The 72,089-nt window shown below is 38.5% G+C and overlaps 1 protein-coding gene across 1 annotated transcript; it reads right to left on the reverse strand.

Annotated features, from left to right (window-relative positions):
* Positions 1 to 10,881: 10,881 nt before the first annotated feature.
* Positions 10,882 to 55,639, reverse strand: LOC135230424 (uncharacterized). The gene is given in 8 exon segments (XM_064279690.1): positions 10,882 to 12,467; positions 12,470 to 13,459; positions 13,462 to 14,164; positions 14,166 to 14,388; positions 27,160 to 27,220; positions 30,796 to 30,934; positions 54,902 to 54,969; positions 55,435 to 55,639. Coding segments are annotated over 8 exon segments (3,975 nt in total).
* Positions 55,640 to 72,089: the final 16,450 nt, after the last annotated feature.

The raw sequence follows: 72,089 nt of genomic DNA on the forward strand, positions 1-72,089 counted from the left end.
GTTTTCCTGGGATTTGTACTGAGCTGATTGTGGAATTTCTTTTCTTAATGTGGGGATCACTAGTCAGATTTTCCATACCACTATTTTCTCCACAATTTAGAAAAGACAATTTAATTAATTTTTATTTCTCATATGTATTTATGAGCTTTTTTTTCCCATTAGCAAAATTAAAACATGTTCAGGATAGAAAATCTGGAAAAAACAAAAGCTGCCAAAGATTAAAAAAAAAAAAAAAGTACTATGTACCACCACTCAGATTTAATGACTATTAACATTTGACAATAAGTTTTTTGTTTTGTTTAATGAATAGAATTCAATGAACACACTTGCTTTATTCACATAATACATTGGAAGCATTTGTATATGGCATTAAATATCTTTGGTATCCCCCATGCATCTGTCAGTTTGTCATACTCTGGGGGCTTGCCTGTTGCTGTGATGCTGAAAGTTATGCCACCAGTATTCAAATACCAGCAGGGTCACCCATGGTGGACAGATTTCAGCTGAGCTTCCAGAATAAGACAGACTATGAAGAAGGACCCAGCGGACTAGTTCTGAAAAGAATTAGCCAGTGTAAACCTTATGAATAGCAGCAGAACATTGTCTGATATAATGACGGAAGATGAGCCCCTTAGGTTAGAAGGCATTCAAAATAGTACTGGGGAATAGCTGCCTCCTCAGAGTAGAAAGCCAAAAAAACCAAACTTGTTGCTGTTGAGTTGATTCTCACTCATAGCGACCCTATAGGACAGATTTGAACTGCCCCATACAGTTTGCAAGGAGCACCTGGTGGATTCAAACTGCCAGCCTTTTGGTTCGCAGCCATAGCTCTTACCACTACATCACCAGGATTTCCTCAGAGTACGAGTGACCTTAATGACATGAATGGAGTCAAGCTTTTGGGACCTTCATTTGCTGATGTGGCATGACTCAAAATGAGAAGATATACCTGCAAACATCCGTTAATATTCAGGACATGGAATGTACGAAGTATGAATCTAGGAAAATTGGGAATCATCAAAAATGAAATGGAACACAAAAACATTGATATCCTAGGAATTAGTGAACTGAAGTGTACTGGTATTGGCCATTTTGAATTGGACAATCATATGGTCCACTATGCCAGGAATGACAAATTGAAGAGGAATGGTATTGCATTCATCCTCGAAAGAACATTTCAAGATCTATCTTGAAGTACAAAAATGTCAGTGATAGGATACACCTACAAAGAAGATCTGTTAATATATTATTCAAATTTATGCACCAACCACTAAGGCCAAAGATGAAGAAACGGAATATTTTTACCAACTTCTGCAGTCTGAAATTGATCTAATATGCAATCAGGATGCACTGATAGTTACTGGTGATTGGAACGGGAAAGTTGGAAAGAAAGAAGAAGGACCAGCAGTTGAAAAACATGACTTTGGTGATAGAAATGATGCTGAAGATCAAATGACAGAATTTTGCAAGACCAACGAATTCTTCATTGCAAATACCTTTTTTCACCAATGTAAATGATGGCTGTACACGTGGACCTCACCAGACGGAATGCAAAGGAATCAAATTGACTACATCTGTGGAAAGAGATGGTGGGAAAGCTCAATATCATCAGTCAGAACAAGGCCAGTGGCCAACTGCAGAACAGACCATCAATTGCTCATATACAAGTTCAAACTGAAACTGAAGAAAACTAGAACAAGTTCATGAGAGCTAAGGTACGACCTTGATTATATCCCACATGAATTTAGAGACCATCTCAAAAACAGATTTGACATGTTGAACACTAATGACCAAAGACCAGATGAATTGTGCAAGGACATCATGCATGAAGAAAGCAAGAGGTCATTAAAAAGACAGGAAAGAAAGAAAAGACCAAAATGGATGTCAGAAAAGACTCTGAAACTTGCTCTTGAATATAGAGTAGCTAAAAGCAAAAGGAAGAGTTGATGAAGTAAAAGAGCTGAACAGAAGATTCCAAAGGGCAACTTGAGAAGACAAAGTAAATTATTATAATGACATGTGCAAAGACCTGTAGTTAGAAAACCAAAAAGGAAGAACATGATTGGGATTTCTCAAGCTGAAAGAACTGAAGAAAACATTCAAGCCTCGAGTTGTAATACTGAAGGATCCTATAGGGAAAATATTAAACAACACAGGACGTATCAAAAGAAGATGAAAGGAATACACAAAGCCATTACACCAAAAAGAATTAGTCAATGTTAAACTATTTCAAGAGGTAGCATATGAGCAAGAAGCAATGGTACTGAAGGAAGAAGTCCAAGCTGCACTGAAGGCATTAGCAAAAAAAAAAAAACAAGGCTCCAGGAATTGACGGAATACCAATTGCAATGTTTCAGCAAAGGGATGCAGCCCTGGAAGTGTTCACTTGTCTATACCAAGAAATTTGGAAGACAGCTACCTGGCCAACTGACTGGAAGAGATCCATATTTATGCCTATTCCCAACAAAGGTGATCCAACCAAATGCAGAAATTAGTAAACAATATCAATAATGTCACATGTAAGTAAAATTTTGCTGAAGATCATTCAAAAGCAGCTGCAGCAGTATATCAACAGGAAACTGCCAGAAATTCAAGCTGGACTAAGAAGAGGATGCAGAACCAGAGTTATCATTGCTGATGTCAAATGGATCCTGACTGAGAGCAGAGAATACCAGAAAAATGATTACTGTGTTTTATTGACTATGCAAAGGCATTCGACTGTGTGGATCATAACAAATTATGGATAACATTGGGAAAAATGGGAATTCCAGAACACTTAACTGTGCTCATGAGGAAACTTTACATAGATCAAGAGGCAGTTGTTCAGACATAACAAGGTGATACTGATGGGTTTAAACTTAGGAAAGATGTGTGTCAAGGTTGTATCCTTCCACCATACTTATTCAATCTGCATATTGAGCAAATTATCCAAGAAACTGGACTATATGAAGAAGAATGCAGCATCAGACTTGGAGGAAAACTCATTAACAACCTGTGATATGCAGATGACACAACCTTGCTTGCTGAAAGTGAAGAGGACTTGAAGCACTTACTGATGAAGATCAAAGACCACAGCTTTCAATATGGATTATACCTCAACATAAAGAAAACAAAAGTCCTCACAACTGGGCCAATAAACAACATCATGATAAACAGAACAGAGATTGGAGTTGCGAAGGATTTCATTTTACTTGGATCCACAATTAACACCCATGGAACCAGCAGTCAAGAAATGAAAAGACACAATGCACTGGAAAAATCTGCTGCAAAAGACCTCTTTAAAATGTTAAAAAGCAAAGATGTCACCATGAAAACTAAGGTGGGCCTGACTCAAGCCATGGGGTTTTCAGTTGCCTCATATGCAGGCGAAAGCTGGGCAATGAATAAAGGAAGAACGAAGAATTGATGCCTTTGAATTGTGGTGTAGGTGAAGGGTATTGAATATACCATGGACTGCCAGAATGACCAAATTTGTCTTGTAAGAAGTACAAGCAGAATGCTCCTTAGAAGTAAGGACGGCAAGATTGTCTTACACACTCCGAAGGGTTCAGTCCCTGGAGAAGGACATCATGCTTGGTAAAGTGGAGGGTCACCGAAAAAGAGGAAGGCTCTCAACAAGATGGATTGACACAGTGGCTGCAACAATGTGCTCAAGCATAACGACAATTGTGAGGATGGGGCAGGACTGGGCAGTGTTTTGTTCAGTTGTACGTAGGGTCCCTATGAGTCGGAACTGACTCTACAGCACCTAACAACATTTTTGGTATGATATTGATATCACCATATAGTTTTTTCAAGAAGTGAGTGTTCTTCAAACTCTGGCTTGTAATTCATTACATTACTAAAAAATCAGTAGAGTAGTTGCAGCTAGCATCTAGAACTTCTATGTTAGCCACTAGCCATGTGATTATTTAAAAACAAAAAAATTAAATTTAAGTAAAGTAAAAAATTTAGTTTCTCAGTTTCAAGTGATCAATAGCTGTGTGGTTAGGGGCTATAATACTTGAAAGCCATCTAACCATTTCTTTCGCTGCAGAAAATTCTGTTGGATAACACCAATCTGGAAAAACAAAATTGAATACATTCAGTGGAAAATATCAGAATTATTGTACATCATAACTGTAAGTTAAACTTTTGGTTCAGTTGTGTGTGTGTGTTTATGTGTGTATATATGTGTGTTTATGTGTGTATATATGTGTGTTTATGTGTGTATATATGTGTGTGTATGTGTTCAGGGTTATAGTGTAAAATACTTTTCTTACTGTGTGTCAAGACCGTCTTAAGAGTACTGATGTAGATGAGTAGCCAAATCTCAGTATCATTGAATCTTTAGTTTGATCCTGTTATCAACAGAGCTGATACTCAGTAGTCTATCACTGATGTGAGTGTATCGTTTGTTGATGGTGTCTGTTCTAATTGCTTAATGTAAATGCCATCAGTTCTTAAATATTTTAATATCATCCCAAAATTATTAACTCTACAATAGCAACTTTAGCCCATAAATCTCCATGCATGTCTTTGATGGTAGGACTAGAGTCTTAAAGTTGAAATTTCTGGGTCACAGCCTCCGGGCCTTCTTTAAGTGCATGTGTAAGTTGTTATGCTTTGAAAAATGGAAGCAAAATTGTGATTTGATGGGGGTGGTGAGGAGGAGGGATTTTATGGCTTGATTTTTATAGATTTTGCCCAAAGACTCTTTATCTTACATCTTTGAGGCTAGTCTCCTAATTTCATAGTTTTTCCTTTATCATCCCCCATAAAAGTAAAAGTAGGCAAGTGTGGGATCCATTAACAGCCTTGTCAAGACACCATTTTGTATGAGATGCTGCTTAACTCATCTGACCACTCTGGGCAATATTCAGGTCACTTCTACCCTAACCTTTCTAACATTTTTTGGAACACAGATGTAGGATTAGTTGATGATGACTAAACCCACGATCTAATAAGAACTCTCAACCTTACTGTTAATTTAAGCATAGCTCTATGGAGTAATTCACAATTAATATATATGCAGCAGGAACTGTTATTATTTTATATTTCCCCCTCACTGAAGAATTGCTGAAAAACTCAGCTGGGTACGCCTTAAAAACAAGTCTCTGTTGTAGTCCAGGTGAGGGTACCTCCTAATTTGCATCATCCAAGATCTGCTGATTGTCCTATATGAACCTAACCTGGTTTTCTCCCTTGTGCTTAAGTTATGGAAAATCTAGCTCTACCTATACACTTGCTCTGAGTTTATTTTCAGCAAGTTTAGGCATCATTGATTACATTGCTATAGAGATGTTGCTACTTTCAGTGAACTCTGCAAAACGCCTGTCTCTAATTACTAGTGAAGAATGACTCTTGCTCTTTGCTGTGGTACCCTGCAGTTTTCTGGTTCTTTAACCTGAGCACCCTGTGTTCCCTGGCTGGTATCCTCTGTGTTCTGCCCGTTGGCATTCTGGGTATGCTGTGCAGAAGAGAGGAGTTAAATTTTGCTCTGGTTAAACAAGAGAATAACTTCCTGATGGGGGTGTGAGCTGAGAATGGGTTTTCACCCTTACGTATAAACTTGGATACCATGACATTCATCCTACCTCTGTGTCACCACAGCACCCTGGGCATGCCTGTACTGTCATAATCTCTGAAATATCTGCCTCATCCACAGACTAGAGTGCAAACGTCTGTGTTTTCTTCACTTTATACGTTCAGCACCTGGTTAGTGGGTACACAATTTCATTAAATTAAACTGCTGTCAAACAGCTGAAGAATCTACTTAGTTATTTGTGCTCTGCATTTTGCTATTTAATCACTTCACCCCTCTCTTAGGCATCACTGTTATTCAAACAATATTAGGTACTGATTCACTCCCAGAAATGAATTTTGGTGTCCTTGTATCCTACTCCATGGAATATTGTCACTGATTCACATATAGAAACTCTGTTTTCAAAACCCTAATTCAGGAACATGGTCTGACCACAAACTTTTTTTCAAATAGTAAACTTATTTCTATAAATAGATTAAAAAAAAATAAAGATCAGTTGAAACTTAGTAAATTTATTTCTATAAATAGACTTACAAAAATGTAAAGATCAGTTCAAGTTTGAATTTCTGGTTGATGATTATCATCATTAAATAAATACGTGTAATGTCATTGGGATTATATTAGTAAGGATAAACCCAATTATGCTGGCAAACAACAAACAAACGAATCTTAGTGGTTTAAAACAATAGGGGTTTATTTCTCACTCGGGCTACATGTGCCTCTTGACTTGCTGGAGGATCTGTTTCATACCATCTTCATTTAGGTGTGTAGGCTGTTGAAGCCTCCACCATCTGAAGAATTGCTGATCCCTGAAATGCTGAAGAGACAATGGTGAATCACATGAACTCTTAAAGACCTTTACCAGAAAATGGCATACATCATTTCAGCTTATATTTTCTCAGTCAAAGCAAGTCATGTGACCATTCAAACTTCAAAGGGATAAAAACGCAATCTTACCCTGTGGCCAGAAAGAGGAAAATAAAAAATAAGTGGTATACAGAATTAATGGCTATCACAGTCTGTATTCTATGATCAAATATTTAGCTCACTCTCTTTTTCTCTGCTGGTCGACCTAATGGCACCCATTCTAGGAAAAAGAGGACCAGGCATGGAAAAACCCAGACTTTAACAAAAGTAAAAGTGGATGAACCAAAGGCAGGAGTGTCCAAGAGAGAATGGGAACCCACTCTGGGATAGTCTGTCTGTCCAGCAGACAAGAGACTGAATTGCAAAGAGGCAGCTTGGTCTTAAATCATCGGGCTGGCCACTTGGGTTCAGATAGGCCAGAGGTTTACCTGGGAATTCAGATAAGTCAAACAGGCATAGAACACTTACAAATGTAATTGTACATCAGAACAGAATAGGAGTGCCACTAACCTATAGGCATCATCAAAGAAATTTTTTTATCTTAGAACAGACTCGTCTGCTTTCTTTTATATCCTCATCTAAGGAGGATAGAACAAGGCTCATATACATTGTTTGAAGGCAGAACATGAAACGAAAATCCATAGTGCACTTACTTCACCTTAATGAAGCCCAGGAAGCTTCACAGAAGCTCTTTTACTTGAAGCAATTATTCTTAACCTTTTTGAGCCATGCATCTCATTAAGATTGTGATGAAGCAATTCAATGAAAGGATCGACTCTTTAACAAATGAATCTTCCTTTAAACTTCACACTTTATTTAAAAAAAAAACAAACTAAAAATGGATCTTGTAATTAAAAGTGTAAAACTACAAAACTTTCAGAAAAACCATAGGAGAATATCTTCAGGATCTAAGGCTAGGCAAAGAAAAAAAAATTAAACTTGACACAAAAATATGATTTATAAAAGGAAAAATTGATAAAATGAAGCTCATCAAAATGATTTTTTTTCCCTCTGAGAAAGATCCTTTTAAGAGAATGAAAAGACAAGCTACAGACTAAGAGAAAGTATTTGCAAACCACATATCTGACAAAGAACTAGTATCTAGTCTATAGAAAAAATTCAAAAGTAAAGCAAACAAACAGTCCAAAGGTAAAATGGGCAAAACAGTTGAAGAGACATTTTATCCAAGAGAATACAGACGTGGCAAATAAGCAGACAAGGAAATGATCAATATTATTATCCATTAGGGAAATTCAAATGAAAACCACAATGAGATGTCACTACACACTTATCAGAATGGCAAAAAAAAAAAGATAGTGACAATACCAAATGCTGGAAAGGATGCAAAGAAACTGGATCACTTTGTAATGCTGATGGGGAGGTTAAATGGTAAAGCCACTCTTGAAACACATTTTGCCAGTTTCTTTTAAAATTAACCATGCAACTAACATATTATCTAATAATTACACTCTTGGGCATTTACCCTAGAAAAATAAAAACTTGTGTTCACACGAAAACCTGTACATAGATGGCCATAGCAGTTGTATTTATAATAGCCAAAAGGAAAAAACCCAGACATCTTTCAAAGAATGAATTTTTAAACAAACTGGTACACCCATAAGATGGAATACTAGCCAGAAATAAAAAGCAATGAACTACCGATACACACAAAAAATGTGGGTGAATATATAAGAAATTATGTTGAGTGAAAAAAAGCCAATCACAAAAGATTACATACTATATAAATACATTCATACAACATTCTTAAAAAGACAAAATTATTCAATGTAGAAGAGATTAGTAGTTGCCAGGGATTAGGTGTCAGGAAGAAGGTGGTTATGGATATAAATGGGCAATGTGAGGGATCTTCAGGGTAATTAAAGTGTACGGCACTGGGGTTATATATTGCCTCCACCACTTGTGTGTCGGGTTGTCACGCTGTTGTGGCTTGCATGTTGTTGCAATGCTAGAAGCTATACCACTGGTATTTCAATACCACCGGGGTCACCCATGATGGACAGGTCTCGCCTGAGCTTCCAGACAAAGACAGACTGGGAAGTAGGACATGGCAATCTAATTAAAAAAAAAAAAAAAAAGCCAGTGAAAACTTTGTGCATAGCAGCGTAACATTGTCTGATATAGTGCCAAAGATGAGCCTCTGAGATTGGAAGACAAGGACTAGGGAAGAGGTGCCTCCTCAAAGTAGAATCGACCTTACTGATGTGGATGGAGTCAAGCCTTCAGGACCTTCACTTGCTAATGTGTCATGATACAAAAAGAAACACCTGCAAACATCCATTAATAATAATAGGAACATGGAATGTATAAAGTATGAATCTAGGAAAATTAGAAGTCATCAAAAATGAAATGCATAAATATCAATATCTTAGGTTTTAGAGAGCTGAAATGGACTAGTATTGGCTATTTTTAATCAGACAATCATATGGTCTACAATACCAGGAATAACAAATTGAGGAGGGATGGCATCACATTCACTATCAAAAAGAACATTTCAAGATCTATCCTCAGGTACCACACTGTCAGCGATAGGATAATATCCATATGCCTACAAGGAAGACCAATTAATACGACTATCATTCAACTTATGTACCAACCACTAATGCTAAAGATGAAGAAATGGAAGAATTTTATCAACTTCTGCAGTCTGAAATTGATCAAATATGCAGTCAGGTTGTATTGATAATTACTGGAATGTGAAAGCTGGAAACAAAGAAGAAGGATTCTTACTTGGAAAATACAGCCTTGATGAAAGAAACAATACCAGAGATCCCATGATAGAGTTTTGCAAGACCAACAATTTATTCATTGCAAATACCATTTTTCACAACATAAACAGTGACTATACACATGGACTTCTCTGGATGGAATACACAGGAATCAAACTGACTGCATCTGTGAAAAGATATGATGGAGAACACAATATCATCAATCAGAACAAGGCCAGAGGCTGACTTCATAACAGACCATCAGTTGCTCCTATGCAATTTCAAGTTGAAGCTGAAGAAAACTAAAACAAGTCCACGAGAGCCAAAGTATATCCCACCTGAATTTAGAGACCATCTCAAGTATAGATTTGATGCATTGAACATTAATTAGTGAAGACCACATGAGTTGTGGGATGACATCAAGAACATCATGTATGAACAAAACAAAAGATCATTAAAACTACAAGAAAGAAAGAAAGGACCAAAATGTATGTCAGAAGATACTCTGAAATGTAGAGTAGCTAAAGGGAATGGAAGGAATGATAAGATAAAAAAACTCAAGAGAAAATTTCAAGGGTGGCTTGAGAAGACAAAGTGAAGTATTATAATGACATGTGCAAAAACCTGGAGATAGAAAACCAAAAGGGAAGACCATGGGCAGCATTTCTCAAGCTGAAAAAAAGATGAAGAACAAAGTTAAGTCTCGAATTTCAATGTTGAAAGATTCTATGGACAAAATATTGAACTACTCAGGAAGCATTAAAAGAAGATGGAAGAAATACACAGAGTCACTGTACCAAAAAGATTTGATCAACGTTCAACCATTTCAGGAGGTAGCATATACTCAAGAACTGATGGTATTGAAGGCAGAAGTCCAAGCTGCACTGAAGGCATTGGCCAAAAATGAGGCTTCAGGAACTGACAGAATATCAATTGAGATGTTTCAAAAATGGGTGCAACACTGGAGGTGCTCACTCATCTATGCCAAGAAATTTATAAGTGAGCTACCTGGCCAACCAATTGGAAGAAATTCATATTTATGCCTATTCCAAAGAAAGGTGTCTTAGGCTATGTTCTCTGGAGATCCAAAACCAGTAAAGAGTATAAATAAATATATAAGGAGAGAGATTTATATCAAGGAAATGGCTTATGTGATTGTAGGGGCTGGAATGTCCCAAGTCCATGGAGCAGGATAGAGGCTTCTCTTTATTCCTGTGGCCACATGCAGCTGGTGAACCCAAGATCAGCAGGTCAGGGAGCAGGGCTCCCCCTCTCAGGCTGTGAAGATCAACAAATCCCAAGATCTGCAGATAAGCTGATAGCTCAAGTCCCAAGAGCTGGAGGTCAGATGAAGAGGAGGCAGCTGCAGAATCCAGAATAAGCAAAAAAGCCAGAACGTCTGCTTATATTCAGATGCAGGCCACGCCCACAAGGAAACTCCGTTTCAACTGATTGGCTACTCACAGCAGATTCAGTCATGGGAATGATCACATATAAACACTGAGAATCATGGCCCAGCCTAGTTGACACACAATCTTAACCATCACAGTCCACCGTTTGTCAACTTGGCAGATATACGCATCTCCTTAAACCATACAGAATCTCTGAATAAAGACAATTATAAAGTCATACTTGTGCCTAACACGATACAACTAACATGGGTACAACCGAAAATGCACTAGCCCCATTTACATCTTATATTTTATAAGTGAAGAAAACAAAAATATTTGATGCAAGCGTACAAAGCAGAAATACTCATAACAATTACAGTACTCGTTTCTGCAACTGGTCACATGGCCATAATTGGTATTTGGAAATGCCTTCTTCCACTACCCATTATGTATTCCCTTTGCCCTCAGCAAGCACCTCAGCTGGTCATGGTTCTTTGCCTAATGGGGTGACCCAAACCTTCTTTCCTGAAAGGTCTGGATCATTAGTTGTGTCAGAACTGAGTTGCTGTAGTTTTACATTGACTTTAATCACAGGGCATGGTAGTACTAAGAGATGCCCTAAGGGGCCACCTGCATTCCAGGTGTACTACTTCCATTATGTAATATCAATTTGGTAACCAGGATCAATCACTTCGGCCAGTATGGTAACTCCCTTCTTTACCTGTTGATCCAGAGGCATAAGGAGCCCAGAGAGGCCAGTTGGCATTCTTAGCTTCCAGTTCAATGGAATCAGGGATGTATCTCCAGGTGGAAGCTTTCCTCCCTTTGAAACTAAGACCTCTAGACCTGTAGAGCATAAGGTTGTAGGGACAGGAAGCAAAAATCTTGCAAGCGGGTCACTAGGAGTAATAGTGAGTGGTGTCACTCTCATTTCCATTCTTTGATTCCTGGACCCATGAATCCTGACTATGGGAGAAACAGAAACATATATTGGACCCTGGTTTAGAGCATATACAGCCTCCTGGAGAACATTGCCCCAGCCCTGAAAGGTATTGCCACCTAGCTGGCACCATAATTGTGTCTTTAGAAGGCCATTCCATCATTCTAGCAAGCCAGCTGCTTCAGGATGGTGGGAAACATGGTAACATCAATGAATTCCATGAGCGTGGGCACACTGCCACAGTTCATTTGCTGTGAAATGAGTTCCTTCATCTGAGGCAATGCTATGTGGGATACCATGATGGTAGATAAGGCATACTGTAAGTCCACAGATGATAGTTTTGACAGAACCATTGCATGCAGGGAAGGCAAATCCATATCCACACTAAGTGTCTATTCCAGTAAGAACAAAATGCTGTGCTTTCTGTGATGGAAGTGGTTCATTGTAATCAAATTGCCACCAAATTGCTGGCTGAACCCCTTGCGGGATGGTGTCATGTTGGAGATTCAGTGTTGATCTCTGCTGCTGGCGGATCGGGCACTCAGTAGTGGCTGTAGTCAGCCTTGGTGAGTGGAAGTCACCTCCATCCCTGTTACTGTGGCCACTTTGTTCATGAGCCCATTGCTCAACGATGGGAGTAGCTAGGGAAAAAGGATGACTGGTTTCCACAGAACGCACCATCCTATCCACTTGATTTTTAAAATCAACCTCTGCTGATGTCACCCTTTGGCAAACATTCACATGAGACACAAATATCTTCACTTCTTTGGTCCATTCAGAGAAGTCTTTCCACATACCTCTTTCCCATAAGTTCTTGTCTCCAATTTTCCAATCGTGTTCCTTCCATATCCCTGACCATCCAGCCAAACCATCAGCCATAGCCCATGAATCAGTATACAGTCTCACATCAGGCCATTTCTCCTTCCAAGCAAAGTGAACTACCAGGTGCATTGCTTGAAGTTCTGCCTACTGAGAGGATTTCCCTTCACCACTGTCCTTCAGAGAGGTCCCAGAAAGGACTGTAGTGCTGCCTCTGTCCACTTGCGAGTGGTGCCTGGATATCATGCAGAACCATCTGTAAACCAGGCATGAGTTTTCTCTTCTTCAGTCAACTGATCATGAGGAACTCCCCATGAGGTCTTAGGTGCAGACTGGGAGATGGAAGGCAATGTGACAGGAATGGAGACCATGGGCATATAAGCCACTTCCTCATGCAGCTTACTTGTGCCTTCAGGTCCTGCTCGGGCCTGATCTTGTATATACCACTTCCATTTAAAGATGAAGCACTGCTGTGGACATCCAACTTTATGAATCTGTGGGTCAGACAACACCTAGTTCCTGATGGGCAGTTCAGGCTGCATGGTGGCATTGTGTCCCATGGTTAAGCATTCAGTCTCTAATAAGGCCCAGTAACAAGCCCACAGCTGTTTCTCAAAAGGAGAGTAATTATCTGCAGAGGATAGCAGGGCTTTGCTCCAAAATCCTAAGGGTCTGCACTGTGATTCACAAGCAGGGGCCTGCCAAAGACTCCAAGCAGCATCTCTAACTGCCACTGACACTTCAAGCACCATTTGATCAGGTGGATCTTATGGCCCAAGTGGTACAGTGGCTTGGATAGCAGCCTAAACCTGTTGCAGAGCCTTCTCTTGTCCTAGGCCCCACTCAAAACTAGCAGCTTTTCGAGTCACTTGATAAATAGGCTGGGGTAGCACACCCAAATGAGGAATGTGTTGTCTCTGAAATCCAAAGAGGCCCACAAGACATTGTGCCTCCTTTTTAGTTGTGGGAGCAGCCAGTTGCAATAACTTGTCCTTCACTTTAGAAGGAATATCTCAACATGCCCCACACCACTGGACCCCTAGAAATTTCACTGAGGTAGAAGGCATCTGAATTTTTGTGGGATTAATTTCCCACCCTCTAGCATGCAAATGTTTTACCAAAATAAGTCCAGAGCCATTTGACACTTCTTCCTTACTAGGTCCAATCATCATAATGTCATCAAAGTAATGGGCAGTGTGACGTCTAGTGGAAGAGAAAAGTGATCAAGGTCCCTTTGGACTAAATTATGACACAGAGCTGGAGTGTCAATGTAGTGTTGAGGTAGGCAAGTGATGGTGTATTGCTGGCCTTGCCAGCTGAAGGCAAACTGCTTCTGATGGTCCTTCAAAACAGATATGGAGAAAAAGGCATTGGACAGATCAATAGCTGCATACCAGGTACCAGGAGAACTATTAACTTGCTCAAGCAATGAAACTACATCTGGAACAACAGCTGCAATTGGAGTCACCACCTGGTTAAGCTTTTGATAACCTACTGTCATTCTCCAAGATCCATCTGTCTTTAGCACAGGCCAAATAAGCGAATTGAATGGGGAAGTGGTGGGAACCACCACCCCTGCATCCTTCAAGTCCTTTATGGTGGCAGTAATCTCTGAAATCCCTCCAGAAACGTGGTATTGCTTTTTGTTTACTATTTCCCTAGGTAGGGGCAGTTCTAATGGCTTCCACTTGGCTTTTCCTACGATAGTAGCCCTTAGTCCGTTTGTCAGGGATCCAAAGTGGGTGTTCTGACAGTTGCTGAGTGTATCTATTCCAATTATGCATTCTGGAACTGGGGAAATCACTACAGGATGGGTTCAGGGACCCACTGGACCTACTGTGAGATGGGCATAAGCCAAGACTCCATTAATAACTTGACCTCTATACGCCCCTACTTCGGGCCATAGTGGGCCCAAAATGATGTTTTGGGCCTCCTGGAATTAGAGTCATTTCAGAGCCAGTATCCAGTAATCCCTGAGAGCCTTGATTATTTCCTTTTCCCCAATGAATAGTCACTCTTGTAAAAGGCTGTAGATCTCTTTGGGGAAGGCTGGGAGAAAGATTAACAGTAAAAATTTTTGTCAGTGTATTGGGGTCCTTCCTCAAGGGGTCACAGCCTCCCCTTCATTCAAGGAGTTGTGGGTCTTTAAACTCACTCAAATCTGGGAATTGATTGAGGGAATGTGACTGTCTATTCTGGCAATTCAAGTTAGATTGCTGTTTACCTGACCTAGAATTCATCTGCTTGTACAAATCAAGTAAGTATTTAGTAGATTTCCTATGTATTTCACTCCAAGGAACACCATGACTATGTAGCCGACACCATAAGTCCATACAAGTCAGACTATTCTGATTACTGCTTTGACTCCACTGTCCATTACTGTAACCACGCCCACCTTGTCTTTGTCGATTGAGTGCAGCCGTTTGGCCCCTACTACCAAGGGATCCAATCAACCCCATTGCAGTTAGGTGTCTTAATTCAGTTAAGGGTGTTCCCACTGTCAAATCTGAGTTACATAGAATAGCAGTTACAGCAGTCTTTAAGGATGCTGGAGCTCCCATTACAAATTTGTTCCTCACAGTTGTGGTAAAAGGCGTGTCCTCTGGGCACTCCAGGTGTGGGTCTGTGGGTCTAACCTGATAAATCTACTCTAGCATGCCAATTTCCCTAAGCCTTTGTATACCTTCTTCAACTTGATTTAGTGTACACTACCTCATAATCCATGCTTCAGCAACCAAGCCAAATAAACTATTAGATTCTTTCCTAATTTCTCAAGCTGAAACACTGAATGAAGAATCTGTGCTTAGTGGGCCCATATTAATAAACTCAGACTGATCCGTCTTTATGCTCCTTGCACCATTATCCCACACACTTAATAGACATTCCCACACATATTCCCCAGTTTCTTGAAGCAGTTATTTTGGAATATAGTGTACCTTCTCCTGGGTCACACCTGGTGCTTCACCTTTTGGGGCTCACTGGGACTTATGTCTAGTTATAGGTCTAGAAGCCAAAATCAGTAGCGTGGAATTATTTTGAGAACATTCAGCATTGTTTTGTAAAGCATCTGCCTCAGGCAATGACTCAGGCAAGGGTTCTTTAGAGGCAGCTAGGCTAGGGCTAATCTCATTTGATGGGAGTGGAGATGCTAATGATTTTTTGGGCAGGGTGGTTTAGCAGACAAACATGAAGTAATCTCTTCAGATGGGAGTGGTTCTGCTGGCAGGAGTGATTCAATGGAATTAAGGGGCTCAATGTCTCCAGTTTCCTGGTTATATGCCTATATGTCCCCATCCCAAGTTTCAGGATCCCATTTCTTCCCAATCAATGCCCTTACTTTAACTTCAGACACCTGTCGAGGTTGGCAATTGAGTTGGTATTGTAATTCAGCCACTCTTACAACAAGGCTCTAGTTTTGGTTTTTGGCAATTTCAGCTCTGTTACTACAAGAAATAAGGCTTTCTTTCAAAGCACAAATGGAAGCCTTAAGGCCATTTATGTGGCACTTGAGCTTTGACTCTGAAGCCCTGAGTGCATCTCTTATTTTTACCAGTTTGTCTAGCAAAAGTAAGACCAACCAACTAGCCTCCTTATATTTCTCATTTTGACAGAACTATAGAAATATGTCACACTTGTGTTCACCTGGAGCCTTGCCTGTCACCAATACCTGATCTACTGGTGGTGATATTTTGTGCAATTGTATTGACTCCTCATGCCATGGATTAGCAGCGCCCTCTTTACTGCTAGAAGCAGAGTCATTAACATCTTTAAGACTAGCCAGACTTGAAAACCAATTTAGAAAACTCATCCTTACAGTTTTGTTTCTCTAGAACCACTCTTGGTACTAAATGTTCTTACATTGGGTTCTCTAGAGAAGCAAAACCAGTAAAGTGTAAAAATATGTACAGAGAAATATTTACGCCAAGGAAATGGCTCATGAGATTGTAGAGGTTGGAACATCCCAAGTCCACGGATTGGGATAGAGGCTTCTCTTTATTCACGTAGCCACAGGGGCTGGCAAACCCAAGATTGGCAGGGCGGAGACCAGGGCTCCCACTCTCAGGCTGTGAAGATAGATGAATCCAAGATCTGCAGATAAACTGACAGCTCAAGTCCCAAAAGCCAGAGATCAGATGAACAGGAGGTAGCCGCAGGATCCAGAATGAGCAAAAAAGCCAGAACATCTGCTTATATTCAGATGCAGGCCATGCCCCCAAGGAAACTCCCTTTCAACTGATTGGCTATTCACAGTAGATTCAATCATGGGAGTGATCACATATAAACACTGCGAATCATGGCCCAGTCAAGCTGACACACAATCTTAGCCATCACAAAGGGTGAGCCAACTGAATGTGGAAATTATCAAACAATATCATTAATATCGTGCTCAAGTAAAGATTTGCTGAAGATCATTCAAAAACAGTTACAGCAGTACATCAACAAGGAACTGCCAGAAATTCAAGCCAGATTCAGAAGAGAACGTGAACAAGGGCTATCATTGCTGATGGCAGATAGATCTTGGCTGAAAGCAGAGAAAACCAGAAAGATGCTTACCTGTGTTTTATTGACTATGCAAAGGCATTGGACTGTGTGGATCATAACAAATTTTGGATAATATTGTGAGGAATGGGAATTACAGAACACTTAATTGTGCTCATGGGGAACCTGTACATAGACAAAGAGGCAGTTGTTTGAACAGAACAAGGGGATACTGTGTGGTTTTAAGTCAGGAAGGGTGTGCCTCAGGGTTGTATCCTTTCACTGTACTTATCCAGTCTGTATGCTGAGCAAATAATCTGTGTAGCTGGACTACATGAAGAAGAATGGGGCATTAGGATTGGAGGAAGAGTCATTAATGACCTGCATTATGCAGAGATACAACCTTGCTTGCTGAAAGTGAAGAGGATATGAAGCACTTACTGATGAAGATCAAAGACCACATCCTTCAGTATGGATTATATCTCAACATAAAGAAAACAAAAATTCTCACAACTGGACCAATAAGAAGCATCATGATAAACAGAGAAAGTAATGAAATTGTCAAGGATTTCATTTTCCTTGGATCCATAATCAATACCCATGAAAGCAAAAGTCAAGAAATCAAACTATGCATTGAATTAAGCAAATCTGGAGCAAAAGACCTCTTTAATGTTAAAAAGCCATGGTGTTTTTAATTGCCTCATATAAATGTGAAAGCTCAACAATGAGTAAGGAAGACCAAAGAAGAATCGATGCCTTTGAATGATGATGTTGGAGATGAACGTTGAATACACTATTGACTGCCAGAAGAACAAAAACAAAAAATGTGTCTTGGAAGAAGTACAGTTCCAATGCTCCTTAGAAGCAAGGATGGTGAGACTTCGATTCATGTCCTTTGGACATGCTATCAAGAGGGACCAGTCCCTGGAGAAGGACATCATGTTTAGTAAAGCAGAGGGTCAGTGAAAAAAAGAGAAAGACCCTCAAGGAGATAGATCACCACTGTGGATGCAACAATGGGCTCAAACATAGCAACGATTGTGAGGGTGGCAATGGACCAGGCCACCGTCGTACAAAGGGTCACTTTGAGTCAGAACTGTCTCAGCGGCACACCTAACACCAACCGCAACATATGTTGACTGTATCAATGTCAATATTCTGGTTGTGATATAGTAATATAGTTTTGCAATACTTTTGGGAGAAACTGGGTAAAGGGTATGCAGGATCTTTCTGCATTATTTCTTACAAATACATTTGTGGTTCAACGATTACCTCAAAGTAAAAATATTAACAACCTATACTTCAAATTTTTCTATTTCTGTCTCTTTTTTGGTAAATAGTGATTTTCACAGAATTTTTCCATTTCTATGTTATCAAATTTATTGACTAAGTTGTTTGTAATATTGTCTAATTATCCTTTTAATATCTGTTGTGTCTGCAGTGATGACTTCTTTTAGTGATACAGTAATTTCTGAGGGTATTTTCCCCTCTTTTTTTTTTTTATTTTTGCTGAGTCTTGCAAAGTGTTTACTAATGCTTTTGATCTTTCAAAGAAACAACTTTTAGTTTTGTTGGTTTTCTATTTTCTTTTTTATTGATTTGCTATTATTTTTATTCTTCTGTCAAAAGTCTGTCTCTGAGAACAGACCCTGTAATGGAGCTTGGCTTGCAGGGTATTTAATAGTGATTGTCACCTGTGGAAAAGAGGAGGCTAAAACCCCACTGGTCCAACTGTGATTGAGGCCTGACAATGCTCCGACAATCCTCTAGGTGTATATACACAGTGTCAAAGAGAAAAATTAAGATACCTTACTTCGACTTTAAGAATCAAATACCATAAAGAGCCTGACCCAAACTGCAAAAGCATTGACTTTTTTTTCTTTCTCCAGAAGTTGTTCGGTAGCTATATAAATTTGTCTTTTCCTGCTAGAAAAAGAAAACCAAACCAAACCCATTGTTGTCAATTGAATTCCAACTGATAGTGACCCTATAAGAGTAGGTATGACCTATAAGGCTTTCAAGGTTATAATCTTTATGGACACAGATTGCCACATCTCTCTCCTTGTGGAGTATCCGGTGGGTTGAACCGCTACCACTTCACAACCAGGGAAAAAGATAGTCAACAGCAAAACCATTACTTGGTGATTTAATGAAAAAGACTCTAGGCTTACTTAATTTAAATTTCAAAAGGTCTCTTGAAGCAAGTAGATAAAAAAAAAAAAACCTATTGCATAGAGTTGAGTCTGACTCATAGCGACCATCTATAGGACAGAGTAGACCTTTCCCATAGAGTTTCCAAGGCTATAAATCTTTAGAGAAGCAAACTGCCACATCTTTCTCCCACAGAGCAGCTGGTGGATTCAAATCGCTGACTTTTCAGCTAGCAGCCGAACACTTAACTTCTGTGCCAATAGGGCCAAATTTTAGCAGCCAGGCTAGAGACCACTTTGTGACCAGATGTCAGCTGATCCCAGTAAAATGGGAAGGACAAGATTCCATCAATCATGTTAACATTAGCCAATGGTTGCTCTTGTATTCTTCTCCCTCTTTGTAAACTTTATTGTAACTAGCCTACTTTGAGCCATTTGCTTTTTTTTATAGAATAAGAATGGTCTCCCTGCATGTAGAATAACTGCTCAGAATAAACCTTATGTTTTAGTTTCTTTGAGTTTTGATTATTTTTACAGCTGTCTATATAGGCTGTCAGTGTATAGGTTGTTAGGAGCACCCTGCATTGGTCTGAAACGACTGAACCTTTATACTTCTACCTCAATCAGTCACTGGATGGGGACCTTCAAAGAAAGGTGTACCCTTTGGCAAAGAGGGTGCCAACAATTGAGGCAAACTTTGAAGGAACTGGTCAGACAGGGACTATCTGCTGACAACTTGAACACACAATCTTCATTGACATTGACAGGGGATCTGGGCATATCTCTGTGTCTATAATTTTCTTCTTTCTTTGAGAATACTTTTCTTCTTTTACTAGCTATTTTAGATGGTCACTTAGATCGTTGTTTTTAAGCCTTTTTTTTTTTCTAATATAACCATTTAAAGTCAGTATATTTCCCTCTAAACACAGCTTTAGCATTGTCTCACCGATTTTGATCCATTGTTTTTGCATTATTTTTTTACTTCAGAATATTTTCTAATGTCCAGTTTAGCTCAATATCAACAGTCAGAACAAGGCCAGGGGCCAACTGTAGAACAGACTGTCAATCACTCACGTGCAAGTTCAAGTTGAAGCTGAAGAAAATTAGAACAAGTCCACAAGAGCCATAGTATAACCTTTAGTATATCCCCCCTGAATTTAGAGACCATCTTAAGAGTAGATTTGAGGCTTTGGACACTAATAATTGAAGACCAGATGAGCTGTGGGATGACATCAAGAACATCCTACATGAAGAAAACAACAGGTCATTAAAAAGACAGAAAAGAAATAAAAGACGAAAATGGATGTCAGAAAAGACTCTGAAACTTGCTCTTGAACATTGAGTACAAAAAAAAAAAAAAAACTAAACCCAGTGCCATTAGTCGATTCCGACTCATAGTGACCCTATAGGACAGAGTAGAACTGCCCCATAGAGTTTCCAAGGAGCACCTGGTGGATTCAAACTGCTGGCCCTTTGGTTAGCAGCTGTAGCACTTAACCACTACGCCACCAGGGTTTCCTGAACATTGAGTAGCTAAGGAAAACAGAAGAAATGATAAACTAAAAGAGCTAAACAGAAGATTTCAAAGGGCAGCTCAAGAAGACAAAGTATTATAATGACATGTGCAAAGACCAGGAGTTTAAAAAAACCAAAAGGAAAGAACACACTTGGCATTTCTCAAGCTGAAATAAGAGAAGAAAATATTCAAGCCTCAAGTTGCAATACTGAAGGATTCTATAGAGACAATATTAAATGACACAGGAAGCATCAAAAGAAGATGGAAGGAATACAGAGACTCACTTTACCAAAAAGAATTGGTCTATGTTCAACCACTTCAGGAGGTAGTGTATGATCAGGAATCAAGGGTACTGAAGGAAGAAGCCCAAGTTGCACTGAAAGCATTGGTGAAAAACAAGGCTCCAGGAATTGATGGAATATCAATTGAGATGTTTCAACAAACAGATGCAGTGCTGGGTGTACTCACTCGTCTATGCCAAGAAATTTGGAAGACAGCTACCTGGCCACCTGACTGGACGAGATCCCTATTTAGGCCTATTCCAAAGAAAGGTAATCCAGCTGAATTTGGAAATTATCAAACAATATCATTAATATCACACTCAAGTAAAATTTTGCTGAAGATCATTCAAAAGGAGCCGCAACAATGCATCAAGAGGGAACCGCAAGGAATTCAAGCCGTATTCAGAAGAGGATGTGGAACCAGGGCTATCATTGCTGATGCCAGATGAATCTTGGCTGAAAGCAGAGAATACCAGAAATATGTTTACCTATGTTTTATTGACTGTGCAAAGAAATTTGACCATAGATCATAACAAATTACAGACAACATTGTGAAGAATGGGAATTCCAGAATACTTAATTGTACTCATGAGGAACCTGTACATAGATCTAGAGGCAGTCATTCGAACAGAACAAGGGATACTCTGTGGTTTTGTCAGGAAAGGTGTGCATCAGCGTCGTATATTTTCAACATACTTATTCAATCTGTATGCTGAGCAAATAATGGGAAAATCTGAACTATATGAAGAATGGGGCATCTGGATTGGAACAAGACTCATTAACAACCTGTGTTATGCAGATGACACAACCTTGCTTGCTGAAAGTGAAGAGGACTTGAAGCACTTACTGATGAAGATGACCACAGCCTTCAGTGTGCATTACACCTCAACATAAAGAAAACAAAAATCCTCACAACTGGACTGGTAAGCAACATCAGGATAAACAGAGAAAAGACTGAATTTGTCAAGGATTTCATTTTACTTGGATCCACAATAAACACCTGTGGATGCAGCAGTCAAGAAATCAAAAGACGCATTGAACTGAGTAAAATCTGCTACAAAAGACCTCTTTAAAGTGCTAAAAAGCAAAGATGACACCTTGAAGATTGAAGCGCCTGACCCAAGCCACGGTATTTTCGGTTGCCTCATGTGCATGTGAAAGCTAGACAGTGAATAAGGAAGACCAAAGAATAATTGATACCTCTGAATTATGGTGCTGGGGAAGAATATTGAATATACCATGGACTGGCAAAAGAAAGAATAAATCTGTTTTGAAAGAAATACAGTCAGAGTGCTCCTTAAAAGCAAGGATAGCAAGAATAAAACATGTCACATATTTTGGACTTGTTATCAGGAGAGTTCAGTCCCTGGAGAAGGACATCATGCTTGGTAGATAGCAAAAAAGAGGAAAACCGTCAATAAGATGGATTTACACTGTGGCTGCAACGATGGGCTCAAGCGTAACAAGGATTGTAGGGCTTGTGCAGGACTGGGCAGTGTTTCATTCTGTTGTACATAGGGTCACTATGAGTCAGTACTGACCCGAGGGCACCTAACAACAATATTCACTTTGACTTCTTCTTGACCCATGTATTATTTAGAATTATGTTATTAATCTCCAAATGTCTGGGATTTTTTAGCTATCTTTTTGTTACTGATTTCTAGTTAATTGCATATGTGGTCAGAGAACATACTGTGGATAAGTCAACACTTAGGCATTTACTAGGAATTATTTTAAGGGACCAGTATATGGTTATGTTGTTTATTGTTTCATAATAAACTTATTGTGCATTTGAAAAAGTATATATAGTCTCCATTTGTCAGTTGAAGTGTTATATTAATCAGGTTAAATTCGTTAATAGAGTTTTTCAAATCTTCTATATATTGCTCTTTTTAAAATATGCTTATTTCATCTTTGACTGAGAGAAAAATCTCTGATTGTAATGGTGGATTAGTATATTTCTCCTTTAAATTCTGTCAGTTTTGCATCTTATATTTAAACTATGGTATTAGATGTATATATATTTAGCCTTTTCATGTCTGTTGGATAAATTTATCATTATATAATATCCCTTTTCAGTGCTAATATATTTTTTCCACCTTTTTACTTTTCTGTAATTTGTATTTTCATATTGAAAGTGTGTCTTTTGCAGATAGTATATGCTGAACCGGAAACCCTGGTCATGTAGTGGTTAAGCGCTACGGCTGCTAACCAAGAGTTCAGCAGTTCAAATCCACCAGGCACTCCTTGGAAACTCTATGGGGCAGTTCTGCTCTGTTCTATAGGGTCGCTGTGAGTCGGAATTGACTCGACGGCAATGGATTTCGGTTTATATACTGAATCATTAAAAAAAAAATCCATCTTTGTAACCTACATCTTTTAATTATTTAGGGTTTTTTTTTTGTTTTGTTTTTAACATTTAAGATAATTGCTGAGCTGGTTGGATTTTAGTCTCCATTTTGGTTTCTATTTTTCTCATCGTACTTGGCTATTTCTTTCATGCCTTCTTTTGGATTAATCAAGTATGTTTGGTATTCTATTTTACATATCTTGTTGATTTTTTATTAACATTTTTCTATTTCCATTTAACATTTATACTATATATTAAAATATGCATTCTTAACACAAACTACCTTGAATTAAAATTTTATCTTTTCACAAATAATGTAAGAACCTTTCAGCTCCCACCCTTTTTGTTATTATCATCATGTAGTTTACTTTTACATTTGATGTAAACCCCACAGAACATTTTAATATTTTTGCTTTAAAAGGTCTTTTCTAAAAAGCAAAATTTTTCTTTTGTATTTACCTACACTTTTACTCTGTTCAGTTCTGTTTGTTTCTTTGTGCAATTCCATTCTTCTATCTGGTATCATTTTCCTTCAGTCTGAAGAAATTCATTTAGTATTTTTTGTAGTATGGTTAGGATGACAGTTAATATTCTCAACTCATCCCTTTTCTCTAAAAATGCCTTTATATAGGCTGCATTTTTGAAGAATATTTTTTCATTTTACTTGGATCCACAGTCATCACCCATGGAAGCAGCAGTCAAGAAATCAAAAGATGCGTTGCATTGGGCAAAGGACCTCTTTGAAGTGTTGAAAAGCAAAGATGCCAACTTGAAGACTAAGGTGTGCCTGACCCAAGCCATGGTGTTTTCAATCGTATCATATGCGTGTGAAAGCCGGATAATGAATAAGGAAGACCAAAGCAGAATTGATGCCTTTGAATTGTGGTGTTGGCAAGAATATTGAATATACCATGGACTGCCAAAAGAACAAACAAATCTGTCTTGGAAGAAGTACAACCAGAATGCTCCTTAGAAGCAAGTATGGTGAGACTGGTCTTACATACTTTAGACATGTTGTCAGGAGGGATCAGTCCTTTGAGAAGGACATCATCTTGGTAAAGTACAGGGTCTGCAGAAAAGAGGAAGACCCTCAATGAGACGGATTGACACAGTGGCTGCAACAATGGGCTCACACATAACAACGACTGTAGGATGGCGCAGGACCAGGCAGTGTTTCATTCTGTGGTACATAGGGTCGCTCTGAGTCGGAACCAACTTGACGGTACCTAACAACGACAACATTTTTTTCTGGGTATAAAATACCCGCCTAGCAGTTTTATCATCTGGTATCACCTTAAAACTGTTATTTAATTGCTTTTCGTCTTCCACTGTTTATGTTACAGCATCAGCCTAACAATAAGCTTTATTGTTGTGCCCTTAAAAATAACACTTATTTTTCTCAAGCTTTTGGGGTGGGGGAGGTGATGATGTATTTAAAGAAGAAGTATTTATTCATAAACTCCTGCTTCCTCTAGGTAAAAAAAAAGAAAGAAAGAAAATCACTTCACAGGGCACTGAATAAGTTCAACAGCATCTATATAAGCGGCAGTAGGGAAGCCCTTCAGTCTCGGTAACGTTAGGGAATCTCTTGGAAAGGAAATTAAGAGGCATAGGCTATAGGCATGAGGTGCGGTTGTACTGAAAAATGCCCATGAATAACAAGAGAAACCCCAAACAGTTGCTGCCTTGAGTCCGTTGGTCTGCAGCGGAGCAAACGCAGTAACGATCTGCCTACATGACCTTGGAAATAATACAAGCTATTTCTAGGGCTGTTGCAGGAAGAAAGCAAAGTAATTATAGGGATCTGAGGTAGCACATAAGTTTTATTTGAAACTATACATAGAGAGAATTCCCCTTTGCCTGTGATATGAGTTGCAAATGTATTTCAACTCCCCTCTGTTTTTCCTTTGTCATTTGATTATATTCTCAGCATGAAGACGTAACTGATATTTCTGAAGTCAAATTTATTAATATTTCATTTTTTACTTCATATGTTGTTAGAAATACTTTCCCCATTTCAAGGTTATAAAAGGAATCTCTGATGTTTTATTTCTTTTTTTTTAATTTCTATTTTTTGATCCATTCTGGATGAATTCTAGTATAAGGTGTATAAGACAGATTCAATTTATTTTTCCCCCAAATTTATTTGCCTCCATACTATTGTTTGAATAACGCATTTTTCCATCAGTGATTTGTAACCACTTCTATCATTTACAAAATTCCTATATATTTTTTATTTATTTATGGACTTTCTATTATATTGTGTCATCCTGTCAGTCTATTCAAATACTCACAACTTCTACCTAATTTTGCTATTATTAGTAGCTGTGCTACTAATTTTCATGAGCATATTGGCAACATCAAAGCAATAGATAACACTGGTATGATTAGCGGCCTGTGCTACTAATTTTCATGGACATAATAGGCATATCATATTAAATAGATAATATAAAAGTTGTCTATGAAGATAGGCTGAAGGAAAAATTTCAGTTCAAGAACAGGTTGGAAATTATTTCTTTCAAAAAGATTTAGATCATATTGTCATATTCCTCATTGAGAAAAGGGCAGACCTTTGCTATCATCGCAGGTTACTGGGTTCAATCCCCTTGCACTAGTGGATTGTGTATCCTCAGTTGTGAGTTCAATTGAATAAGACTGATAATAGTCAATAAAATTTCTTGCAGGTACCCTAGACTGGTTGAGTTCTGAGTAGCTTAAACTACAGTTAATTGGTGTTTTGGTTCAATGCCCTGAGGAACCAATGCCTATCTTAGATCATACACTGAAAAAGCAATATCTGATAAAAGCTACCCTGAAGGGAGTTATTTAAAGGTGCATTGAAGATTTTTCTTCTTGGTCTTGTCTATTCTTAAAAGTTGACGGCGATTGAAGTAAAAAACATGCACACCAAATCTACAAACATCACAAAGCTGAAAGAGGTAACTAAGGCATTGTATGTCAAAAAAATACGAGTGCAACAGGCTATCACTAAAAAAAGGGTGAAATCAAATAGAGACGCATGTAAGTTCCTGAATTTAGGGTACAAAAGGGAGCAGCTGTATGATTATGGGTTTAGAGTTGTGGATTGTGGAGAACTTGCATAAATGACTTTCACTGAGAAAGCCCTCAGGATTTGGGTGGACTACCAGCTTAGAATGAGCCAGCAATGTGATTGGCTGACACAAAATACAAATGGCATCTTAGGTGGTGTCTGTTGTTGTTATTATTAGGTGCTGTCGAGTCAGTTTCAACTCATGGTGATCCTATGTACATACAACAGAACGAAACACTGCCTGGGCATGCACCATCCTCACGATCATCGTTATGCCTGAGCCCCTTATTGCAGCCACTGTGTCAATCCATCACATTGAGGGTCTTCCTCTTTTTTGCTGACCCTCTGCTTTACCAAGCATGATGGCATTAAAAGATATTTAGTTTCCAGAAGATAATGGTCCTGTGGTAAATGACATTGCCCAGACCACAGCTGAGGACACATTTTAGGAGAGATCCATCGGAGAGCAATTAGACATAAAAAAAAAAAAAAGACATAAGCAGTGTGTTAAAAGAAACTGAAACTGAGTGTGAAATGAAGACTTCATCCAAACTGTGGTCACATGGAGAAGAAATTATACTTATTCTATATAGAATCATAGCTCAGAACCAGGACACATGGGTTATACCTCCAAGAGAAAGATTTTTAATTTAAGAAAAGGAAGACATTTCCTTATTTCAAAGTAGTAAGTTCCCAGTGATGGAAGTGAACAAGCACAGGCTGGATGACCATCTACTGGGGGTGTTATTGGGGAATGGTAGCCTTTCTGCATTGAGTGGGGGATTGCACTAGATGGTCTCTAGTGCCTCTTCCTATTCCAAAACTCTGTGATGGGCAGCTGACGGGTTAAGTAGAAAATATTTATTTAAACCGTACACTTAAGAAGAGAGGCTTAGTCACTTGAGTGCCACACATGTTGAATTGATCAGAGCTTTATTCCCAGAAATAGAGAACAATTCAATTGATTCATGAAAGTTAAGGACTGACAATAGCCCTAAACTTCACCTAATCCAGCCCCCTCATTTTATGCATGTAGAATTTGAAGCCCAGAAGAGCCGACTTGCCTAAGGCAGTGATTCTCAAGGAATACTTGTCTCAGAATACCTGTGGGAATTTTTCCATAACCTGCATTTTAACAAATATCACAAGTGATTCTGTCCACATTAAAAAATCATGGGCCTAGCATCACAATGTTGATTACTTAGAGTCTTGGGGAAGACTCAGGGCTCTAAACTCCCAGTTAATTATACTTTTGTATTATTTTAAATAGCCTGTCTTTGAAATAAAATCTGTTACCTATTAAATTCCAGAGAATGGAATGTGGCATCCTATGTGAAGCCTTAAAAAAGATTATAGAATCTGGTCTTCCAGTAGTAAAAACGAAGCAACATAGTCATCTCATCTCTTTGTCTTACACTCACGATCTTTAACTAAGGCAGCCAAATAATTTGTCCTCCAAACTTGAACGATTTTTAAGACTGAAAGAGCTGCTATTAATAAATATGCCTGGACAATAGGTGTCAAATAGAACTGTCCAGGCAACACAGGATGTATTATCACCCTATCTTTAACTGTCTGGGCCCACCATTATCTTTTCATATATAGAGGAAGACAATCTTCACTGTCACAATAAGGCAATTTCTGAAAGACCAGCTTGGAAAGATTTGCACAAACAGGTGTCCAATAAATATTTGACTGAGCAAACTGATTGATTTAGGGAGGTACAGAGCCAAGTTTCATGCAAACCATCCTCTACAAACTAATTTCCTTAGAAACTCAGCCTTAAAAATGGAATTGTGTTATTAATTATAATGTGTATAAAAATGGTTTGGAAAATGTAAACAAAGCCAGTCAAATCAGGGTAAACCCCAAGGACAGAGGTGGTGAACATTTCCTTGATTATAAATATAGAAAACGTTGGAGCAAGCCTCCTTATCCTTGACAATGGAACACAGTTAGCTTGTCTCTTTGATTTGAACTGGTCAGAGGTTGGGCGCTGTGTTCAAAGTCAAAAAACAAAACAATACCTGTTTTACAGATATTTGCATGTTAGATACATTAACATATTTCACAGCATTTTAGAGTGAGACTGACATAATTGAACTAAAGTGATTCAGCTGTTATTTTTCTAATTAAGTCAGATTTTTTTTTTTTATATGCACAATTAGAAATAGTCTTTACAAATTTTAACAGCTCCTCTGGTCTATGGAGATCATATCATGGCAACTGAAGACAAAAAGGAGAATCAGATTTCATACATATTACATTAGGAAGAAATAGAGAATCAAAACACAGAACCAAGAAGGGTGAAAGATGGTCTGTTGATAACATACTTGTCAGCAATAGAGAAGCCCTGTTTCTTGCCTAACTACAGAGTTGATAAAATCATGTTCCACCTGTCCAATCTAACCTGTAATTAATTGCAGGTGTCTATTGGAATTTTTTTTTTTATTGGATGCCTGCAGGCATAGTATACAAAATATTAACCTTAGGCCTTCACTAAGCATAGTGAGTCCTAGAGACTTCCTGCTGTGTGGAGTTTTTAAATATTTTATTATGGTAAAATATTACATTCACAACGTTGTGGAGCTACCACCACCATCCACTTCCAAAACCTTTTTGTCACCACAAACAAAAAATCAGTATCCATTAAACAATAACTCCCCATTCCTACCTTCCTCAGCCACTGGTAATCCCCAATCTACCTTTGTCTCTATGCATTTGCCTATTCCAGATACTTCATATAAGTGAGATCATACTATACATATATCCTCACTGTGCAGGTTTTAACTCCTTAAAAATTGCTCTTAGTTTCAGAAATCCAATGTAGGCAATGGGAAGCCATTTAATAGTACGATTTGGTGAAAGAATGTTTTGGCAATATATTTCTGGTGGCAGTATAATTGTAAATTCGTTGAAGGGAAAGGAATTTGAAAGTGGGAAAGAACCAAAACTATTGAATTAGTATGAGTGGAAAATGAGAAAGACTAAAATAAGGTGAAATTATTCAAAATGGGATTTGATTAAAATGTGTTAATACTTTTATATAAAAGATAGAGAAGAAATAGTTGAAAACAATTTAGAATTTAAAATTCGGTAAATGGTAGAATAATAGTACCCTTGATAACAATGACACACACACAAAAAAAACCAATGCTGTCGGGTCAATTCTCACTCATAGCGATCCTATAAGACATAGTACAGCTGCCCCCAGAGGGCTTCCAAGGAGCAGCTTGTGGATTCAAACTGCCCATCTCTTAGCTAGCAGCCATAGCTCTTAATCACTGCTTCACCACGGCTTGGGGAACTGGTCTGAAGAGGAGGAAGATTAATTGGTTTTTAGATATGTCGATTATATCAACGATTGTCTAAAATGCAATTGGAGATATGGTACTGAGAATTTGAAAGAGATTACAGATGGAGACACGGATTTAGGAATTATCCACATCTGGGTAATGGTTAAGATCATAAAGAATAAGTTTCTTTTTTTTTTAAGAGGAAAGGAGAAAGAGAAAGCTGAATGCCAAGAATTAAATTTTGGGAAATAACCATAGTCAGGGAATAAGAGAAAGTTACATTCTTGGCAAAAATGAAAGTCAATTAAGACATGGGAGAAGATTCAGGATAATGTCAAGAAAGTTAACGTTGAAGAGTTTTCGCATGAAAAATTATGTATTGTAGAAATCAGGAGAAGTGAATATATATGAAAACATTAAATATGGCAAACAAGTTTTCTTTTTTTTTTTTGAGGAATTAGAATAAGGGAAAAAACAGAATATTGCAAGGGGGTGAGGAACACATTGGTGGGTGAGGATACAGAGACAATAAGCCTAGACCACTAATCTGAAGTGTCAAAGAGAAAAAAGATACATTCTATGCACTGAGAAGTCAACTGAATTAAGCAAAGAGGACACAATAATTAAAGCAGTGGAAAAAAGAGTAATTAGAAATGCAAGAGGGCACAGATCCTGGAGGAAACAAGGAAGAAAACTGAGACACAGAGCAGAAGTGGAGATGTTTGCCTTGGTAAGAAAGGGAGGAATATATTCTGTAAGATTGGGGGCAAAGCTGTGCAGAAGGGGATAGAGACAGAGATATATCAGAGATAGAGAGGATAGTGTGTGAGAGAATTGATGTTTAGTAACCTTTATCTTTATAGGGTTGCTATGAGTTACAATCTACTGGATGGCAATGGTTTTTTTTTTTTTTAACTTTCTAGTGAAGAAGAAAATCAGAAGACCATAGTCTTTATTTGGTTGTAAGTAAAAGGAATTTAATAAGTCTATTTTTTATTTACTTAATAAATAATCCAGAGTTAAAGGATTTTAGGATTCACTTGGTAATTCAAAAATTTACTAAGGATGGGCTCTATCTATCTTTCTGCTCTGTTATCCTTAGAGTGATTTTTTTTTTTTTTTTTTTTTTTGTCCTCATTCTATTTTCTCATGGTCACAGATTAACAGTTATTTTTGTGGACCTGACATCCTCATGCTGACTTAAGGCAGAAAATAATGCTCAGGGAAAAGACTTTTTCTCTGTTAGACTCCATTTTCTTGTAAGAAAATCCTTCCCAGAAGGCTACCCACCCCCCAATCTAAAAGACTTCCCTTTACTTCTGCTTCTTCGAATTTGTCCCAGGACATCCCTTAAATACAAGTGAAGCTGAAAAATGAGTATCTGGCATGGGGTACCAGAATTACCAAAATCAATTGCATAGACCAAGCATTCGTCCTCCTCTGGATCTTGTGGGGAGGCCAGCATCTCTGTGATCAAAAACTGTTGCCTAGCATCTGAAAAAATCAGAGTTCTGTTATCAGGCAGATGAGAAACATAATGACCCTGTAGCAGGCAACAAAAAGGGCACACCCCAGACTATCATTTTGATTACCAATATCAACACAAATGTACAAAGTATTAATCTAAGAAAATTAGAAATCATCGAAATGAAATAGAATACATAAAAACCAATATCCTAGGCATTAGTGAGCTGAAATGGACTGGTATTGGCCATTTTGAATCAGACAATCATATGGTACACTATACCAGGAATGACAAATTGAAGAGGAATGGTGTTGCATTCATTGTCAAAAAGAACATTTCAAGATCTATCCTGAAGTACAACACTGCCAGTGTTAGGATAATACCCGTACGCCTACAAGGAAGATCAGTTAATATGACTATTATTCAAATTTATGCACCAACCATTAAGGCCAACGATGAAGAAATTGAAGATATTTACCAACTTCTGTGGTCTGAAATTGATCATACATGCAATCAGGATGCATTGATGATTACTGGTGATTGGAATGCAAAATTTGGAAACAAGAAGAAATGGTGTTTGGGAAATACGGCATTGGTGATAGAAATGATGGTGATCTCATGATAGAATTTTGTAAGACCAGTGACTCCTTCATTGCAAATACCATTTTTTTCACCAACATAAATGGCAACTATACACGTGAACCTCACCATACGGAATAAACAGGAATCAAATCGATTACATCTGTGGAAAGAAATGATGGAAAAGCCCAATATCATCAGTCAGAACAAGGCCAGGGGCCAATTGTGGAACAGACCATCAATTGCTCATATGCAAGTTCAAGTTGAAACTGAAGAAAATTAGAACAAGTCCACGAGAGCCAAAGCACCACCTTGAGCATATTCCACCAGAATTTAGAGACCATCTCAAGAATAGATTTGACACGTTGAACACTAATGACTGAAGACCAGACGAATTATGGGATGACATCAAGGACATCATACATGAAGAAAGCAAGAGGTCATTAAAAATACTGGAAAGAAAAAGACAAAAATGGATGCCAGAAGAGACTCTGAAACTTGCACTTGAACATTAAGTAGCTAAAACGAAAGGAAGAAATGATGAAGTAAAAGAGCTTAACAGAAGATTTCAAAAAGCTGCTTGAGAAGACAAAATAAAGTATTATAATGACATGTGTAAAGATCTGGAGTTAGAAAACCAAAAGGGAAGAACACACTCAGCATTTCTCAAGCTGAAAGAACTGAAGAAAACATTCAAGTGTCAAGTTGCAATATCGAAGGATTCTACAGGAAAAATATTAAATGATGCAGGAAGCATCAAAAGAAGATGGGAGGAATACACATACTGGAAATCACTATACCAAAAAAAATTTGTTGATGATCAACAATTTCAAGAGGTAGCATATAATCAGGAGCTGATGGTACTGAAGGAGGAGGTTCAAGCTGTACTGAAGGCATTGGTAAAAAACAAGACTCCAGAAATTGACAGAATACCAATTGAGATGTTGCAACAAATGGATGTAGCACTGGAAGTGCTCACTCATCTATGACAAGAAATTCGGAAGAAGTTACCTGGCCAACCGGCTGGAAGAGATCCATATTTATGCCTATTCCCCAAAAGGGTGATCCAACCAAATGTTGAAACTATTAAACAATATTATTAATATCACACTCAAGTAAAATTTTGCCAAAGATCATTGAAAAGCAGCTGCAGCTATATATTGACAAGGAACTGCCAGAAATTCAAGCCAGATTCAGAAGAGGACGTGGAACCAGGGCTATCATTGCTGATGTCAGATGGATGCTGGCTGAAAGCAGAGAATACCAGAAGGATGTTTACCTGTGTTTTATTGACTATGCAAAGACATTTGACTGTGTGTATCATAATAAATTATGGATAACACTGTGAAGAGTGGGAATTCCAGAACTCTTAATTGTGCTCATAAGGAACCTGTACATAGATCAGGAGGCAGTCGTTCCAACAGAACAAGGGGATGCTGTGTGGTTTAAAGTAAGGAAGGGTGTATGTCAGGGTTGTATCCTTTCACCATACCTATTCAATCTGCATGCTGACCAAATAATCCGAAGAAGAATGAGGAATCAGGATTGGAGGAAGACTCATTAAAAACCTGCATTATGCATGTAAGAGAACTTTACTTGCTGAAAGTGAAGAGGGCTTGAAGGACTTACTGATGAAGATCAAACACCACAGCTTTCAGAACGGATTACACCTCAACACAAAGAAAACAGAAATCCTCACAAGTGGACCAATAAGCAACATCATGATAAATGGAGAAAAGATTGAAGTTGTCAAGGATTTTCATTTTACTTGGATCTACAATCAACACTCACGGAAGCAGCAGTCAAGAATCAAAAGATGCATTTCACTGGGCAAATATGCTGCAAAACACCTTTTTAAAGTGTTGAAAAGCAAAGATGTCACCTTGAAGGCTAAGGTGCCTGATCCAAGCCATGGTGTTTTCAATTGCCTCACATGCATGGGCAAGCTTGGCAATGAGTAATGAAGACTGAAGAAGAATTGACTTCTTCAAATTGTGGCATTGGTGAAGAATAGTGAATATACCTTGGACTGCCAAAAGAACGAACGAATCTGTCTTGGAAGAAGTACAACCAGAATGAATGCTCCTTAGAAGCAAGGATGTGAGACTATATGTCTCACACACTTTGGACATGTTATCAGGAGGGACCAGTCCCTGGAGAAGGACATCGTGCTTGGTAAAGTAGAGGGCCAGCAAGAAAGAGGAAGACCCTGCACAAGATGGTTTGACACAGTGGCTGCAACAATGGGCTCAAGCATAACAACGATTGTGAGGATGGCTAAGTGTTTAGTTCTATTGTACGGAGGGTCACTATGAATTGAAACCAATTTGAATGCACCTAACAACAACACAACAATATCAATACATACCTTTTTTTTCCTTCTTCCCCACACATAGTCTTTGCTTGATTTCCAAGTATTTGGGAATGTTCCGTATTTGTTTGGTCATTTATATTAAATTCTGCTCTCATTAGAGAACATACTTTTTATGATTTTGATCATTTTAAACTTAGGAAGAGACTTCTTTTTTTTGGCCCAGGCTATGGCTTATCTCAGTAAATGTTTCATGTGCACTAAGAATAATGTGTATTTTGGTGTTTTGAGTGGGTCAATTTCATCAATTAGGTCAATCAGGTTGATAGTGTTGTTCAAGTCTTTGATATGCTTACCAATTTACTCTTGTTCTATAAATTATTAGGGAGAGGTATTGAAATTCTTAAATATAATTGTGAATGTGTGTCTTCTTTCAAATCTATAATTTTGGCTTCACATATTTTTGAACCTCTGTTAATAAGTATATAAAAATTTAGGATATTTACATCTTCTTAGGAGCCCTGGTAGTGCAGTGATTAAGAGTTTGGCTGCTAACCAAAAGGTCAGCGGTTCAAATCCATCAGCTGCCCCTTGGAAACCCTACAGGGCAGTTCTACTCTGTCCTATAGGGTGGCTGTGAGTCAGAATCAACTCGACTACAACAAGTTTGTTTGTTTTTTTAATATCTTCTTAATGAACTGAGCCTCTTTATCCTTGGTAATATTCTTTGCTCTGAGGTTTACTTTATATGAAATTAATGTAAAATTTCCAACTTTCTTGTGATTAACGTTACTATTGCGTATCTTTTTTTTCTTTTACATTTAACCTGTATGTGCCTTTATATTTAAAGTGGAGTTCTTGTATACAGCATGTTATCGGGTCTTGTTTTTTTATCCACTTGTACAATCCTATCCTTTGATTAGAATGTTTGCACCATTTATATTGATGTAATTATTGATGTAATTGGAGTTAAATAAACCATTTTGATATTTACTTTCTATCTGTTCCATCTGTTCTTTATTCTCACTTTGATTTTTTCTTCATTCTTTTGGATCAATGGATTTTTATATTAGTACATATTATCTCCTTTATTTGTGTGTTAGTTATACACTTTCAAGGAACCCTGGTGGTGCAATGGTTAAGCACTTGGCTGCTAACCAAAAGGTTGACAGCTTGAACCCACCCAACAGCTTTGCAGGAGAAAGACCTGGCGATCTGCCAGAATGATTATTGCCAATAGAACCCTGTGGGGGAAATTCTACACTGTCAAACGGTGTTACTGTGGGTCAGCACTGACCTGACGGCACCCAACAACAACAGCAACAACAATTACACTTTTTTTTTAGGGTTACGTATAGTCTAAGAACTTAAAACTATATACTGTAATACCCCTTCTCCTAGCCTTTATGCTACTATTCTCATATATTTTACTTCTGCCTAGGTTATAAACTCTATAACACATTGTTATTTTTACTTTAAATAGTTATATTTTTAAAAGAATTTTTAAAAACAAAAAAATTTTTGATATTTACCCAATTATTTATAATATCTGGCCCTCTTTATTCCTTTGCATAGATCTAAATTTCCATCTGGTATCATTTTTCTTGTGCCTGAAGGATGATCTTAAACATTTCTGGTCATTTAGTGATGAATTCTCTTAACTTTTATACATCGTCAGCAGTGTAAATTTTGCCTTCATTTTTGGAAAGGATTTTTACTGGCTTTAGAACTCTAGACTGACAATCCGCCCCCCGCCACCCACCCCTTTCAGTACTTTAAAGATGTTGCTCCGCTGTCTCCTGGCTTGTACTGTTTCTGACTGGAAGTTTTATATTGTTCTTATTTTTGGTCTTCGGCAATGTGTCTTTGTTTCTCTGGCTGCTTTTAAGATTTTCATTTCTCCCTCTTTTACAGCAATTGCTTATTATGGCCTAGGTGTGGTTTTCTTAATGTTCCCTTTGCTCAGGTTTGTTGCCCTTCTTGGGCCTGTGGATGTACAGTTTCATCAGTTCTGGAAAATTACCAATCATTTCTTTGTTAAATAATATTCTACCTTTCTACCACTTCTATCTTCCTGGAACTACTTGATGTTATGCCACAACCCAGTGATGCACTGTTTTAGTTTTCAATTTGTGTTTCATTTTGGGTAGCAGCGATGCTTATGTTTTCAAATTTATTAATCTTTCCTCTGCAAATTCTATTCTGTTGTTAATCTCAATCAGTGCATTTTCCATCTCAGTGTATTTTCCATCTCTAGAAGTTTGGTTTGGGTTCTTTTTTTTTTCTAACGTCTTCTACTTATTGTCATAATAAGAAATGCTCATGCTCTCTTTTACCCTCCTGAACATATGAATGAACTTATAATAGTTGTTTTTAATGTCATTGTCTACTAATTGTATCACCTATGTCATGTCTAAATACATTTATATTGATTAACTTTTCTCCTGGATGTGTTTTGTATTTTCTTGCTTCTTTTTAAGTCTGATAATTTTTATTAGATGCCAGTCATAATAATTTTACATTGTGTGATGGTTAAGATTGTGTGTCAACTTGCCTGGGCCATGATTTTCAGTGTTTATATGTGATCACCCACATGATGGGGCCTGCTTTAAGTAGCCAGTCAGTTGAAAGGGAGTTTCTTTGGGCATGTAGCCTGCATCTTAATGTAAGTGGATATTCTGGCTTTTGGCCTCTCTAGATCCTGCAGCTGTCTCCTGTTCATCAGACCTCCAATTCTTGGGACTTGAGCTAGCAGCTTACCTGCTGATCTTAGGATTTGTCAATCTTCACAGCCTGTGAACAAGAGTCCTGCTCTCCGACCCGCCAATCTTGAGTTCGCCAGCCCCTGTGGCTATGTGAATCAGGAGAAGTCTCTATCCTGATCCATGGACTTGCGAGGTTTCAGCCTGTACAATCACATGAGCTGTTTCCTTGATACAAATTTCTCTCTCTATATATATATAAAAAAAAAAAAAAAAAAAAATTTTTATATATATTTATATGCTTTATTGGTTTTGCTTCTCCAGAGAACCCAGCCTAAGACATATTGCTAGTTGCTATGTTTTCTATCTCCTCTCTCTCTCTTTCTCTTTTAAGTTGTTAAATACTTTGGAGCTTTGCTCTGAGAGGAAGTTAAGTTTGATCCTTCCTTTTAAGTTTTGTTGGGATGGGTCCATAACAGCCTTTATTACAAGGCAACCTTTCCCAACTACTGAAACTATACCTTTCTGAGGACACTACTCAATGTCTCATGTATTAGGAGGTCTTTAGACTCTGGGTGTTGAAAACACGAACTATTACCAATTTTCTGTAAGCTGTAGGGATTATTCCACCTATCTTTTTCTGGTAGTTTTACCCTAGCTTTCATAGTTTCCTCACTTGCATGCACAAACGGTACTCAAAGACTTGAGGGTTACCTTTTCCAGATCACTGAGCTCTGTCTCCCTCTCTCTCTTTCTCAGTGAAACTCTCTCTGGTACTCTGCCCTGAAAATTCTAGTCGTCTTCCTAAACTCCAAACTCTGTTTCCTCACCTCCAGGAAACCACCAGGCTATGACTGCGTTCTTACTTCCTGCTCAGCAGACTAGACTTGTTCTCAAAGTTGTGAGCTGGAGCACTCATATGGCTCACTTTCTTTGTTTTCCTTCTCCTGGGCATCATGGTCTGTGCTGCCTATTGCCCAATGTTTGAAAACTGTACCACTTCTATAGTTGTTAAGGCCAAAGATAAATTCATTCTCTGTTAGTCCATCATGGCTAAAATCAGAAGTACTTCCTTACCTGTACTTTGCAGGGAATGTACTCGTTCCTCCCCAAGGGCAATGAGCCCAGAGACTCAAGCAGTTAACATATCCAGCATGAATATCACCATCTCTGAGTGATGGACAGTTCTCTATATTATGTCTCAATATGGATTCACATGGTCTAGCGACTTAAAAGCTAGAGGAAAAAGCTTTACTTCTTCTGGCCTGCTGAGAGTGGAGCCATAGTAACAGGATTGGGTGAGGAAATTAAAGAAGGCTTAGGCCAGTTGCCACAGATAGTGTAGTAGGGAATAAATAGGAAATTACTAATGACCCAGTAATTACAGAGAAATGCAATCCTAGAAATAACCTTTGATTGAAACACTTATATCTGGGAGAAAAGAATTCTTTTCTCAGAGCATATCTTCTTGTTAGCATAAGAGTTTCTCCAAATTGTTTTTATATTTGCATATGCTTCAACCCAGAAATAGAACTTTAACTTTCAAATTAATGTTTCAACGGAGCTAAATGTTATTTAATTCCAGCTGTCCCACTGTGTAACTCAACGAAAATACCATTTTTCAACCTTCAGATGTCCAAAGGCAGACCACACATGCTTTATGAAGAATGTAGATTGGGAAATGGCACACAGTGGGTTCTTAATAAATGCTGTTGACTGATGGCTTTGATTGTCATCATTAGGTATGACAAGGTTTTATTCCGTTGATTCTATGAAATTCTAAAATGACACAGAGTTTGATCCAAAGTACGAAATGGATGGCTAATGAGTGAAATAAGTCTTAAATACACAATTACTGTGGGTTAGTGATGAGTCACACGGGTGGAATTACAGAGAAATACACATGTTTTTCCTGTCCATTTATACCTGATCTGGAAAGCATAATGATGCTTTTAATTGCTCCACGATTTTCAAGGCAGAAAACTTCAAATTACTTACTTTCGATCTAAAAGTAAATTATTTTAAGCTTTGAAGAGAAAATTATCTTCAAATCCGAATAGGCTTAGCACTACGAATTGGGAACTAAGAGGGTATTTCTACAGCATATGCTGCCAACAAAATCTAGCAAATTTGGGAAACTTCAAGGGAGATTAAGAAAATCTGAAACCTTGTGAGACTGAATGAAAGTAAAATTCATTGAGTTTAAACCCCAGGTCCACATGCTTGCGTAATATGATCACTGTTTACATTTATTTACTTAATATTAAAATCGAACATTGCTGGGATGCAGCTATTTAGGTTTTGGTAAATGACAAACAATATGTTCCCTTTCCAAACACTGCAAGACATCAGATCCATACTTTAGGGGAAATAAAATTAAAAAAAAAAAAAAAAGGAGATTGAGAGAGACTAACAGGAAGTAGGTTCACTCACTTTGGAATTCTATTTATAAACAAACCAAGTCAGATGGACCCTAAGCCAGAGGGTGGCCACATCTTGATCCCATAACCACACATGTTCTAATCACCTTTAGACAACATCTCCTTGGCCTTTGTTTGGTTTTATGCATAGTAAAGTGCATCAGCTATTTATATCCCTGACAGTTGGAAATGATAGGCCAGGTTTGTGGAGCTTTTTATTTTTAAGAAAAATGTTGAAATTGGTTTATCTCACCCTGATCCTGCTGTCAAAAAGCTAGAACTACTGGAACAGCTGAGTGTATGAAAAGGCAACTGCTCTGGATTGTCAGTGAACCAGAGACTGTTCTGCCTAAAAACATAAACAAGACAAGAAAGTATTTTAATTTCTTTATTAAAAGCAGTTTATGAAAACAAGAAATTTCCAGTAAAGTGAAGGTAGTATATCTAAAAGGTACTGCCTTTTCATGATCAAGCTATTTGATTTTTATTAAGATAAACTAATACATTTACTTTCTTTTTTCATTTATTACTGGAAGTAATGAACACTTAGTTTTTAATCTTCTCAGAAATGTCTCTTTTTCTAGAAATGCTTCTTCTTCATACTTCAATTAGTGGTTCAAAAGGAGCCTCCATATTTTAACATGAGTCCACTCCTTTGGCCTTAGAGCCTGAGGCTTGAGAGGTTAAGTTACCTGCCTTAGTTCATCTATCTGAAACTGGTAAACCATAGACTTCACCAGGATTTCTCAAACCTAGGCTGAGAATGAGCATGGGTCAGCTCCTTTTAGGTGGTAGAAGTTATAAACTCTACAGCCTAGGTACGGTTGGTAGCCATGTTTCCTGCCCTATGTAGGAAGGCGGACTCTGATAAGAGAGATTAAAACCAGCATGTCGTAACAGGATGATCCAATTCTTTGTGTTCGAGACCAGCCGTGTTTTGAATGGTGCATGGTAAGATCACATTATATCCATATTTGAAGGGCTAGTATCTTACAGTTAAGGAGTGCTAGACCTTGTAAGTGTATTTTAAAATCACTTCCATTTACTATTATTGGCAAACTATTGTGAGTCAATTATAGAATCATAAATACGGAAAACCTATAAAGGCCATTGTTCCTTTACTATTATTGGCAAACTATTGTGAGTCAATTATAGAATCATAAATACGGAAAACCTATAAAGGCCGTTGTTCCTTTAGCAAACATTTAATGAACAATTATTAGTATGCAGGCTTCGTGAGAACTTCAAAGTTAAACACCTTAGGGCAGTCTCTGCCATTGATGAACATATAACTCATTTAAAAAAAAAAAAACATTTCCAATAAAATATGCTTTTGTGGTAACTGTCAATTTCTAGATGAATAAAATGATTCGTTACAAAGACAAAAGCACCAGGACTTTTAAGCTTCCAGTCAAGATGGCATTATCAGCTCATAGTATAAAACTCTCTCTTCCATTTCAAAAGCATACTCAGTGATAAATGGAGGTGGCCTACTGGACCAAGCAACTGGAATAAGGCAGAGACAATTGGATGATGACAAATAGAATTTTCACCCGGGCTATCCCACAGGACGTCCATTGTATCTATGAATCTAAAAACCAAAACCAAATCCAATGCCATTGAGTCTATTTCAACTCATAGCATCCCTACAGGACCGAGTAAAACTGCCCCGTGGGGTTTTCTAGGCTATAATCTTTACAGAAGAAGACTGCAACATCTTTCTCCCACAGGTATCTCGTGGTTCCAACCCCTGATATTTCAGTTAACAGTTAAGCACTTTAACCACAGAGTCATGGGGGATCCTTTCCACAACTCTACCTGGTAGCTAGTTCCTCAGCTCCCAAATTCATAATTAAGAGGGACATTCTTAGAAACTGGCATAACTCTCACGTTTATTCTTTGACCTGTGGAATACATGCAGGAGGGACTAAGGTGGAGGCCCCTGATAATGTCCCTTCCTCATCCTGGCCAACATTATGAATTAAATAATAATAACAATAATGCTGCATCCTGGGAAGAATGGCAGAAATTAGGAAATTAGTCCAACTCTCAGAAACTTAAATGTTATGGGTTGGTTGTTCTCATTATATTCCCATTTAATGCAGCAGCCTTGCCCCTACAAGAAAAACAGGTATGCCACGGAACAGATTAACCCTGGTTAAGAGCTCAGCTGCTAACCCCAAGGTCCTCCAGCCATTTCTTGGAAACCCTATGGGGCAGTTCTACTCTGTCCTACAGGGCCTCTATGAGTTGGAATCGACTCAACGGCAATGGGTAACTGCAAAGTTAAGCCAGTAGTAGCCCCAGCCATAACTGCTGAGCCAGATATAATATCTTTAATAGATCATGTCAACATAGCCTCTGATACATGGAGAGTGTTTTAATCTGGTGAATATTTATATTTAAAACCCCACCAAGATGGAGCACAATTGCAAAATTGGAGATAAAAGAAGTCTGTGAGAGACATGTAGTCAGATTTACAGGAGTGGGCCCTCAAAGAGGATCTTTGTATATTAAATTAATAATCACTAGAGCACAACCACTTCAGGAGAAGCATTAAACAACTATGTGGAAAGGCTTACTCATTCTGTGGTTTTGAGCCAGCACTTGTACTCCACCTTTCCAGTGGATGCACAACAGGCCTACAAAAGAATAGCTGTGGTAGAGAAATGGAGGCTACACCCGTGGGCCCAAAAGCACGGACCTCCCTGCAGCAAGAGTGATATAGCTACCATTTTTGCTGAATAACTAGCCTGTCAGCAGCAGAGAGAAATTTTGAGTCCATGATATGGCTCTATGCCTCAAGGAGACTAACCAGTTTTTTGTTGAAAAGTAGATTATGTGATCCTCCTTCCACTCTGGTAAAGGCCATGAATTGTTCTAATCAAGATGTACTTGATTTTCAGTGAAACGATTGCCTTCCCTGCCTGTGGTGCCTAAGATGGTACCACTATCCAAAGGCTCACAGAACTGTAATTTACTGGTGTTATACCTCAGATCAAGAGAGCCACTTTGTGGTGAAGGAGATGACAAAAGGCACATGATCACATGATCCACTTGCCCTACCACATATTACATAACACAGAAGTTGTCAGACTAAGAGCATTGGAATGGCCTTCCTGAAGCCACAGGTAAAATATCGGATTAGAGATGATACTCTGTAAGATTGGGGAGCTGTTAAGGTATACATACTATAAATAAATGACCAACGTATGGTACTGTTTCTCTAATTTGTAGACTACATGAGTCTAAGGCAGCAGTGTGCAGTAGAACTTTCTACGGTGATGGAAATATTCTTCTGTACAGTCTAATATGGTAACCACAAGCCACATTTTGCTATAGAGCATTTGAAATGTGGCTAGTATGAGTGAGGAACCGAACTTTTCATTTAATTTAAAATTAAATAAGCACACATGGCTGGTAGCTTCCACATTAGACAGCACAGATCTAGAGGTCTTGCTTCTCAGAGTCAGTGCTTCCACCATGGGCTGCAGTAAGAATCCTACTAAATATTAAATTAGGAATGCTGACAGGTAATTTGGGGCTGCTCACTCTAGCGGATTGTAGCCAAAGAAAGGAATTACCACACTTGAAGGAGTAATTGATCTGAGCATCAAAAAAAGGTAAGCTTGCTGAAGCATCATGGGGTCAGGGACTCCATTTTGCAAATGAGGACATCCACAGGCCATCTCATGGTCCTCCCACACTCAGTTTTAACCACAGGGGGAAATGAGATCAACAAAGCTTGATAAGGGAATGGTAAACAGGAGCTTAGATTCCTCATGGATAAAGTTCACAGTCACCACTTAGACTGACGGATATGATGTCTGAAAGGGAAGAGAATCTGGACTGTGTGGCAGACGAGGGAGATGATGTAGTCAGTTACAGCCTCTTGGGACCAACTGCAGCAGTGGAGCCGTAGTTCGTCCCACCAACTCTCATCTTGTAAAATTTCTCCCAGATACTATGTCCAACCATTTTTAAGAAGTCGTGATAAAATGGAATGAAGTTGCTAGTGGATTTTCTGGGCAGTGCAAATGATTAATGTACTTGGGTGCTAACCAAAAAGGTTGGAGGTTGGAATGCAGCCAGAGGTGCTTTGAAAGAAGGACCTGGCAATCTACTTCTGAAAAATCAGCCATTAAAAACCCTATGGAGCACAGTTCTACTCTGACATAAGTCGGAATCAATTTGACATCAACTTGTTTACTGGTTCCTAGTAATATTTTATTTCTTGATCTGGGTAGTGTTTACATGGCTGTTTACTTTGTAAAAGTTTATGGAGTTATATATTTAATATCTGTGAACTTTACTGCATATATATATAGTTCAATAAAAGTGTTTTAAAAATAAAAGAACTCACACAAACTTCCCACTACCACATCTAGCAATTATATGCATCTGTGTTCAATTATTCTGCTTTCCCCAGTTTTACATGGGATGAATTGTCCATGCTTCTAGCTAAGGCCAAACTCTCCACTTGGGGAAGAAATTACTTCCCCAGGTTTTTAGTGAAAGACATTACTCTCTCAATGCACCCCCAACTTCATTATTATTTTTTCCTTCTGTCCTGTCTCATTCTCAATAGCGTAAGAAATGCGCTGTCTCACATATTTAAACTATACCTCAGTCAGCCCCTCATACTCCTTCAGCCACAGTTCATTTGCTATTATCTTTTACAGTAAAATTCTTCAAAAGATGTTTTTACACAGGCTTTGTTATTTTCTCATTTGCTCTTTGCACCACTCTTTTTATGTTACCAGTTAATTTGTATATATATTTATGATTTATTTTTCTTTCACATTGTTCAATATTTCAACATTTTTTCCAACCCTTACTATTTTTTATAGTTGTAAAAATATTAATGTCTGTAATCTATTCATCTTCAGAGATTCTTTAAAAGTAATAGTAGTATTGAGTATTTTAAAATTTATATTACTTATTTAATATTTTGTTTATTTATTGATATTTTTATTGAGTAGTATTTAATGAGTATACTTTGGATATATTATCAGAAGGGACCAGTCCCTGGAGAAAGACATAATTTTTGATAAAGGAGCAGGTCAGCAAAAAAGAGGAAAGTCCTCAAGGAGATGGACTGACACAGTGTTTGCAACAATGGGCTCAAACAGTAATGATTTTGAGAATGGCATAGATCTGAGTAGTGTTTTGTTCTGTTGTACATAGGGATGCTATGAGACAGAACTGACTTGACAGCACCTAACAACAATAACGCTGAGTATTTACCAAAAAGTGGGAGTTAAAATGCAAAAGAAGATGAACTTGAAGCTTACCTTGCACTATAAGAAAAAAAAAATTGAAATGTATCACAGACCTAAATGTAAGAGCTAAAGAAATAACATTTCTAGGAGAACATTTTTGTGATCTTGGCTTAGGCAAAGATTTCTTCAGTAGTACACGAAAAGCACAAACCATAAAAAAACAAGTTGATAAATTGTACTTCATCAAATTAAAAACTTCTACCCTTTGAAAGGCATTGTTAAGGTAATGAAAAGGCAAACTACAGAGGGGGAAAATATGTTGTAAAATGCATATCTGGTAAAGGACTTATATCTAGAAGTTCTGGTATAAAGAATTCCTATAGTTCAGTAATAAGAAGATAATAACTCAATTAAAAAATATACAGGCAAAATATTTGAACACACATTTCACATAAAAAGATGTACTTTGGCAAATTAGTGCGTGAAAAGATGATCAACATCATTATTCATTAGTGAAATGAAAAATAAAACCACAATGATATACCATTACAATGTACCAGAATTGCTAAAATTAAAAGGACTGATGATATTGAATGCTGACAAGCGTTAGGAGCAACTGGTACTCTCATATATTGCTGTACGAGATGAGTACAAAATGCCGTAACTACTTTGAAAACTAGCTTGACTGTTTCTTACAAGGTAAGCATATCTTGACCATAAAACCCACATATGACCCAATAATCTTACTCCTAGGTATTTATCCAAGAAAAATAAAAACATTTGTTCAACAAAAACCCTTATAACAGTATTGATAGGTTCTTTATTCATAATTGCCCCGAACTGGGAGAAAACACAAATCGCTAGCCCATCAACTGGTGAATGGATGAACAAATTGCAGTTTATCCATAGAATAGAATACTAGCCAACAACAACAACAAAAGGAATGCAATAGCATGAAGAAATTCCCATAGCATCATACTACGTAAAAGAAGTCAGAAAGAAAAGACTATATAAAAGACAAAAAACCCAATTAAGAAAGGGAAAAAGAATTTGAATAGATAGTTCTACAAAAAGGTAGTGTATATAAAATAAGCACATTCAAAGATGCTCAACATCATTTGTCATTAGGGAAATGCAAGTCAAAGCCACAGTACCATACCATTTCACACCCATTGTAATCAAAAGGATAGACAACAGCATGTGTTGGTGAGAACACTGAAAATTGGAACCTTCATATATTGCTGGTTGGAATGTGGAATGGTGCCACAACTTTGAAAAACAGTTTGACAGTTCCTCAAAAAATTAAGCATAGAGTAACCATGTTGTTGTTAGCTGCATCAAGTTGGTTCTGACTCATAGAGACCCCATGTACAACAAAACAAAACACTGCATGGTGCTGCAATATCCTCACAATGCTTCAATCCATTGTTGTAGCCACTGTGCCAGTTCGTCTCATTGAGGGTCTTCCCCTTTGTCACTGACCGTCTGCTTTGCCAACCATGATAGCCTTCTCCAGGGACTAATTCCTCCTGAAAACATGTCCAAAGTACATGAGACAAAGTCTCCCAATCCTTGTTTCCAAGAAGATTCTGGCTGTACTTCTTCCAAGACAGATTTGTGCATCCTTCAATATTCTTCACCAAAACCATAATGCAAAGACATCACCTCTTCTTCATTTTTCATTTTTCATTGTCCAGCATTCACATGCATATTACGAATTTGAAAACACCATGGCTTGGGTCAGGAGCACCTTAGTCTTCAAGGTGACTTCCTTGCTTTTCAACACTTTTAAGAGGTATTTTGTAGCAGATTTTCCTAATACAATTTGTCATTTGATTTCTTGACTACTGCTTCCATGGGATCCAAGCAAAATCAAATCCTTGATAACTCCAATCTTTTCTCTGTTTATCATGATGTTGCTTATTGGTCCAGTTGTGAGGATTTTTGTTTTCTTCATGTTGGGAGGTAATCCATACTGAAGGCTGTAGTCTTTGATCTTCATCAGTAAGTGCTTCAAGTCCTCTTCACTTTCAGCAAGCAAGGTTGTGTCATCTGGGTAATGCAGGTTGTTAATGAGTCTTCCTCCAATCCTGATGCTGCATTCTTCTTCCTATAGTACAGCTTCTCAGATTATTTGCTCAGCATACAGATTGAATAAGTATGGTGAAAGGATACAACCCTGACCAACACCTTTCTTGACTTTAAACCACACAGTATCCACTTGTTCTGTTTAAATGACTGCCTCTTTGTCTATGCATAGGCTCCTCACAAGCACAATGAAGTGTTCTGGAATTCCCATCCTTCACAATGTTATCCATAATTTGTAATGATCCACATAGTCAAATGCCTTTGCATCCTCAATAAAATACAGGTAAGCATCTTTCTGGTATTCTCTGCATTCAGCCAAGACCCATCTGATATCAGCAATGATATTTCTTGTTCCAAAACTATTCAGCAGCCAGCATGAATGAGGGCCAGAGCAATGGTTGCAATTTCAGGAAGGAAGGGCCACTGAGAGGGGCCTGTAGAACATTGCCATTTCCATGAACACAGATGAAAGCAGAAGGCTTTACTGACCAAATTTCTGCCAGTTGCTGCTTAATCAAATCCTGGCCATCCACCGTTTCCCCCCAAAGGAGAAATTTTAACTTGCTCACACATAGTGCATAAAGCACAGGGTTCCTACAAAGTGTGTTTGAGGAGTTGACTGAGGATATTGCCAGCTCCCCAAATCCAAAGAGTCAGCTAGGACCGCGAACACATAGGGCTGCTGCTAATTTGAACTCAGCTTTTATTAATTGACTAGATATTTGGTGTTAAGTTGCTATCAATGCTACTGGGTGTAGCTGTATTTGCCTTTCACAGTCAGAACAGAAAGTAAGCAGATTATCTTACTTTCTACTTAACTGTTCCCAGCACTGGTACAAACTAGCATTTGTCATTTTTTTCCATTCTGAATGGAAAAAAAATGTTTCTCTGGGAACGATGCTTTTGTCACTAACTAATCCTCATCACCAAAACCGGACTCCTTTGAGACAGCTGTTTTTGTATGATATTTTCAAACATTAGGGTACAGTATAATTATTAACTATTCTAGAATTTTCCAAATGTATAAATTTTACAAAAGACTTTTGTCTTTATTTGCCCTAATGTATTTTTATAATAACAATATCATTAAAAAAAACTTCAGTCCTAGTATGTATTAGGCACCCAATCATCATTAATCATCCTACTCCATCTCCTCTTTTTTTTTCTCCTTTTCCTCCTCCTTCTGCAATTTAAAGATGAGGAAACTAAAGCTCATAGAGATTAAGAATCTTGTCATGGTCACGGGTCTAAAAGTATTGGTCCAAGGAGGCTGTGAGAAGCCTAAGCTTGTGTTCTTTCTAATGGACAAAACTGCTTTCAAAACTATAACCAAAAATTTTTCTGTGATATGTTTCAGACAGTCTCTCATTCTCTCTCTCTAGCCCTCTCTATCTTCTCTCTCCTTTTCTCTTTTGTTATTTTTCTTTTACATAGGTCTGTGGAGTTATGTGTCACATGGGCCTAGAAAACCCTATGGGGCCGTTCTACTCTGTCACATGGGGTCACTATGAGTCAGAATCAACTTGATGGCACATAACAACCACTACATGCAACGAAACTGAGTTTTATTAGGTACACAGTTCGTTTGGTTTGGAAAATTCACGCGGTTATATATAACCATAGTCAAAATATAGGACTTGCCATCACCCCAGAAAGGCCCCTTTAAGTTAATCTGCTTCTCCAGTTTCTGTTCCTATCGCTTTACCTTTTCCATATGCCACATAAATGAAATCATACAATGTACAGCCTTTCAAAAATTGAGATATAATTCATATACCATAAAACTTACTCTTGAAGTATATAATTGAGTGTTTTTTAGCATAATCACAAATATGTTCAACAATCACCACTATATAAATCCAGAACATTTTCATGACTCCAAAAAGAAACCCTGTTCCCATTACTAATCACTCCCCGTCCCTTCCCACTAGTCCTGGAAACCATTAACCTACTTTCTGTCACTATGAATTTGCCTATTCTGGAAATTTCACATAAATGGGGTCATACAGTATGTGGCCTTTTGAGTCTGGCTTCTTTCACTAGCATAATGCTTCCAATGTTCATCCATGTGGTAGCATGTATCAGTGCTTTCTTCCTTTTTATGGCTAAATAATATTCCATTGTATGGATATAGCACATTTTGTTTATTCATTCATCAGATGATTGACATTTGGATTATTTCCACTTTTTGGCTATTATAAACAATGCTGCTATGAACAATAATATACAAGATTTTGCTTACATACGTTCTCAATTCTCTTAAGTATATACCTAGGAGTAGAATAGCTGGATCCTATAGTAACTCCCCCCACACGTCTGTCAGTTTGCTGTACTGTGGTGGTTTGCATGTTGCTGTGATGCTGGAAGCTAAGCCACCAGTATTTTAAATACCAGCAGATCACTCTTAGCGGACAGGTTTCATTAGAGCATGTAGACTAAGACAGATGAGGAAGATGGGCCTGGCAGCCTACTTCTGAAAAAAAATTAGCCAGCGAAAACTTGTGAACAGCAGGGGAACATTGTCTAATATAGTGCTGGAAGATGAGCTCCTCAGGTTAGAAGGCACTCCAAATACGACTAAGAGATGCCTCCTCAAAGTAGAATAGATTTTAATGACATGGGTGGAGTCAAGTTTTCAGAACCCTCATTTGCTGATGTGGCACAACTCAAAATGAGAAGACACAGCTGCAGACATCCATCAATAATCCATTGCCATGGAGTTGATTCCGACTCATGGTGACCCTATAGAACAGACAGAGTGGAACTTCCCCCTAAGGTTTCCAAAGAGTGGCTGGTGGATTTGTACTGCTGACTTCTTGGTTAGCAGCCAAAGCTTTTAACCCCTGGGCCACAAAGAAGGAACAGTAGTTGGAAAATATTGCCTTGGTGATATAAACGATGCTGGAGATAGCATGATAGAATTTTGCAAGACCAAGGACATCTTCGTTGCAAATACCTTTTTTCTACAGCATAAACAGCAAATAGCCATGTGGACCATGCCAGGTAGAATACACAGGAATCAAACTGACTACCTCTGTGGGAAGAGCCGGTGGAAAAGCTCAATATCATTAGTCAGAACACGGCCAGAAGCCAACTACTGAACAATCAATTGCTCATATGTAAGTTCAAGTTGAAGGTGAAGAAAATTAGAATAAGTTGACGAGAGCCAAAGTACAATCTTGAGTATATCCCACCTGAATTTAGAGACCATCTCAAGAATAGATTTGACACACTGAACACTAATGATTGAAGACCAGATGAATTGTGGAATGACATCAAGGACAACATACATGAAGAAAGCAAAAGGTCATTAAAAAGACAGGAAAGAAAGAAAAGACCAAAATGGATGTCAGAAGAGACTCCGAAACTTGTTCTTAAATGTCGAGCAGCTAAAGCAAAAGGAAAAAATGATGAGGTAAAAGCTGAACAGAAGAATTCCAAGGGTGGCTTGAGAAGACAAAGTATTATAATGAAATATGTAAAGATCTGGAGTTAGAAAACCAAAAGGGAAGAACACTCTGAACATTTCCCAAGATGAAAGAGTTGCCTCCAGTTGCAATACTGATGGATTCTATGGGGAAAGTATTAAACGATGGAGAAAGCATCAAAAGAAGATGGAAGGAATACACAGAGTCACTATACCAAAAACAGCTGTCTTAAAGGAGTCCGGTTTTGGTGATGAGGATTAGTTAGTGACAAAAGCATGGTTCCCAAAGAAGCATTTTTTTTCTATTCAGAATGGAAAAAAAATGACAAATGCTAGTTTGTACCAGTGCTGGGAACAGTTAAGTAGAAAGTAAGATAATCTGCTTACTTTCTATTCTGACTGTGAAAGGCAAATACAGCAACACCCAGTAGTACTGATAGCAACTTGACACCAAATATCTAGTCAATTAATGAGAGCTGAGTTCAAATTAGCAGCAGCACTGTGTTCACGGCGCTGGCTGACTCCTTGGATTTGGGGAGCTGGCAATATCCTCAGTCAGCTCCTCAAACACACTCTGTAGGAACCCTGTGCTCTGTGCACTACATGTGAGCAAGTTAAAGTTTCTCCTTTGGGGGAGTTGGGGGATGGTCAGGATTTGATTAAGCAGCAAATGGCTGAAATTTTGTCAGTAAAGCCTTCTGTTTTCATCTGTGTTCATGGAAATGGCAATGTTCTACAGGCCCCTCTCAGTGGCCCTTCCTTCCTGAAATTGCAACCATTGCTCTGGCCCTCATTAATGCTGTCTGCTAAATAGTTTTGTGCTTGTATGTGTCCTATCTGATTATTTTTTTCCCAGGCTTATCTTGTCTGGTCAGTATATTACTGAGGGCAGGACTTTGTCATTACTAACTTGTTCTTTATCCCTCTTGGCACAGGGGACTTCGGAGTTTAAATTAACTCCTGATAAATTGATCAGACTTACTTGAACTCTTAACTAGTTCAATCTTTCATCTCATACATTTGTCTCTTGAACTCTTGACCACTTGACCATTTTAGTGAGACCAGATACCTCATGGAAAGTGAAAGGTGGTCTTTGGCCAGTCATGATCTTCCTGAGCCTCAATTCCCTAGCTGTAAAATAGGGTTAAAATATAATTTTTTGGGGGGGGGAGGGGGTTGTTTTGATGGTTCAGTGGCAGAATTCTCACCTTTCATGTGGTAGACCTGGACTTGATTCCCAACCAGTCCACCTCAAGTGCAGCCACCACCTCTGTGGAAGTGGAGGCCTGACTATTGCTATGATGCCGAACAACTTTCAATGGTGCCTCCAGACTAATAGAAACTAGAAAGAAAGGTCTGGTGATCTACTTTAGAAAACCAGCCAATGAGAACCCTATGAGTCACGACAGTCTGATCTGTAACCAATCCTGGGTATATCACAGGATTGGGCAGCATTTTGTTTTATTGTGAGTGGAGTTGCCATGAGTCAGAGGTCAATGACAGCAGCTAACACACCACTGCTACCACCAATGTAGCTAGCACAGCACCACATAGTGTATGCCCAGTAAATGGTAGGAATTATTATCATTTCTTCTTCCGGAGTCTATTATTTAAAAACAGCTCTATCAAAAAGGGCATGGGTGGGAGAAGTAGGTGGGTGAAACGAGTTCCGTCTTCAGTGAAAATGCTGCTGTGAAGACATCGCAGGATGATCCTGGGAATAAATGACATGAAATCCACCTCCTAACCACTATCCAAACATTATCAAGCAAGAGGAGTGAGCCCTTGAGCTGAGGACAGTGTACATACATGTAATATTTTAGGAACTGTCATAGAATGAGGTATGGAAAGGAGAAATATTTTCTTATGTGAACCTAAACCACTCAATTTGTACTGGGTTTACACTTAAGGAAATGAAGTGTTTCTTCTAAACAAATTAGAGCACTGAGAAGGTGCTGATTAAAGATTTCTGCTTGAGAAGTAACTTTAAAAGTACAACCAGTTTTCAGAATTTTCTTGGCTTCACGCATTACTTAGTTTGCTAGTTTCAAGTTGGTATGGCCCCTTGAAGCACAAACAGGTGCTTGTGAGAAGTGGTGGGAATTCGGCATTAATGCCATACAGAGATCTCTTCTGTATCTGAAAACAGGCTATGTATCTAAAACATTTCTCTGTGTCTCTGCCACTTAAGTGCTGGAATCATAAAGCACAGGATGAGGCAGAACAATCCTGCGATTGTTTTTAACATCCTCAAGGAGGATTTCTGGGCACCATAAGCTGCTAATGAATTTGAGGAGGCAGGTGCAAGACGTGCAATTACTTTTCCATTTTCATCCCTTTTTGTCATTTGAGAGCACTTACAGATCGTTCCCTGATTTCCATGGTAGAGGCTTTTTGTGAGAAAGAAATTTTCTATCAGAAAACAGCTATTAAACACTGTTCAAGATGTCTCTAATTGGGATAAAAATAATAAAGACAATGAAAAATGACAATTTCTGAAATTTTTAGAACTTTAAGTAGTTCTCATTAAAAGTTTTAAATGGTCACTTTACCTTATTTTACTAATATACTTGGTTACTAGGACTTGCTTCATATGATTTTTCCCCAAAGAAATAAAAGTTTTACTCCTCCAAGCCCACCTCAGCAAGCTTGGACCTTGGTTGTAATTGCTTCACTCACATCCACTCCCTATTTCTTTGTTCCTTCCCATCTTCCTGGAGTCCAACTCCCCGGATCAGAAAGTTCAGGCCTTCATGGCCAACAGTAAACTAGATTTTCTCAGCCATCTCAGACTCAGCTGTAGAGTACTGAACTCAGTATCTATACCCCACACCTGCTAACCTGCCATCTTTTTCCCCATTGTAGAAAATGGCAGCATATTTCACCAAAATATTTTCAGCAAGAAGCCTCAAAGCCTTCCTTTTCTCTTTCACTCCCCCTCCCCCAACTGGTTAAATTACCAAACCCTGTTGTTTCTTCTATTTACTGAATATCTCTTCTGACTGTCTACCATTCTTCATTCCCACTGCTGCCACCTTAGTTGAGGCATCATTGTCTGTTATGTAGAAACCTTCTGTATGGAGTCCTTCACCCCACTTGCCCTTCCCAGATATGCTCCACCATATGTACAAGGCGATCGTATAAAACACAGATCCGAGTGCAGTACTCTCCAGCCTAAAACACTTGTTTTTCACTTCCACTTGGGATAAAACCCCAAATCTGTGTCATTGTCTGCATGACGTGGATCCTGCCTGTTTCTCCAAACTCACTTCACAGCACTCTCCCCTCACTGTCTACACTCACGTCACACTGATATCCCTTCAACTTTTCAAGCTTGTCATTCTTTCTCTTGAAGTCAGGCCTTTAGCACTTAGCCTAGTATATTCTTTTTTTCTCACACTTTGACTGTACCATGTCTAGTCATCACTCAAGTCTCTGCTTAGAGGTCTTTTCCTCAAGGAAGCGTTAACCTACCCACTGTTGTTGTTGTTAGGTGCCGTCAAGTCAGTTCTGACTCATAGCAACCCTATGTACAACAGAATGAAACACTGCTCGGTCCTGCCTGATAACCTGTTGTTGCAGCCACTGTGTAAATCCATCTCATTGAGAGTCTTCCCTTTTCTCACTGACCCCGTACTTTACCAAGCACAATGTCCTTCTCCAGGGACTGTTCCTTCCTGATAACATGTCCAAAGTATGCGAGACGAAGTCTCCACATCCTTGCGTCTAAGAAGCATTCTGGTTGTACTTCTTCCAAGACAGATTTGTTCATTCTTTTGGCAGTCCATGGTACAGGCAATATTCTTCACCGACACCATAATTCAAAGGCGCCAGTTCTTTGGTTTTCCTTATTCATCATTCAGCTTTTGCATGCATATGAAGCGATTGAAAATACCATGGCTTGGGTCAAGAACACTTTAGTCTTCAAGGTGACATCTTTGCTTTTTAACACTTTAAAGACATCTTTTGCAGTATATTTGCCTGAAACAATGCATCTGTTGATTTCTTGACTGCTGCTTCCATGGGTATTAATTGTGGATCCAAGTAAAATGAAATCCTTGACATCTTCAATCTTTTCTCCGTTTATCATGATGTTGCTCATTGGTCCAGTTGTGAGGATGTGTAATCCAAACTGAAGGCTGTGGTCTTTGATCTTCGTCAGTAAGTGCTTCAAGTCTCCTTCACATTCAGCAAACAAGATTGTGTCATCTGCATAATGCAGATTGTTAATGAGCCTTCCTTCAATCCTGATGCTCTAGTCTTCTTTGTATAGCCCAGATTTGTGGATTATTTGCTCAGCATACAGATCAAAAAGTAGAATGAAAGGATACTACCCACTAGATTTGGTTAAATGATCTCCCTGTAGATGCCCATGACAAATATGCTTCTCTTCTTAATACATTCCTCAACATGAAATTATTTCTCTAACATATGGATTCCCAACTAGAGTCAAAGATCTCTGAAGAGGCTGACTTGCACACTATCATATTCCCTTTATTTAGCACTATGCCTGTTGCATATTAAGGACTTAATATCCGTTGAATTGTAGTTTTTCCTTCATTGCTCCCTACGTCTATCTGCTTGCCTTCTCTTGAGAACTGCAGAAAACATTAGTAATTTTTTATCCAACATTTATTTGTCAACATTCTATGCAAAAAGAGCCCTGATTTTGTTCAACTTGCTGCCTACAATGGGGTCGGGGTGGTGAGACCACTTTGATGTGATTCAATGAGGAGAAAGTTATTTTACTTTAAGTACTGACGTAGAATTTTTAGAAATAACAGAAACTGAAACAAAAAAAAAAAAAAAAAAAAAACTACTGACCTACCAGTATAAGAAAAAATCATCCATTTATTCATTCACCCATCCAACAAATATGTGAGCACATGCTATGTGTAAATCACCATATTAGGCATATGATTCTTTCCCTCACAAAAAAGTATGAGTTGCTCAGATGTGTGTGTATGTGTGTATGTGTGTGTGTGTGTGTTGGGAGTGGGCAGCGGCTATAAACAGATGGAGCGTCAGGTATAAAAGTACAAAATTGAGACAATATTGACTTGTTCGAGAAATTGAAGAAAATTCAGCTTGGTCAGAACAGAGAATGAGGTGATAATGGTGAAATATGTGGCCTAAGATGTACATAGAGGCAGATCATAAAGTGCTTTGTAAGCCATACCTTAAGAACAATGGGAAGATTGAAAAGGATTTGAACCAAGGCAGGGGGATCAATCTGGATGTTACATAAAGATTAAACTGGGGACATGGTCCAAGATGGGGGCTTAGTCACACATACCTTCGGATCCCCCTGTAGCAAAGAACCAAGAAACCAAGTGAAACAGATACAGATGCCCATCTGGGCACCTAGAACAGAATGATGAAGACTTAGATCAAACACCAAAGGGAAGTAGAAACTAATGAAAATAACTAATGAGGATACTTAGGGACTGTAGACCTGCTACCAGCTGGCCCAGCGCAGCAGGGCCATCTTGAGACAAAGCAAGCAGCATTCCTGGTTAAGGAGTAGTGGAAGGCAACTTTACAGACTCCCCAATAGGAGATGTAGATACTGTGTAGACAAACCCAGAGTGAAGCAAGGTGAGCAGAGCAAACTGGATGTAACAATGGAAAGTGCAGATAGGTGAGCAAGAGCCCTAGGTATCCAGATGACCATAGAGCAGAGAGGGACCCAGAAAATAGGGACAGAACTAGTCATCAGTGGCGGTCCCTGATCATTTAAGCAGGTGGTGCTGGTAGAATAGAGGATCCTTGGAGTGGTGGCTAGAGATCCCCCACCTGACTGGACTCTGGACAGCCCCCCCCCCTCACATTTAGTCAGGGCCTGGTTGTGATTTCTGGCTGCACTCTTCAGGGAGTGCTTTGACACCCACACCAGAAACTGGGGAAACACAGTGCCCACATCCTCGCTTCCCCACCTTCTTGGTGACAAGAAGTGAGCTCCCCACCACCTGGTGATCTGCAGATCCCGGGCCTGCAGACCTGCAACTGGAGGCTCACAACCACCCCCATGCATCCCCACATAATGATGCCCACTGGTGATCCATAGCACATGCTCACATGCTCTCAGACCTGCAACCAGAGACTTGTGCTTGCTGTCTCTGACCACCCCTGTGCCACCCTGCCCACCCAACGACCACTGGTGGGTGATTATGTGACACCCACCTGGTGCCTGGTGACCTCTACACCCTCACCTCAATCACCCAGCAACCAGTGAAAACACTCCCTGCACCCATGCCCAAGTGACCATCCAGACAGACTCATTACCTCACCAGCAACACCAGTCACATCCTGACAGGTGCCATATATACCTCTGCCAAATGATGAGCAGGAGATCCTAGCGCCCTCACCTAATGTCCACCCTGCTGCAACAGCACACATTCCACACCCAAAGAGTCCCTACTGCCTGTCTACACTTGCACTGGAACCCCTTGAAACCTTGCCATCTACTGAGGTATCAATTCATAGCGCACAGTGGGTCTATCCCATCCATTTTGGTAGCACTCCTTCACAGCAGATACTGAGACATCCTGCCCTGACCTCAGAGAAGGCACTAACTGTGAATGTCAAACTTAATGCCTTGAAGACAACAGACAACAAAAATTCATATGAAGAAACAAGAAAAGATGGCTCAAACAAGTGAGCAAAATAAAGAGGCAGAAAACCTTCCTGGGGAGGAAATGGCAATAGAACTACCTGACTAGGAATTCAAAAGGCTTATATAGAATCCTCAAAGAGATCAAGGAAAACACAGACAAAACACTAGAAGGATTAAAAAAAAAAAAAAAATACAAGAACAAAATGACAAAATAAACAGACAATATGAAACCATACAAAAACAACAACTAGAAATCCAGAAGATTAACAATAAAATGTCAGAAATAGATAACTCAACAGAAAGACGTACAAGTAGAATTGAACCAATGAAAGAAACAACAGCAAAATAGAGGACAAATCCCTTGACACTTATTTGTTTGAGGAAAAATCAGGAAAATGAATGAAGAAAAATGAAAGCCTAAGAGTGATGTGGAACACTGTCAAGAGGAATAATTTATGTGTAAGTGAAATTACAGAACAGGAGGAGAGGGTGAAAAAAGTACAGAGAGAAAAACCAAACACAAAGAATTCTGAGAGCAACTTAGGAAAAATGAAATATCACCTACAAAGGGGCACCAATAAGACTAAGCTCTGATTTCTTGGCAGAAACCATACAGACGAGAAGGCAATAGCATACATAAAATCCTGAAAGAAAAGAACTGCCAGCCAAGAATCATATATCCAGCAAAATTGTCTTTGAAATATGATAGTGAAACCAGGACATCCTCAGATAAACAGAAATTAAGGAAATTCATAAAAACCAGGCCAACCTTACAAGAAATATTAAAGGGAGTCCTTTGGACAGAGAACCAATGACATAAGACAACAACCTGAGAAGACACATGACAGCATCACCCATATACCCATTCAGATAAAGAATTATCAAAAGCAAAATAAAGCCCCAAAATAGAAAACATGAAATAAGAGGTGTCACTCTGTAAATGATGACAACTTCAAAACAAAAAGGGGGAATAATGGTGTAGTTAAAAAACTTTCATATGGAAAGGAAGTCAAGGTGATACCAAGATATCAAGGCAAAGAGAAAGATAAATTTCAGAGTAACCACAAAGAAAATTAATAAATCTACTGAGCAAAATAAAGAATAAGAAAATCAAAAAGACTCAGCAAACATAAAATCGACAGCAATGAAGGAAATGGAAAGAAAATCCATAAACAAAAAGAGCTAAGCACAGAAAATTAAGCAGAACAAGAAATCTTTAACAATCACAATAAAAAGTAAAACAAAATGGCAGCAGTAAATTTGTATCTATCAACAATCACACAGAATGTAAATGCTTTAAATGTACTAGTTAAGAGACAGAGAGTGGCAGAATCGACTATAAAAAAAAAGAAAAGAGCCAACAATATGTCGCCTACAAAAGACATACCTTAGACATAAAGACATAAATACGTTAACAATCAAAGGATGGAAAAAAACATACCACACAAACAGTAACCAAAAGGGATTAGGAGTGACAATAATAATCTCTGATAAAATGGACTTTAAGTCAAATTCCATTATTAGAAACAAGGAAGGACAGTATATAGTGCTTAAAAGATCAATTCACCAAGAAGATGTAACCATAATAAATATTTCTGCACCCAATAACAGAGCTCCAAAATGAGAAAACAAACTCTAACAGAAATGAAAAGAGAAATAGACAGTTCTACCATAATAGTAGGAGACTTTAACACACCACTTTTGATGATGGGCAGAACCAGAAGCTCAACAAAGATATAGTAGATGTAATTAACACAAGCAAGCAACTCGACCTCATAGACATGTACAGAACATACCCCAAACAGCAGCACAGTACACATCCTTCTCCAGTGCTCATGGATCATTCTCCAGAACAGACTATGTATTAGGTTACAAAGAAAGCTTAATAAATTCCAGAACAGAGAAATAATACCAAGCATCTCCTCTGATTGTAACTCTATAAAACTAGAAAATCAATAAAAGAAAGTGAAAAAAATAAATACATGGCAACTGAATAACACTTTACTTAAAAAAACTATTGAGTAATAAAAGAAATTAAAAAGGAAATTAAAAAATTCTTAGAAGCAAATGAGAATGAAAAAACAACATACCAAAACCTTTGGGGCATAGAAAAAGCAATGATCAGAGGAGAATTTATATCAATAAATGCACACATCAAAAAAGTAGAAAGAGCTAAAATCAACAGCTTATCCCTACAACTCGAACAAATAGAAAAGGAACAGCAAAAGAAGTCCACAGTGACCAGGGAAAAGGAAATAATAAAGGTCTTAGCAGAAATAAATGCAATAGAAAACATAATCAACAAGACTAGAAGTTGGCTGTTTGAGAGGATCAACAAAATTGACAAACCACTGGCCAAACTGGAAATGAAAAAAAAAAGAGAAGATGTAAATAACCAAAATAAATGAGATGGGTGACATTACAACAGAATCAAGTGAGATACAAAGGATCATAACAGAATATCATTAAAAACAAAACACAAAAAACTGCACTCCAACAAATTTGAAAACCTAGAAGAAATAGAAAAATTTCTAGAAACACACTACCTAGCTAAGCTAACACAAATGGAGGTAGAAAATTTTAACAGACCCATAACAAAAGAAGAAATTGAAGATGTCATCAAAAAAAAAAAAAAAAAAAGCCCCAGTCCAGACTGCTTCACTGGAGAATTCTACCAAACATTCAGAGAAAAAAGTTGACACCAATTCTACTCAAAATATTTCAGAATATGGAAAAGGGAGAAATACTCCCTAATCCATTCTATGAAGCAGCATAACCCTGATATCAAAGCCAGGCAAGGATACCACTATATAAAAAAAAAAAAAAAATTATAGCCATCATGAATATAGATGCAAAAATTCTCAACAAAATTCTAGCCAATAAAATTCAACAGCACAACAAAAAATAAAATAATACCTCATGATCAAATGGGATTTATACCAGGGATGCAAGCGTGGTCAAACATTAGAAAATCAATCAACATAATTCACCACACAAATAAAACAAAGGGGAAGAATCACATGATCATCTCGATCAATACAGGAATGGCATTTGATAAAATCCAACACCCATTACTGATAAAAACGTTCAGCAAAACAGGAATAGAAGGGAAATTCCTCAACATAATTAAGGGCATATGCGCAAAACCAACAGCCAACATTCTCAGCGGAGAAAGATTGAGAGTAATCCTCTTGAGAACAGGAATGAGACAAAGATGCCCTTCATCACCACTCTTATTCAATATTGTGCTGGAAGTTCTACCTAGAGCAATAAGGCAAGAAAGGAAAATATAGGGTATTCAAATTATAAAGGAAGAAGTAAAACTATCCTTACTCATAAACGACATGAGCCTATAGACAGAAAATCCCAGAGCCTCCACAAGAAAGTTACCGGAACTACTAATAGAAAAAAAATAGAAGGATTCAGCAAAATGGCAGGGTACAAGATCAACACACAAAAATCAGTTGGGTTCCTCTACACTGACAAGAAGGAATCTGAAAAGGAAATCAAGAACTCGACACCATTTACAATAGCTCCCAAATGATAAAATACCTAGGGATAAACTTAACCAGGGATGTAAAAGTCTTATACAAGGAAAACTACGAAATGCTACTGCAAGAAAAAGAGATCTGCATAGATGGAAAAGCATTCCATTTCTATGGACTGTAGGATTCAACATGTGACAATGTTAACACTACCAAAAGTGATCTATAGATACAATGCAATTCCAATCCAAATCGTGACAACCTTCTTTAATGAAATGAAAAAAAAACCTAATCAACTTAATTTTATTATTGTGCTTTAAGTGAAAGTTTACAATTCAATACAAAAACTTATACACACGTTGTCGTGTGATCCTAGTTGCTCTCCCTACAATGTGACAGCACACTCCTTTCTACCCTGTATTTCCCATATCCATTAACCAGCTCCTGTCCTCCTCTGCCTTCTCATCTCACCCCCAGACAGGAGCTACCCACATAGTCTCATGTGTCTACTTGAGCTAAGAAGTACACGCCTCACCAGTATCATTTTATGTCTTATACTCCAGTCTAATCTTTGCCTGAAGTGTTAGCTTCAAGAATGGTTTTAGTTTTGGGCTAACAGAAAGTCCAGGGGCCATGACCTCTGGGGTTCCTCCAGTCTCGGTCAGACCACTAAGCCTGGTCTTTTTATGAGAATTTGAGGTCTGTATCCCACTTTTCTCCTGCTCCATCAGGGAATCTCTGTTGTGTTCCCTGTCAGGGCAGTCATTGGTGGGTACCATCTAATTCTCCCAGTCTCAGGCTGATGGGGTCTCTGGTTTACGTGGCCCTTTCTTTCTCTTGGGCTCATGTTTACCTTGTGTCTTTGGTGGGTTTCTTTTACTCCAGGTGGGTTGAGACCAATTGATGCATCTTAGATGGCCGCTTGCTAGCTTTTAAGATCCCAGATGCCACTCACCGAAGCTGGATGCAGAACATTTTCTTAATACACTTTGTTATTCCAACTGACCTAGATGTCCCGTGAAACTATGGTCCCCGGACCCCCACCCCTGCTACTCCGACCCTTGAAGTGTTTGGTTGTATTCAGGAAACTTCTTAGATTTTGGATTAGTCCAGATGTGCTGACTTCCCGTGTATTGTGTGTTGTCTTTCCCTTCACCTAAAATAATTTTTGCCTACTATCATTTTTTTTTTATCATTAGTGACTACCCCTCTACCTACCTCCCCACCCTGTAACCATCAAAGAATGTTTTCTTCTATGTTTAAAGCTTTTCTTGAGTTCTTATAGTAGTGGTCTCATACAATATTTGTCCTTTTGCAACTGACTGTTTTCACTTAGCATGATGCCTTCCAGATTCCTCCATGTTATCAGATATTTCACAGATTCATACTTGTTTTTTATCGTTGCATAGTATTCCATTCTGTGAATATACCAAAATTTGTATATCCATTCATCCCTTGATGGGCACCTTGTTTATTTCCATTTTTTTGCTATTGTAAACAGTGCTGCAGTAAACATGGGTGTGCATATATCTCTTCGTGTGAAGCCTCTTATTTCTCTAGGATATATTCCAAGTAGTGGGATTGCTAGATCATGAGGTAATTCTATTTCCAGCTTTTTAAGGAAGACCCAAATTGATTTCTGAAGTAGTTGTACCATTTTATGTTCCTACTGGCAGTGTATAAGTGTTCCAGTCTCTCCATAACCTCTCCAACATTTATTATTTTGTGTTTTTTGGATTAATGCCAGCCTTGTTGGGGTGGGATGGCATCTTATTGTGGTTTTGATTTGCATTTCTCTAATGGCTAATGATCTTGAGCATTTCCTCATGTATCTCTTAACCACCTGAATGTCTTCTTTGGTGAAGTGGCGGTTCATATCCTTTGCCCATTTTTTAATTGGATTATTTATCTTTTCGTTCTTAAGGTTTTGCAGTATCTTGTAGATTTTAGAGATTAGACACTGGTAGGATTTGTTTAGCCAAAATTTTTTTCCCACCCTGTAGGTTGTCTTTTTACTCTTTTGATGAAGTCTTTGGATGAGCATAAGTGTTTGATTTTTAGGAGCTCCCAGTTATCTAGCTTCTCTTCTGGTATTTGTGCATTGTTAGTAGTGTTTTGTATAATGTTTATGCCATGTGTCAGGGCTCCTAGTGCTCACCCTATTTTTTCTTCCACGATCTTCATCATTTTAGATTTTATATTCAGGACCTTGATCCACTTTGAGTTACTTTTTGTGCATGGTGTGAGGTATGGGTTTCATTTTTTTGCACATGGATATCCAGTTATGCCAGCACCATTTGTTAAAGAGACTGTCTTTTCCCCATTTAACAGACTTTGGGCCTTTGTCAAATATTAGCTGCTCATAGGTGGATGAATGTATGTCTGGATTCTCAATTCTGTTCCAATGGTCTCTGTATCTGTTGTTGTACCAGTACCAGGCTGTTTTGACTACTGTGGCAGTCTAAAATGTTCTAAAATCAGGTAGTGTGAGGCCTCCCACTTCGATCTTCTTTTTCAGTGATGCCCTACTTATCTGGGGCCTCTTCCCTTTTGATATGAAGTTGGTGATTTGTTTCTCCATTTCTCCATCTCATTAAAAAATGCCATTGGAATTGGAATGGGATTTCATTGCTGTAGGTCGCTTTGGGTAGAACAGATATTTTCACAATGTTGAGTCTTCCTACCCATTAACAAGGTATGTTTTTCCACTTATGTAGGTCTCTTTTGGTTTCTTGCACTACAGTCTCGTAGTTTTCTTTGTATAAGTCTTTTATATCTCTGGTTAGATTTATTCCTAAGTATTTTATCTTCTTAGGGGCTACTGTAAGTGGTATTAATTTGGTGACTTCTTCTTCGACAGTGTCTTCATTGGTGTAGAGGAATCCTACTGATTTTTGTATGTTTATCTTGTATCCTGATACTTTGCTGAAATCTTCTTTTACTTCCAGTGGTTTTCTTGTGGATTCTTTGGAGTTTTCTGTGTATAAGATCATATCATCTGTAGATAGAGATACTTTTACTTCTTCCTTATCAATTTGGGTGCTCTTTATTTCTTTTTCTAGACTAATTGCTCTGGCTAGAACCTCCAGCACAATGTTGAATAAGAATGGTGGTAAAGGGCACCCTTGTATGGCTCCCGTTCTCAAGGGGAATGCTTTTAGATTCTTTGCATTTAGGATGATGTTGGCTTTGTATAAATGCCATGTACTATGTTGAGGGATTTCCCTTCTATTACTATTTTGCTGAGAGTTTTTATCGTGAATGGGTGTTGGACTTTGTCAAATGCCTTTTCTGCATCAATTGATAAGATCATGTCCTTTGTTTTATTTATGTGGTGGATTACCTTGATTGTTTTTCTAATGTTGAGCCATCCCTGCATACCTGATATGAATCCCACTTGGTCATGGTGAATTGTTTTTTGTTTTGATATATTGTTGAATGCCTTTGGCTAGAATTTAGTTGAGAATTTTCGTGACTAAGTTCATGAGGGATATTGGTCTGTAATTTTTCTTTTTTTGTGGTATCTTTATCTGATCTGGGTATCAGGGTTATGCTAGCTTCATAGAATGAGTTTGAGAATATTCCACCCTTTTCTATGTTCTGATATACCTTTAGTAGTAGCAGTGTTAATTCTTCTCTGAAAGTTTGGTAGAATCTCCAGTGAAGCCATCAGGGCCCAGGTTTTTTTTTTTTTTTTTGTAAGTGTTTAAATTATCTTTACAATCTCTTCTTTTGTTATAGGTTTCTTTTGTTATAGGTTTATTTAGTTGTTCTACCTCTGTTTGCTTTAGTTTAGATAGGTAGTGTGTTTCTAGAAATTTGCCCATTCCCTCTGAGTTTTCGAATTTATTAGAGTACAATTTTTCATAGTATTCTGTTATGATTCTTTTAATTTCAGTTGGGTCTGTTGTGATAGAGCCCATCTCATTTCTTATTTGGGTTATTTGCTTCCTCTCCTGTTTTTCTTTTGTCACTTTGGCCAGTGGTTTATTGATTTTGTTGACCTTTTCAAAGACCTTTTGTTAACTCTTTCAATTGTTTTCTGTCCTCTATTTCATTTAACTGTGCTCTAATTTTTGTTATTTGCTTTCTTTTGGTGCCCAAGGGCTTCTTTTGCTGCAACCTTTCTGTTTGTTCGAGTTGTAGGGTTAATGTTTTGATTTTGGCCCTTTCTTCCTTTTGTATGTGTACACTTATTAATATAAATTGACCTCTGAACACTGCTTTTGCTGTTTCCCAAAGGTTCTGGTAGGATGTGTTTTCATTCTCTTTTGATTGTATGAATTTCTTTGTTTTGTCTTTAATTTCTTTTATAACAGTAGTTTTTGATCAAGGTGTTGTTCAGTTTCCATATGTTTGATTTTTTTTTCCCTTGCTTTTCTGTTATTGATTTCTACTTTTATTGCTTATGGTCAGAGAACACGCTCTTTAATATTTTGATATTTTGGATTCTGTTAAGGCTTGCTTTATGGCCTAATATGTGGCCTGTTCTGGAGAATGTTCCATGTGCTTTGGAAAAGAAAACATATTTGGCTGCTGTTCGGTAGAGTGCTCTGTATATGTCTATGAGGTCAAGTTGGTTGATTGTGACGTTTAGATCTTCCATGTCTTAACTGAGTTTCTTTCTGGATGTTCTGTCCTTCATCGAAAGTGGTGTGTTGAAGTCTCCTACTATGACTGTGGAGCTGTCTATCTTACTTTTCAATGCTGTTAGAGTTTGCTTTAAGTATTTTGGAGCCCTGCAATTGGGTGTGTAAATGTTTATTATGGTTATGTCCTCCTGATGTATTGACCTTTTAATCATTATATAGTAGCATTCCTTATCTTTTGTGGCAGATTTTACCTTAAAGTCTATTTTGTCAGAAATTAATACTGCCACTCCTGTTCTTTTTGATTGTTGTTTGCTTGATATATATTTTTTCCATCCTTTGAGTTTTAGTTTGTGTCTTTAAGTCTAAGCTGTGTCTCTTGTACGCAGCATATAGACGGATCTTTTTTTTAAAATCTTTTCTGCCAATCTTTGTCTCTTTATTTTTGCCTTTAGTCCATTTATATTCAGAGTAATTATAGTGCTGTCATTTTGGTGTCTCATTTTGTGATGTTGACAGTTTCATTGTTTCACTTAATTTTCTGTTCTGAGTAGTTTTTCTTTATATATTGTCTTTGCCTCTTTTTCATTTTTGTTGATTTTGTATTTGCTGAGTATTCATGTTTTTTATTTTGATGTGTAGGATTATTATTGTCCTTTTTGGTTACCTTAATATTTACACCTATTTTTCTAAGTTTAAACCAATCTTTTATTTCTTTATATTGCCTTGACTGCCTCTCCACATGAAAGATATATGACTACATTTGTTAGTGCCTCTCTTTTGTTTTAATGTTGTCGTGTTTTACATAATACATCTCTGTTTCCCTGTTTTGAGCATTTTAGCTTTGATTTATTTTTGTCATTTCCCTATCTGGGTTGATATCTGGTTGCTCTGTCCTTTTTCTTGTTTTGGGTTGTTATCTGATATTATCAGTTTCTAACCAGAGGACTCCCTTTATTATTTCTTGTAATTTTGGTTTGGTTTTTGGAAATTCCCTAAATTTCTGTTTGTCTGAAAATGTCCTAATTTCACCATCATATTTGAGAGACAGTTTTGCTGGATATATAATTTTCGGCTGGCAATTTTTTTTTTTCTTCAAGGCTTTATATATATATGTCAGCCCATTACCTTCTGGCTGTAGTCTCCTGTGTAGTCCGAGATTAATCTTATTGACTCTCCTTTGTAACAGACTTTTTGTTAATCCCTAAAAAAAATCCTTAGCTGCTCTTAAAATCCTCTTTTTAGCTTTGGTGTTGGCTCTAATGTCCTGTCACCAGGTGGTTAGAGCTTTTACTAGGTATGTGAGCCCAGGAGTCTGTTCACTTTTCTTATGTGGATTCAGCTCAGGTGTCCAGGTGGTTAGTCACCAAGTGTGTGGTGCAGGCTCTCACCTACAGTCCTAGATGAGCAGGGGTAATTGGTGTAGGCACAAGTATCTGGCTGTAGTAGGGTGTCACATGCTGAGCAAGGCAGGGGGCTGACAACCACCCCTGAGTGTCTGTAAAGAAAGCATGTCCCTGTTCCCTAGAGCACGCAGGTGAGTGGGTTTTGCAGCTCGATATTGTTACCCAGTGCTGTTGGCTATAAGGACTGGGAGGCACCACTTATTCTTGGACACCTACTGAGGGTTGCTAGGTGTCATAGGTAGAGCCACCAGACCTCAGGCCCCTGATGTGGGTAGGCGAGGACCCTGCTTGATAGGCAGAACAGTGTCAGCTATTATGAACTTGCCTCTCCATGATGTAGCTGAAACAGTTGAAGTTAGACTTCAGGCATATACCCTGTTGTACTGTATTAATGAGGGCTTACACTGTTAAAATGTGCCCACACAGGTCTATGCAGGAGAGAAATGCATTCAAAGTCAGCAGACCCCTTATGCCTGTTCCTAAGCAAAGGAGATGTTTCTGCCCTGAGTTCCCAGCTTAGGGGACCTGGCAGATTATATTTTCCCTGTTTGTTAATTTTTCCTCCTCCAAGGCTGGGAGAATGACTCAGCGCAAGTGCAGAGTCCTTCTGGCCCAGGGGATGCAGCTGGCTGGAACCTAGTGCAAAGCAGAAAGGGAGCAGGTTAGTGGAAGAGAGTCTTTTTCCTGAAGGGGTATATTTGGATTGCAGTAGGTTAAATACAAGTACTTATCTTTTCCCCATTGAGGGCTGCTTCTCACTTGTTTTGGAAGGTTGAGCAGACTCTCCACCACTTATTCTCTCTTGATGTGGAAAATGCATCCCAAATGCCACTGTTTGCTTCACCATGCTTGTGCCAGCAAAATCAGCCTGTATGGTGTCAGTTCCCTCCAGGTGAGGTCTGGCAGCTCCTCGCTACTTCAGAATGATTTCTCCCTCCCCCTACCACTCAGTCCAATTCCTCAACTTTGCCTTTGATGTTCAGGGCTACTAGCTTGTCGTATATAATCGATTCACTTGTTTTTTTGGATCTTTGTTATAAGAGGGACCACGGGAAGCATCTGACTATTCTGCCATCTTGGCCCTGTCTCCCCCTCTAATCTCCAAATTTATATGGAAAAGAAGGAGGTCCTGAATAGATAAAGCAATATTGAAGAAGATGAACAAAGTAAAATGTCTGTTACCTCCGTATCTCAAAACTTACTGTACAGCCATGGTAATCAAAACAGCCTGGTTCAGTGTCAGACACATTGATCAATGGAATACAATTGAAAACTCAGAATTAAATCTATCTATTTACAGACAGCTATCTCTGACGATATGTTACCCCTGGGTAACGTTGCAAAGAATGGGAATTCCAGAACACTTAATTGTGCTCATGAAGAACCTTTACATAGATCAAGAGGCAGTTGTTCGGACAGAACAAGGGGATACTGATTGGTTTAAAGTCAGGAAAGGTGTCCGTCAGGGTTGTATTCTTTCACCATACCTATTTAATCTGTATGCTGAACAAATAATACGAGAAGCTGGACTATATGAAGAAGAACAGGGCATCAGGATTGGAGGAAGACTCATTAACAACCCGCATTATGCAGATGACACAACCTTGCTTGCTGAAAGTGAAGAGGACTTGAAGCATTCACTAATGAAGATCAAAGTCCACAGCCTTCAGTATGGATTACACCTCAACATAAAGAAAACAAAAATCCTCACAACTGGCCCAGTGAGCAACATCATGATAAACGGAGATAAGATTGAAGTTGTCAAGGATTTCATTTGACTTGGATCCACAATCAACAGCCATGGAAGCAGCAGTCAAGAAATCAAAAGATGCATTGCATTGGGCAAATCTGCTGCAAAGGACCTCTTCAAAGTGTTGAAGAGCAAAGATGTCACCCTGAAGACTAAGGTGCACCTGACCCAAGCCACGGTATTTTCAATCGCATCATATGCATGTGAAAGCTGGACAATGAATAAGGAAGACCTAAGAAGATTTGATGCCTTTGAATTGCGGCGTTGGCGAAGAATATTGAATATACCATGGACTGCCAAAAGAATGAACAAATCTGTCTTGGAGAAGTGCAGCCAGAATGCTCCTTATAGGCAAGGATGGCAAGATTGCATCTTACATACTTTGGACAAGTTGTCAGGGGGGATCAGTCCCTGGAGAAGGACATCATGCTTGGCAGAGTACAGGGTCAGCGGAAGAGAGGAAGACCCTCAACAAGGTGGATTGACACAGTGGCTGCAACAATGAGCTCAAGCATAACAATGATTTTGAGGATGGCGCAGGACTGGGCAGTGTTTCATTCTGTTGTGCATAGGGTCACTATCAGTGGGAACCAACTCGATGGCACCTAACAACAACAACAACAATAATCTCTGACAAAGGGTCAAAGTCCATTCAAAGGGGAAGAAGCAGACTCTAACAAATGGTTCTTGCGAAACTGGATATCCATATGCAGAGAAATGAATCAGGATCCATACCTCACGCCATGCACAAAAACTAACTCAAAATAGATCAAAGACCTAAATGTTAAAGCTAAAACTATAAAGTTCCTGGAAGATAACATAGGGTCAAAACTAGGGGACCTGATTTTTGGCATAAATAGTCTATCAAACAAAACTAAAAATGCAAAAATGACATGAGATAAATTAGATAACTGGGCCCTCCTAGAAATTAAATACTTATGCTTGTCAAAAGGCTTTACCAAGAAAATAATAAGAGAACCTACAGACCAGGAATAATCTTTGACAATGACACATCTGATAAGGATCTAATCTCTAAAATATATAGAAAACTTCAATAACTCAACAACAAAAAGACAAACAACCCAATCAAAAAATGGGCAAAACACATGAACAGATGCTTTACCAAAGAGAACATTCAGGCAGCTAACAAATACATGAAAAGATGCTCGTGAGTGATCAGTAGCCTTTAGAGAGATGCAAATCAAAACTACAATGAGATACCACCTCACCCTTGCAAATATGGCAATGATTAAAAAACAGAAAACAACAAACGCTGGTAAGGCTGTGGGGGATTGGAACTTTTATATATTGCTGGTGGGATTGTAAAATGGTAGAACCAATATGGAAAACAGTATGACACGTCCTCAAAAAGCTAGAAATAGAAATACCATATGGTCCAACAATCCTACTCTTAGGTATATAACATCGAGGTATAAGAGCAGTGACATGAATAGGCATATGCCCCATGTATGTTCAATGAAGCTTATTCACAATAGAAAAAAGATGGAAAAAACCTAAGTGCCCATCAACAGAGGAATGTACAATCAAATTATGGTACATACATACAATGGAATACTAGTGTTATTGCTGTTAGGTGCCATTGAGTCACTTCCGACTCATAATGACCCTATGTACCAAAGAATGAACCACTGCCTGGTCCTGCACCATCCTCACAATCATTGTTATGCTCAGGCCCATTGTTGCAGCCACTGTGTCAATCATCTCCTTGTGGTCTCCCTCTTTTTTGATGACCCTCTACTTTACCAAGCTTGATGTCCTTCTCCAGGAACTGATCAATTCTGATAACATGTCCAAAGTATGTGAGATGTAGTCTCTCCATCCTTGCTTCTAAGGAGCATTATTCTGGTTGTACTTCATCCAAAACAGATTTGTTCTGGAAAACTACGCTACTATAAAAAATTATGAGGCATCCACAAAACATAACATGGATGAATCTGGAGGACATTATGCTGAGTGAAATAAGTCAATCACGAAAGGCGAAATATTGTATGGTCTTATTTTTGTAAAAAGTCAAGAATAGGTATACACACAGAAAGTAACGTTCTTTGATGTTTACCAGGGGAGAGAGGGGGAGAGAAGGGGAATCACTTTCTAGGTAGTAGACACTTGTTATTTTTGGTGATGGGAAGGGCAATACTCAGTATGAATAAAGTCTGCACAACTTGTCCAAGGTAAGTGAAGACACTAAGAAGTATGCAAGAATAAGGGACAATTTTGGTTAATGCTATAGCATATAATTTTGCAACAATAATAACAACCCCCAAAAATGTGTGTGGTTACATAGGTAGACATGTATGCATATGTGTGCATAGAAAGTCACATGTTAGTATACGGATGTGCATGTACAGGTGTACTGTAGGCGTATATATATACTTGTTTTTGGGTGCTGCATATATATTTATATGTTGTTGTTAGGTGCCGTCGAGTCGGTTCTGACTCATAGCGACCCTGTGTAAACAGGACAAAACACTACCTGGTCCTGCACCATCCTTACAATCGTTGTTATGCTTGAGCTCATCATTGCAGCCACTGTGTCAATCCACCTTGTTGAGGGTCTTCCTCTTTTCTGCTGACCCTGTACTCTGCCAAGCATGATGTCCTTCTCCAGGGACTGATCCCCCCTGACAACATGTCCAAAGTATGTAAGACACAGTATCGCCATCCTTGCCTCTAAGGAGCATTCTGGCTGCACTTCTTCTAAGACAGATTTGTTCATTCTTTTGGCAGTCCATGGTATATTCAATATCCTTTGCCAACGCCACAATTCAAAGGCATCAAATCTTCTTAGGTCTTCCTTATTCATTGTCCAGCTTTCACATGCATATGATGCGATTGAAAATACCATGGCTTGGGTCAGGTGCACCTTAGTCTTCAGGGTGACATCTTTGCTCTTCAACACTTTGAAGAGGTCCTTTGCAGCAGATTTGCCCAATGCAATGCATCTTTTGATTTCTTGACTGCTGCTTCCATGGCTGTTGACTGTGAATCCAAGTAAAATGAAATCCTTGACAACTTCAATCTTATCTCTGTTTATCATGATGTTGCTCACTGGGCCAGTTGTGAGGATTTTTGTTTTCTTTATGTTGAGGTGTAATCCATACTGAAGGCTGTGGACTTTGATCTTCATTAGTAAGTGCTTCAAGTCCACTTTCAGCAAGCAAGGTTGTGTCATCTGCATAACACAGCTTGTTAATGAGTCTTCCTCCAAACCTGAGGCCCTGTTCTTCTTCATATAGTCCAGCTTCTCGTATTATTTGTTCAGCATACAGATTAAATAGGTATGGTGAAAGAATACAACCCTGATGGACACCTTTCCTGACTTTAAACCAATCGGTATCCCCTTTTTCTGTCCGAACAACTGCCTCTTGATCTACGTAAAGGTTCCTCATGAGCACAATTAAGTGTTCTGGAATTCCCATTCTTCGCAGTGTTATCCATAGTTTGTTATGATCCACACACTCAAATGCCTTTGCATAAGCAATAAAACACAGGTAAACATCCTTCTGGTAGTCGCTGCTTCCAGCCAGGATCCATCTGACATCAGCAATTATATCCCTGGTTCCACATCCTCTTCTGAAACCGGCCTGAATTTCTGGCAGTTCCCTGTTGATATACTGCTGCAGTTGTTTTTGAATGATCTTCAGCAAAATTTTACTTGCATGTGATATTAATGATATTGTTCTATAATTTCCACATTTGGTTAGATTACCTTTCTTGGGAATAGGCATAAATATGGATCTCTCCCAGTCAGTTGAACAGGAAGCTGTCTTCCATATTTCTTGGCATAGACGAGTGAGCACCTCCAGCGATGCATCTGTTTGTTGAAACATCTCAATTGATATTCCATCAATTCCTGGAGCCTTGTTTTTCGCCAAAGCCTTCAGAGCAGCTTGGACGTCTTCCTTCAGTACCATCGGTTCCTGATCGTACGCCACCTCTTGAAATGGTTGAAAATTGACTAATTCTTTTTGGTATAATGACTCTGTGTATCTCTTCCATCTTCTTTTTTTTTTTTTTTTTAATAACTTTTATTAAACTTCAAGTGAACGTTTACAAATCCAATCAGTCTGTCACATATAAGTTTACATACATCTCACTCTCCTACTCCCACTTACTCTCCCCCTCTTGAGTCAGCCCTTTCAGTCTCTCCTTTCTTGACAATTTTGCCTGCTCCCCTCTCTCTCTATCCTCCCATCCCCCCTCCAGACAAGAGTTGCCAACACAATCTCAAGTGTCCACCTGATATAATTAGCTCACTCTTCATCAGCTTCTCTCTCCCACCCGCTGACCAGTCCCTTTCATGTCTGATGAGTTGTCTTCGGGGATGGTTCCTGTCCTGTGTCAACAGAAGGTCTGGGGAGCATGGCCGCCGGGATTCCTCCAGTCTCAGTCAGACCATTAAGTTTGGTCTTTTTATGAGAATTTGGGGTCTGCATCCCACTGATCTCCTGCTCCCTCAGGGGTCCTCTGCTGTGCTCCCTGTCAGGGCAGTCATCGATTGTGGCCGGGCACCAACTAGTTCTTCTGGTCTCAGGATGATGTAGGTCTCTGGTTCATATGGCCCTTTCTGTCTCTTGGGCTCTTAGTTGTTGTGTGGCCTTGGTGTTCTTCATTTTC

This window comes from Loxodonta africana, chromosome 2 (assembly GCF_030014295.1).
Source record: "Loxodonta africana isolate mLoxAfr1 chromosome 2, mLoxAfr1.hap2, whole genome shotgun sequence".
NCBI classification, from domain to species: Eukaryota; Metazoa; Chordata; class Mammalia; order Proboscidea; family Elephantidae; genus Loxodonta; species Loxodonta africana.